Genomic DNA, 72,089 nt, shown 5'->3' on the forward strand with positions numbered 1-72,089 from the left:
GGAGAATTGTGAGGTGATGCATTTGGGGAGGTCAAACAAGGCAAAGGAATACACGATTAGTGGGTGAATATTGAGCAGTGTAGAGGAAGTGAAGGACCTTGGAGTGAATGTTCACAGATCCATGAAGGTAGCAGAACAAGTCAATAAGGTGGTTAATTAAGAAGGCATATGGAATCCTTTCCTTTATTAGCCGAGATATAGAATATAACAGTAGGGAGGTTATGCTGGAACTGTACAAATCATTAGTTAGGCCACATCTTGAGTATTATGTGCAGTTCTGGTCACCTTATTACAGAAAGGATGTAATTGCACTAGTGAGAGTACAGAGGATGTTGCCAGGACTGGAAAAATGCAGCTATGAGGAAAGATTGGATAGGATGGGGTTGTTCTCCTTGGAACAGAGAAGGCTGAGGGGAGATTTGATTGAAATGTACAAAATTGTGAGGGGCCTGGATAGAGTAGATGTGAAGGGCCCATTTACCTGAGCAGAGAGGTCAGTGACTAGGGGGCATAGATTTAAAGTGATTGGCAGAAAGATTAGAGGGGAGATGAGGAAAAGATTTTTCACCCAGAGGGTGGTGGGGGTCTGGAACTCATTGCCTGAAAGATCAATACAGGCAGAAACCCTCAACTCATTTAAAAGGTGACTGGATATGCTCCTCAAGTGCCATAATCTGCAGGGCTACGGACCAAACGTTGGAAGGTGGGATTAGGCTGGGTGGCTCGTATTTCAGTCGGCACAGGCACGATGGGCCAAGTGGCCTCTTTCTGTGCCATAAATTTTCTATGATTTTTGCTCCTTCACTCGGGCTGGCACTGAGACCAAATATATCACCCTCACCCATAGTCATCCCAACTGGTGACTCAGCACATACCAAGGAATAAAGAAGACTCAGCAACTCACTGCTTTAACTACAAAAGGTAATGGCACAAACAGTAGAATTGAAATTAAGGATGCCAATCAATCTCGTAGGCTTTTATCCACACTATATGACATTGTCAGAACTACGTGATTTGACTAACACAGTGACTCGCTGCCTGGTGACTGTTATCCTGTCTGTGTATTATGGAATGGAAGATATGCAAAAATGTGGTCATCAATTTTTTGTTTGGTAAGTTAGGAGTGTTATAGGTAGTATTTTGGAGATTTGTGTCCCTTGTACATTCTGTCTATACTCTCTATTTAAATCCCTTTCTTTTCATTTCATTCTGACTGTCCCCTATCAATGAACGTCTGTGGAAAGAAGAAAATGAAGTCTTGCACATATATTGTGTTGTATGATTGCCTTTAAGAGTGATGTCCCTTTAAGATCTCAGTATGCTAATGAGCTAAGTACCAGGATGTAGTCATGTGGCTACAAGCCAGAGTCACTCTGCAACTGTAACATCCAGACAGAGGTTCTGTAGTTAGCTCTTTACTGTATATAATGGTTTACCTGCAAATAAACCTGTTAGAGATCTTCATCATAAGTGGACTCCATGCATCAGACAACATAAAGAACTCATTACATATAACACCTTTTGCATCCAATGAATGTACCTATATGTTTCACTAACAATAAATTACTTATTAACGGCAGTCATTGTTGTTTTGTAGGCAAATCCAACAAGATCACACAAATAGGCAACTGACCAGTTAGTCTATTTTGGTGGTGTTGTTTGAGGGACCAATGTTGGCTCTTCTTCTAGTAATACCATAGGATATTTTATAACCAACTGAACAGACAATCGGTTTAACATCTTATCTGAAAGGCAACCCCTCCAATAATGCAGTGCTCACTCAGTAATGAATTCAAGAGTCCGTTCAAATTATGTAATAAAGTCCTACAGTGGGGCTTGAACCCATGATCTTTGACTGGAGTTCTGAACTGCACCACAATAACTAAGATCAGTTTCTGTTTTCCCAACTTTTTCCTCTCCTGATGCCACTGACTTCCTTGGGCACACTGCCATAGGTAGACTTCTGGTAAATCACCAGTGTGACACTAGACAGTAAATGTTCGCAGACTATTCCACTGCGTCAGTCATCACAGCTGACCTCAATCTTATTCTCACTCAACTTGCTCACACTCACTTTTCAGCAGGTGTCAGGACCAGAAGGTAAAAGTAAAAACAGAAAGTGCTGGAAATATTCAGCAGGTCTGGCAGCATCGGTGGACAGAGAAGCAGAGTTAATATTTCAGGTCTGTGACCTTTCATCAGAACTGGCAAAGGTTAGAAATGTAATAGGTTTTAAGCAAGTGAAGTGGGGGTGGGGGAGAAGAGAACAAAAGGGAAGGTTTGTGATAGGGCAGAGGGCAGGAGAGATTAAATGACAAAGATGTCATGGGACAAAGGGAAAGGGAGTGCTAATGGTATGGTGAAAGACAAAGCATTAGTCCAGAGAGAGTGTTAATGACAGAATAATGAACAGCTCTGTCCAAAAGCACAAACATGAAAAACCAAGTTTAAGGCATGCACATGGTTAAAAAATTAAATTAAATTAAAAAAAGGCTAGTCATGCTCTGAAATTATTAAACTCAATGTTGAGTCCGGAATGCTGTAGAGTGCCTTATCAGAAAATGAGGTGTTGTTCCTCGAGCTTGCATTGATGTTCACTGGAACACTACAGCAGACCAAGGACAGAAATATGGACATGGGAGAAGGGTGGTGAATTGAAAAGCAACCGGAAGCTTGGGGGTTATGCTTGGTGACCCAGCGAAGGTGTTCCGCAAAGTGGCCACCCAATCTGCATTTGGTCTCCCCACTGCTTCACCTGGAAGGAGTGTTTAGGGCCAAGGATGGTGGAGAGAGAGGAGGTAAGAAGACAGTGTTACACCTCCTGTGATTGCATGGGAAGGTGCCTTGGGAAGGGGATGAGGTGTCGGCGGTGATGGAGGAGTATACCAGGATGTCGCAAAGGAAACAATCCGTGTGTCTGGTGGTGGCATCACGCTGGAGGTGGCTGAAATGGCGGAGGATGATCCTTTGGATGTGGAGGCTGGTGGGGTGGAAAGTGAGGACAAGGGGAATCCTGTCGCAGTTCTAGGAAGGAAGGGAAGGGGTGAGAGCAGATGCGCGGGAAATGGGCCAAACGCAGTTGAAGGCCCTGTCAACCACAATAGGGGGGAATCCTTTGTTGAGGAAAAAGGAAGACATATCAGAAGTGCTATTGTAGAAGCTTGCATCATCAGAGCAGATGCGTCAGAGACGAAGAAACTGGGAGAATGGAATGGAGTCCTTACAGAAGGCCCGGTTAAGGAAGTGTAGTCAGGTAGCTGTGGGAGTCGATGGATTTATAATGAATATTAGTGGACAGCTTATCTCCAAAAGGTAGAAGGCTGATTTTTTTTCCACTCCAGTGCATTGTGGTCAATTGTAGCAATGTCAATACCAATTCAGCTGAACATGTACATCTACCTCAGGGAAAAAGCACCTGAACATGCGATAAAATCCTACACCCTTCCCAGTCTTTCTGATTTATAGAAACACTGGATCAGGAGTTGGCCCCTTGAATCTGTCCCGCAATTCAGTTAGATGATGAATGATCTGTATCTCAGCCTCATTTACCCATCTTTGTCTACATCCATTACACTACCGAATAAAAACCTACTAATCGCAGTCTTGAAAATTTCAATTGAGACCCCCCCCCCCCCAGAATCTATCGCTTTTTGGAGGTGAAGGTTCCAGATTCCCACTACCCTTTGTACCAAAAAGTACTTCCTGATTTCACTCCTGAATGGCCCATGTCTAATTTTAAGACTGTGCTCCTGTTCTGGATTTCCCCCAGCAGAGGAAATGTGACTCAGTATCAGTTTCCAGTGCATTCACCACATTGATCCATCGAGTTGATGAAGGGAAACCCTTGCTGTAGACGAACAAACATGTAGAAAATAGCTGCTTGGGCAATGTAGTGGGCACCTGATGCTCGTGAAACAGCACCTTCAGGAGGCTTGGGCAAAAATAAGGCACGACTGCATTAGGCTCTGACAGAATCCAACAATCTTACAGTTTAGGAGGAGGACATTTTGAAAGAGCTATTTAACCAGCCTCACTCCCCTCCTTTTTCTCCATAGCCCAGCAAATGTTTTGAAAGTTGCCACTGAAAATGCTTCCACCATCTTTTCAGTAGTGCGTTCCAGATCATAACAATTGTTGTGTGCTCGAGTCCTGAAATGGGGCTTAAACCCACAATCTTCTTTCTCAAGAAGCAACAAAGGGGCCTCACTGTGCACAATGCATGAAGCAGGTTGTTGAGATTCTGTGCGTCTAAGTGGGAAACTTATCTTTCAGTCTGTAATTTGGTCAGCCGGTAAATGACGTTGCTCATTATCGCAAGACTCAGTCATCATTTCCTGACGTTGCTCTGTCTGCTGGCGGTCCAATTACGGGCATCTCTGGAAACCCGTGTTACACAACCCAGGGAGGGACAGACTTCAGGAGAGCTTAGCAAGAAAGCGAAACTCCCCGAGCAAATGCTTTCGGAAACATTCTGTCAGAATGTTTTGTGTTTATTTTTTAACGCTGCCCAGTGACTGGGGGAAGAGAAAGTCGTCTCTCAGAGTCACTTAAAAATATAGCAAATAAAAACAGTCCTGATCCAACTTCCATGGACGAAGCGTTGCCTTCCTGAGAGACCCTGAGAGCTGTCAGAGTCATTGTAGCGCAGTCCCACTGTCTCTCTGAGCGAAATCGAACGTTGGACTTCTCTGTTTTGTTAGTGCCATATCAGATGGGCCATTTGCCAAACAAAAACTTCGGGAGAGTTTGCTTTAACTCCAATCATGCCAATTGTCTTTGAGGGACCGTTGGTTCCTTGCTTTGCACAGGCACCCCGTGCCCAATCACCAATTATTCCCTTATTACTGAGTATCAGCAGGCTGATGAGATGCATCATGCCGTCCTCGTTTGATCTTCACACCTCACATTCCAACAGGTATCCCTGGATTGTGATCGGGGGCAGGAACACAGTGATTCTGAGACCACATCTACATACCCTTACTACAGCCCTGCGGAGGTCTGCGAATCCAACACAGGTCCTGCAGGAAATGTTTCCTAATTTATATAGACCTGTTATTCACCGCTTAATGTCACTAGACTTGGGATGGTTATTACAACCTTTCCAAAGAAACTCGGACTTTAGGCCCGAAGACAAAGGACAGTGGAATATTTGCACATCAATTTCGTTCTGAATCTGTGTGACACGAGTACTTTTTAGAAACAAGGCCACATTCAAATGAAATTATATTATCGACAGAAAAATGTTTGCCAAACAATGCAAGCAAGGATGTGAACTGTATTGAAGCACATTGGGGGGTTTCTCTTTAACGACAGTATCCCTTTGATTATAAACAGAGGGCACACTCGTACTGTAGCTGACAATTCACAACTTTTCGTTCAGTCTTTAGAATCTTGCTAGTAAATTGGCAATGCAAAGAAGACAAATGTACTGAGAAGGCTGGTAGAAATGAACAGCTTTTTTGAAATGAATCAAACCATCCCTTCCAAACACTGACTAAATATGTTGGGGGGGGAAATCTCCTCCCAAGGTTAGTTAGTATAAATAACCTTCCCCTGAATCTCCATTGGCTTTGCTACTGTGCCTGAAGCATTAGCAGATATGTCAGCCTGGTAATGTGATACAGCCTGGCTGGTTAAATGCAGAGTGCTGTACATAGTAAATGCTAGGAGATTAAATAAAATGACTTGGCATGCAAATCCAAATACAGCCTGAGGGTTCAGTGGGCCAGGCCAGTGGGAATGATGGGACAAGCTAGAGTGAGTAGATAGGGGTAGGTCACATTGAGAGCATAGGGCAAGCAGGATTGGAGCAGCAAATGTGTGCAGGATAGCAGCAGGTGAGAGTGAGCAGGATGGGGCAGGCCTACCAGGATATGCCAGACCAAGCAGGATAGGAGCAGGCCAGAGTGAATAGGATGAAAAGTCACAGACTTGAAGTGTTAACTCTGTTTCTCTCTCTCGACAGATGCTGCCAGACCTGCTGAGTATTTCCAGCACTTTCTGTTTTTTTATTTCAGAGTGAGCAGGATGAAGCCAGGCCAGAGTGACCAGAATGAGGTCAGACACAAGTGACCAGGATAGGGACAGGCCAGAGTCACCAAAATGAGGCCAGGCCAGAATGACCAGGATGAGGCCAGGGCAGGGTAAGCAGAATGGGAGCAGGTAGAGAGAGCAGGGTGAGGTCAGGCAAGGCCAGAGTAAGCAGAATGGGAGCAGACCAGAGGGGGAAGCAGGAAGAGTGAGCAGGATGAATCCAGGCCAGAGTGAGCAGAATAGAGACAGGCCTGAGTGAGCAGGACACTATATAAATGGAAGTTCCTTCTCTGTAACTCATTTTATTTGCTGTGTGCAGGTTGTCTGTCACATGCCTGCTTAACTGTAGTGACTACTCTTCAAAAGTCATTGGCTTTGTTAAGTCCTAAGGGTTTCAAAGCCCTTTCCTATCCTGAGTGGTGTGAAACAGGGCTGTGTTCTCGCACCCACACTTTTTGGGATTTTCTTCTCCCTGCTGCTTTCACATGCGTTCAAATCCTCTGAAGAAGGAATTTTCCTCCACACAAGATCAGGGGGCAGGTTGTTCAACCTTGCCCGTCTAAGAGCGAAGTCCAAAGTACGGAAAGTCCTCATCAGAGAACTCCTCTTTGCTGACAATGCTGCTTTAACATCTCACACTGAAGAGTGCCTGCAGAGTCTCATCGACAGGTTTGCGGCTGCCTGCAACGAATTTGGCCTAACCATCAGCCTCAAGAAAACGAACATCATGGGGCAGGACGTCAGAAATGCTCCATCCATCAATATTGGCGACCACGCTCTGGAAGTGGTTCAAGAGTTCACCTACCTAGGCTCAACTATCACCAGTAACCTGTCTCTAGATGCAGAAATCAACAAGTGCATGGGTAAGGCTTCCACTGCTATGTCCAGACTGGCCAAGAGAGTGTGGGAAAATGGCGCACTGACACGGAACACAAAAGTCCGAGTGTATCAGGCCTGTGTCCTCAGTACCTTGCTCTACGGCAGCGAGGCCTGGACAACGTATGCCAGCCAAGAGCGACGTCTCAATTCATTCCATCTTCGCTGCCTTCGGAGAATACTTGGCATCAGGTGGCAGGACTATATCTCCAACACAGAAGTCCTTGAAGCGGCCAACACCCCCAGCTTATCCACACTACTGAGTCAGCGGCGCTTGAGATGGCTTGGCCATGTGAGCCGCATGGAAGATGGCAGGATCCCCAAAGACACATTGTACAGTGAGCTCGCCACTGGTATCAGACCCACCGGCCGTCCATGTCTCCGCTAATAAGACGTCTGCAAACACGACATGAAATCGTGTGACATTGATCACAAGTCGTGGGAGTCAGTTGCCAGCATTCGCCAGAGCTGGCGGGCAGCCATAAAGACAGGGCTAAATTGTGGCGAGTCGTTTATGTTTATGTTTAGAGATACAGCACTGAAACAGGCCCTTCGGCCCACCGAGTCTGTGCCGACCATCAACCACCCATTTATACTAATCCTACACTAATCCCATAATCCTTCCACATCCCCACCTGTCCCTATATTTCCCAACCACCTACCTCTCCTAGTGGCAATTTATAATGGCCAATTTACCTACCAACTTGCAAGTCTTTTGGCTTGTGGGAGGAAACCGGAGCACCCGGAGAAAACCCACGCAGACACAGGGAGAACTTGCAAACTCCACACAGGCAGTACCCAGAATTGAACCCGGGTCACTGGAGCTGTGAGGCTGCGGTGCTAACCACTGCACCACTGTGCCGCCCTCGAAGTCGAAGAGACTTAGTAGTTGGCAGGAAAAAAGACAGAGGCGCAAGGGGAGAGCCAACTGTGCAACAGCCCTGACAAACAAATTTCTCTGCAGCACCTGTGGAAGAGCCTGTCACTCCAGAATTGGCCTTTATAGCCACTCCAGGCGCTGCTTCACAAACCACTGACCACCTCCAGGCGCGTATCCATTGTCTCTCGAGATAAGGAGGCCCAAAAGAAGAAAAGAAAAGAAGGGTTTCAAAGAAATTCTGCAATTTTTAATAACAGAATTTTTGTACCCATTCACATTGTACAAATTTCTGAACATCAGACTCAAGCTGAATTGTCTAGTTCAAAAAGAATCAGCAGTAAATCTATTACAAATAAATCATTCAGGTCCCCTCTCCTATTACATTATCCTAATTTATTCATGGTTTCCTGTTATTTTTTAACAGGCTCCAACTTCCTAACAGGGAAATACCTCTCACACCAGAAAGTCTTAAACTTTCCTCTCCATTCCCCCACCCTTGTTAAAAAAGTACCCTTCCGTTTCTCAAATAACAATTAACTGTGAAGTGAAAGGAAAGAAACATTGATTTCTGAATAACTAAAAAGTGGGAAAAAAAATTCCCAGTTGGGATCCCGACAGTGTCGCTCCATTAGTGAATTTGTTGATTGTGCAAATGAGCCAATAGAGCAGGAACTTCCTGGATTTACTCCCTGGCTAGTGGTGAGTTAGCTGATCTCAGCTGGGCTAGTGATAGGGACGATATTAGTCTCAATGCCAAAGAAGATAATGGTCAGCCGAGGTTTCCTCCTCCTGATCACTGCCCTGTGACCCCTGCTAGAAAGTGCATGACTGCATGTCCCCATGCCAGAATAACCATCAGTGCAGTACAAACATGATGCAAGTCCCATCCCAAGATATGAGTATGAATCTTGAATAAGAGTGGGGAGCTCTCAAGCTGTTCGAGCCAATGTTTTTCCGTCAACCAATATCACTAAAGAAACAGATGATCTGGTCATTTATTTCACTTTTATTTGTGATACCTTGCTGTACATAAATTGACTTTGGCATTTCCTACATTTTAAATTTTAAAAAAAATCCCAATTCTCAATGAATATATATTCCATTAAGAAATAAATACTTCACAGGAAAAGTGATCATTCTGGGCTAACTGAAGAGGTTTGGATAGTATCAGAGTAAAAGAAGAGGTTTATAATATTCCAAGAAGAGTAGTAAGCCTGAGAATTGGGACGGTTTTAAAAACCAGCAAAGGATGATCAAAACATTGATAGAATATATGAGACTAAACTAACAAGAAATATAAAAAATAGATTGTAAGAGCTTTTACTGGTATGGAAAAGGAAAGAGAGTGGCAAAGTAAATATGTGTCCATTAGAGGCTGAGACCAGAGGAATTATAATTGGGAATAAGGAACTGGCAAGGTGTTAAACAAATGTTTTGTGTTCGTCTTCACAATAGAGCTACCAAAAATACTAGAAATATGGGAGCCAAGGGTTTCATGAGAGTGAGGAACATAAAATAATTAATATTAAGAAAGGTACTGGGGAAATTAATGAAACTAAGAGCTGACAAATTCCCTGGGCCTGATATTCTACATCCTAGGGTTCTAAAAGAAGTGGCTACAGAGATAGTGGAGGCATTGGTTATGATCTTCCAAAATTCCCTAGATTCTGGAACCGTCCCAGTGCTATCAAGAAAGGCAGGAGAGAGAAAAAAGGGAACTACAGGCCAGTTAGCCTGACATCAGTTGTCATAAAAATGTAGTATATTTGGATTTTCAAAAGGCATTCGATAAAGTGCTACAGGAAAGGTTGTTGCACAAAATAAGGGCTCATGAAGTTGGGATAATATATCAGCATGACAAAAGGATTGAGATATACAGATAGGTTAAGTGAGTGGGCAAGTAGGTAGCGGCACAGTGGCGCAGTGGTTAGCACCACAGCCTCAGAGCTCCAGGGACCTGGGTTAAATTCTGGGTACTGCCTGTGTGGAGTTTGCAAGTTCTCCCTGTATCTGTGTGGCTTTCCTAGGTGCTCTGGTTTCCTCCCACATGCCAAAAGACTTGCAGGTTGATAGGTAAATTGGCCATTATAAATTGCCCCTATTATAGGTAGGTGGTAGGGAAATATACGGTGGGGATGTGGTAGGAATATGGGATTAGTGTAGAATTAGGAAATTGGGTGGTTGATGGTCAGCACAGACTAGGTGGGCCGAAGGGCCTGTTTCAGTGCCGTATAACTAAATTAAACATATGGAGTATAATGTACGGAATATGAGGTTATTGATAGGAAGAATAGAAAAACATGTATATTTTTTAAATGTTGAGAACAATTAAATGTTGATGTTCAGAGGGATTTGGGTGTCCTTGGACATGAAACACAGAAAGTTAACATGCAGGTACAGAAAGCAATTAGGAAGGCAAATAGTATGTCCAGCCTTTATTGGGATTGGAGCACGAGAGTAAGGAAGTCTTGCTGCAATTGTACAGGGCTTTAATGAGACCACACCTACAGTAGTGTGTGCAGTTTTAGCCTCCATACGTAAGGAAGGATATAATTGCCTTAGAGAGGGTGCAATGAAGGTTCACTAGATTAATTCCTGGGATAAGAGGGTTTTCCTGTGAGGAGAGATTAACTAGACTGGACCTTCTCCCAAGGTGATCTAATTGAAATATGTAAGATCAGAGGCTAGGAATTCTGCAGCAAGTAACCCATCTCCTGACTCCCCAAAGCCTCTCCACCATCTACAAGGCACAAATCAGGAGTGTGATGGAATACTGTTCACTTGCCTGGATGAGTGTGGCTCCAACAATGTTCAGGAAACGCGACACCATCCAGGACAAATAGCCCACTTGATCGACACCATATCCACCACCTTAAATATTCACTCCCTCCACCACTGACGCACAGCGGCAGCAGAGTTTGCCATAAGCAAGATGCAGTGCAGCAACTCACCACGCCTCCTTCAACAGCATCTTCCAAACCCGTGACTTCTACCACCTAGAAGGACAAGGGTAGCAGAAGGACAAGGACAGCAGACACACGGGAACACCATCACCTGCAACTTCCCTCCAAGCCACAGACCATCCTCACTTGGAAATATATCATTGTTCCTTCACTGTCACTGGATCAAAATCCTGGAACTCCCTCCCTAATAGCACTGTGGGTATACCAGCACCAGATGGACTGCAGCAGTTCAAGAAGGCAGCTCACCATCACCTTCTCAAGGGCAATTGGGGATGGGCAACAAATGCTGGCCTTGCCAGCGATGTTCACATCCCATGAAACAAATTAAAACATTTCTGAGAGGCTGTTTCCCCTGGCTGGAGAGTCTAGAACATAGTCTCAGGATATTTAGGACTGAGATGAGGAGAAATTTCTTCACTCATTCGTTCATTGGTGTCATCTTCTTCCCAGAGGCTGTCTGCCATAGATCTCCACCTCTGTCCTGTACTGTTGTTACACATTCTGCATAGGTCAACTGCATTATATGCATCATCAATTTTCTCCTCTGCTTCCCTTTCCTACATTTTCTGTCGATCTTTCCTTCCAATAATTGTCTCTGTCTACCTTCTGCTCTAATGATGTGACCTAAATATTGTATCTTTCTCTCTTTGATGTTATGCACTAGTTTCCTCTTTTCTCCAGTCATTCCTAGTACTTCTTTCTGTTTGTGTAGGATATGCAGAACATGTTCCTATATGTCCACATCTTGAATACATTCAGGTTATCAATAGTCTCTTTGTTTGTTGTCCATGTCTCCAAGGCATATAACATAAATGACAAAATGAGCACCTCAGCATTCATTTCCTAAGATTCAGGTTCATTTTCTTTGATGTTAACACGTCCTTCATTCTGACAAAGCTGGTCTTGGCTATCACAATTCTCTTTCACATCTCCCATTGTCTGTGATAATCTGCCCAAGGTATGTGAACCTTTTTACTTGTTTCAGGACTTGTCCATTTATTTCAGTTTTCACTTCCGAGGTTAGGTCTCTGCTTATCACCATTGTCTTGATTTTCTTCACATTCATTCTTAATCCATGTTCCACTCTCCTTGGTTTCACTTTGTTCATAACTTCCTGTAGTGCCACTTCCGACTCTGCAATCAGTGCAGTGTCATCTGCGTATCTGAAGTTGTTGACGTTCAACTCACCAACGTTGCAACCTGGTGGATCTTCTGTGTCTCTGAAGATAGCTTCAATGTCCAGGTTGAACAATTTTGAGGACATAACACGTCCCTGGTGCATTCCTCTTTTGATTGGGAAGCTGCCTGACAAGCCACTGTGAAGTCTCATCACTGCTGATTGATTCCAATATAGATTCTGAATTATCCTTTTATCATTTCTGTCAATTTCTAGTTTGTTTAAGCGCTCCATTATTTTCAGATGGTAGACTCTATCAAATGCCTTCTCATAGTCTATAAAGCAACAGGTTTTTGTACTTCCAGGTATCTTTCAATGACTACTTTCAAGTTAAAGATGCCCGCGCTTGTTTCTTTCTTTGGTCTGAATCTTCACTCAGACAGTTGTGAATCTTTGGAGTTCTCAACTCCAGAGGGCTATGGATGCTCAGGTGCAAAGTATATTCAAAGCTGAGATCAATAGATTTTTTTGGACTCTAAGGGAATCAAGGGCGTTGGGAATCAGGCAGGAAAGTAGAGTTGAGGTCAAAAATTCACCATGATCTTATTGAATGGCCGAGCAGGCTTGAGGGTCCATAGGACCTACACCTGATCCTATTTCTTTTATTCTTATGTTCTTAGCAGTGACTAAATGGCAAAAGCATTTCATTGGATGTAAAGCACTTTGATACACTCTGAGCTCACGAAAGGCACAATATAAATGTAGCTTTCTTTTTAAGAATAATGCAAGTCTGCTGACTGATTGGACCAGTTTTCAGTATATAAAAGGTAGCATGCAGATATTTTCCACAGCAATAATCTGTAGCATTACACAATCAGGTGGAACATTCATCAATGAGAAAGATTTATGCCTATTTTTTGCCTCCATACTTCAGCTCTCCTTATTAACCAGTGTCGGAATCCCTTGCATCATGTAGAAAATGTAACAGCAAAAGGAAATTTTACATGCATAGCAACAGCTGTTGTTCATTTTTGGACTTAACTGACACAGAGACCAGCACCAGTTAATTATGTAACTACACATGTAGGTCACTCGCTCTCCTGGAATCTGTACCCTTCAGTCCAAGGAAGAATGAACTTGCACTTATATAGTGCTTTTCATGGACCTCAGGAAGCCATAAAGCAAATTACAGCCAATGAAGTACTTTTGAAGTGTAGCCACTGTTGCAGTGTAGAAAAAGCAGCTGCCCATTTGTGCACACCAAGGGGTCACAAATAGAAATAAAATAAGTGACCAGATTATCTGTTTGTTTAGTGATGTTGACTGAGGGATAAATATTGGACAGAACACCAGGAGAACTCCCCTACTCTTCTTTAAATAGTGTCATGGGAGCTTTTTCATTCACCTAAGAGGGAAGGCCTCAATTTAACATCTCATCTGAAAGGTGAACATCTGGCAGCGAACTGCCTCAGTACTGCACTGAAGAGCCAGCAAAGGTGACACCAAAAGAAGACACCCCATCTAAATGGATTATTTGCTGCATATCCATCATTTTTTGAAGATGGAAAGATGCCAACCTTAGAGGAGAAGAGTGAGGTGTAGAGGCAAAGTGGTATAGCGAGGGGATTGTAGAGTGTAGGGCATAGATGGCTGAAGACATGGCTACTAACGGTGGGCCAAGAGAGCAAGGAATGCTCGAGAGGCCAGAGTTGGAGAAACACAGTGTTCTTGGAGGTCTGGAGAAGGTCACACAGAAAGGAAGGGGTGAGGCCATGTGTGATTTAAACTCAAGGATGAGAATTTTAAATTTGAGGTGTGGGATTGGGTGTCATGGTAGGTCAGTGAGCACAGTGGTGATGGGTCAGCAGGACTTGCTACAGGATATGGGTTGCAGATTTAACCTTGAGCAAATGGGTACTGCATAGTCAACAGCAGTGGAAAATCTAAACTTAGTGCCATCTGCACAATTGCCTCCTGCTAAAGTCCGCAGCATCACAGATGCCAGACTTCAGCCAATTCGATTCACTCCCCGTGATATCAAGAAACGACTGAAGGCACAGGATACTGCAAAGGCTATGGGCCCTGATAATATTCCGGCAATAGTACTGAAGACCTGTGCTCCTGAACTTGCCGCGCCCCTAGCCAAGCTGTTCCAGTACAGCTGCAACACTGGCATCTACCCTGCAATGTGAAAAATTGCCCAAGTATGTCCTGTACACAAAAAGCAGGACAAGTCCAACCCAGCCAATTACTGCCCCATCAGCCTGCTCTCAATCATCAGTAAAGTGATGGAAAGTGTCATCAACAGTGACATCGAGCAGTACTTGCTTAGCAATAACTTGCTCAGTGACACTCAGTTTGGGTTCTGCCCGGGCCACTCAGCTCCTGACCTTATTACAGCCTTGGTTCAAACATGGACAAAGCAGCTGAACTCAAGAGATGAGGTGAGGTGACAGTGACTACCCTTGACATCAAAGCAGCATTTGACTGAGTATGGCATCAAGGAGCCCTAGCAAAACCGAAGTCAATGGGAATCAGGAGGAAAACCTTCTGCTGGTTGGAGTCATACCTAGCATAAAGGAAGATGGTTGTGGTTATTGGAGGTCAATCATCTGAGCTCCAGGACATCATTGCAGGAGTTCCTCAGGGTAGTGTCCTAGGCCCAACCATCTTCAGCTGCTTCATCAATGACGTTCCTTCAATCATAAGGGCAGAAGTGGGGATGTCCGCTGATGATTGCACAATGTTCAGCACCATTCGTGACTCCTCAGATACTGAAGCAATCCGTGTAGAAATGCAGCAAGACCTGGACAATATCCAGACTTGGGCTGATAAGTGGCAAGTAACATTCGCGCCACACAAGTGTCAGGCAATGATCATCTCCAATAAGAGAGAATCTAACCATCTCCCCTTGACCTTCAATGGCATTACCATCGCTGAATCCCCCACTATCAACATCCTAGGGGCTACCACTGACCAGAAACTGAACTGGAGTAGCCATATAAATACCGTGGCTACAAGAGCAGGTCAGAGGCTAGGAATCCTGCAGCAAGTAACACACCTCCTGACTCCCCAAAGCCTGTCCACCATCTACAAGGCACAAGTCAGGAGTGTGATGAAATACTCTCCTCTTGCCTGGATGGGTGCAGCTCCAACAACACTCAAGAAGCTCGACACCACACAGGACAAAGCAGCCCACTTGATTGGCACCCCATCTACAAACGTTCACTCCCTCCACCACCAATGCACAGTGGCAGCAGTGTGTACCATCTACAAGATGCACTGCAGCAATGCACCAAGGCTCCTTAGACAGCACCTTCCAAACCCGCAACCTCTACCACCTAGAAGGACAAGGGCAGCAAATGCATGGGAACACCCCCTCCTGCAAGTTCCCCTGCAAGTCACACACCATCTTGACTTGGAACTATATCGCCGTTTCTTCACTGTCGCTGGGTCAAAATCCTCGAACTCCCTAACAGCGCTGTGGGTGTACCTACCTCACATGGACTTCAGTGGTTCAAGAAGGCAGCTCACCACCACCTACTCAAGGGCAATTAGGGATGGGCAATAAATGCTGGCCTGGCCAGCGATGCCCACATCCCATGAATGAATATAAAAAAAAATTGATGGAAAAGGAGGCCTGAGCTGCTGGACATCTTGACCTGCTGCTGGTGTTATCCTCTTCCCTGATGGCCATGCAGATTTTCAACATATCAGTTGATAGTACAATTGCCTTTAAGTCAAAAGGTTTATTAATGTTCTGAAAGTGGCATTTTTGACTGCTTCTGGGATTTTATATTCAAAATTCCAAAAGCAGGGGAGTCGAACTAATTAGATAGCTCTTTCAAAGAACCAACACAGATTATGGGAACACCATTGCCTCCAAATTCAACCCCAAGTCACACACCATCCCAATATGAATATATATCGCTGTTCCTTCAATGTCACTGGGTTGCAGCATTTAGAAGTGCCCTTGCCAATATCTGCAGTGGCTCAAGATGAAATCCTAACATCAGCTTCCCAAGGGCAATTAGGGATGGCAATCAATGCCAGGTTTACCAGCAATGAGCAGGTCACGAGAATCCTTTTTTTTAAATAAAAGGTGTGATGGACTCCTTCTGTGATGTAAGATTGTATGAGTCAAGCAACACTTAATGCCATGTAGAAATTTTTGGAACTGGTTGTGGAAATTCTCGTTGCACCATTTTAATTATTGGAAAAAGTGAGCAAACAAAAAAGGTTGAACTGAAAGGGTAAAACAATTCCCTGTGCAGTGGGGCTCGATTGGTTTTATATAATGTGCTGTTTCAGTTCTGTTACCTCAGCATTCTGTAATCTGACATAAGAGCCTGAGAACGCACCACATTTCCTCAATGTGTGAGCAAGTGGAGAGAGAAACCTCTTCTCCCCCACGTACTGGTGATGTCAGAGGAGACACACACATGAGTCTGTGCCTCTTTTTTGGATTCTAGCCAAGTTCTGACAAGCTATTGGTTGCGTTAGTCTAATAAAGGCTGTGGCAAAAAAAAGACAGGCTGCAGAGGCTTTAATCTGACCTTTGGTACCAACAGCCTGTTCTCATAATGTTTTGTATGAGGGGGAGGAGGGAAAGAGAAATAAAGGTTTTGCACACCCATAAGAGACGCATTTTGCTTCAGAACTTTAAAGAAAATTTGCAGTAGATTTGTCGGAATGTTAATTTTACGTTACGATTTGGTTCGTCGATTACCTGAAAAAATGTTGGGGGTTTTGCATAATAATAAATGCAACATTAGAAAAAACAATGTATGACTTGGTTAGAGAAAGAAAAAGAGGGTTTTGCTGGAAACAGGAAGCAGTGGGCTGGAGCTTGTCAGAGTGTGCGTCAGCTTCGCAGCAAGTCTTTTTTTTCCGCTGGGTGGCGAGAGAAAGGAGAGCGAGCCAGGGGGGGGGGACTGAGTCACTTTACTGGGAGCCAGTCACTGGCGAAGCTCGAGCTGCAGCTCCGTCCCCTCCAGTCTGCTCGGAGCCACAGGAGGAGGAGCAGCAGTAGCAGCAGCTGCCGCCGTAGTCGTCTGCTCCCCGTCACTCGGTCCTCGGCACTCGCTAAACACCCAGGCAGCGGCTAAAGCAACCAGCAGCTGGAGCCGCCGCTCCTCAGCAGCTCCAGCGTCCCCCCCGCCCCCCATTCCAGTGAAGGTTCAGGGACCACCAACACCCCACTCCTCCACTTACCTTCATATCTCCAACATGAGAACATAGAACCAGCCTTTTTGTTTTTTTAAAAAAGACATTCGACTCTCAATCTAATTTTAAATTATTTTTTAAGAAGTCCCTGTTTTCAATTTCCCTTCAAGTTAATGTTGGTTATCAAGCCCTGAGAATTCTTAAGAGGTAAGTTTTTTTTCCTCTCCTTATAAGATTTCATAGAATTTCTGGTATGCAATCTGCCTGGCGGAGTTAGATAGTCCACTTGAATGGTATGTATGTAGCACTACTTGACAGATAGGGTATTAGTGTTGCTTTAATGTGAAGTAGCTGTGGAATGACTGTATATTTATATCTTTTAAATGTCTGTATATCTGTATTAGATATATATTTATTTATGTGTCTGGTTAAGGCTGAATGTAATTTTGTCCTTGTTCCAAAAAAAGTGCTTATTCAGTAGGTTCAGACTGTTCCTGCGAGTTGCTAGACAGAAAAAATATGTTGCCTTAGTAACCTGGAATAGTAGGATGTCTGAGTTTATGCTGAGTGGAAGTACTGCATAGTGTAGCAGAGTCAAATACACTCATACCCACACTCACTATCAGCAGATTGATTTTACACAGAGCAGATTTCATTTTACATACACACTCTGAGCGGATCCAATTTTTCTTTTATTGAAACGTTTTATCATTTCAACTGAATACTGTTTGTCTCTAATGTATATTTCCATTTTGAAATTTGTGCTCCTTAATTAAAAATATAATTTTAACTTGTATCTTTTGAAGGAACAAAATGAAAGAAGGGTTTGGATAATGCTACCAATACTGGTACAAATATTGTAAATCTCAGGAATGCAGGTGTTCTTGTAAATGCAAGACTTATCATAATGAGTCGTCTTGTCTCTTAAGATAATTTCCAGCAAAGTGGTGATCTTCTGGTCTTCAACTAAGTACTCTTGATCATTTTTATAAATATCTTCACAGACATGTTTCTGATTGTGTAAGTTTTGTTTTTTTCTGCCTGTGTAATGCAGAGGTATTTCAAAGGTTGACTTCAAAGGAGGTTAATTAAGCCGCCTCAGTCAACAGTGATGGGAGATAATGATCAGTCTTGAAGAGGCTAAGTTCCATGCTGTGTCTGCTCTTATAGCTGAATCAGTTCCACTGTGCAAATTAACAAATCACTGTGAATTTTTCTCTCTTGTGTTCTGTGTAGCAGGTTGGCTGGTCTGCTCCTTCCCTTTGGAATGCTGTGCACATTTTTAACATGGTTTCTCCAACTCCTTCATCCATATCTTTTTCCCATTCTGTTGTCTGAATTCCATCTGACCTTTTTGCAGTTCTTCTGTTGAGATAAACTTCTTGTCTTTTTTGGTGAGGAAATTGTGATGCATAATTTTCAGCAAGAAAAAAAGTCATATTTTAATTTGCCTGAGAAGTTTATAATTTTTTTCCAGTTACCTTTTTTGATTAATTCAATCACCAAAATAATTTTTTTTTTATTCGTTCATGGGCTGCAGGCTCGGCCAGCATTTATTGGCCATCCCTGCCAGACCAGGTAAGGAGAGTAAATTTCTTTCCCTAAAGGATATTAGTGAACCAGATTGGTACAACAACCGAAAATGGTATAATGGTCACCATTAGGCCAGCTTTTTAATTCTAGATTTATTAATTTAATTCAAATTTCATCTGTCATGGTGGGATTCGAACCCATGTCCCCAGAGCACTAACCCGGGCCAATGTTACTAGCCCAGTGACATTACTACTACACCACTGCCTCCCCTCTACACTGTAAATTGTAGTGGTTTGCTTTTATATAGTGCCTCTAACATAAGCAACAAGAAAATAAAGTCCCAAGACACATTGCTGAGGTGAAGGAGATTCTGATACCAATTACGAATTGGGAGAAGTAAGGAGAGTGAGTGGAGGCCGGTTGAAGAGATGGATTTTGAGGATGGATGGTAAAGGTGTTTAGGAAGCAAATTGTAGAATATGGAAGTAAGATTTCATCTACTGCAACACTGTTGGAGAGAGAGGGTGAGACTAGAGTCGGCCAGAGCGGGACCAGCAGAGAGTGAGAGTTAGATGTGGCCTAATGTCTTTTAAAAAAGACACAAATAGTTTGAGAGTTTCTTTAGCCCTTTAATTTTGAAGCTGGAACTGATCCTTTCATTGTGAAAATAACATCAACAATTTTAAATGTGCAAGGGCCTTGCCAAAAAGTTAGTAAACTTTTGCATGGATTAAATGTGAAGTTATTGAAAGTTCATGTTTCCTGAGGTTTCTAGATTTAAAGGCTCCCAAGAATTTCAATTCCCCAAAATGCCCTTTCAGGTCATCTCTAGATCAGAACAAAATATTTTAGCTATGAGTTTTAAGCTGCACTCAGTAGACACGCAATCTATGTATGCTTCTTTCTTTGTTTTAGACCCATTGGAGGCCTAATAGAGATTCCCTTTGGCAGCCATTTTTGAGGACCATGAAAATTTGGGCTTGGGGGCATCACTGGAATTATGCTACAACCTTTCTTTCCTTCCTTTCCCCAAGCCTGAACTCTGTTCCTCTGGCCTTCTGTAAATGGCCCCTCACCCCCCTCCCCACCTCCCAATGTCATCCCATCATCACCCACCTAAGCTTTATACTCTGGAATTTCCTCACTAAATACTTCTTCACCTAAGCTTTTAGTCACCCTTCGTAATCTCTTTTGGCTCAGCATCCTTTTTTTGTTTCTTTTCTTGTGCCTCTGTGAAGCACAAGGACTTTTTCCATTTTCAAGTTACTGGAGTTTACGTCCTTTTCTGTTGTGACATGCCATCAGTGGCATCTCACCAATGTGGGAGACCTATGCACGTTTATCAAGACTGACTTCAGAAGCAACCTGTTCTAAATATAGTAAAATAAGTGAGCTGAGAAAGTATTTGCCTTTAAATATAGGGTAGTGGGGAGCTCAGGGTAGTTTGTAAGATGTGTTTGTGGCACCTTGTGAGAAACAGCTGTAATTACAGTTTGGCCTGACTAAATAATTAATCAGCAGTAGAGCATGATAGTTATTAATCCCAGGAGTACTGTTCAATCTGTTTCAGTAGAAATACTGTGCATTCTTCAAACACCCTCCCACCTTGTTCTTTCCTCTCCACCCAGCCGCTTCCTCACTTCTTGAATCCCCCTCCTATGTTCTATGCTTTTTTTTTGCAAATTGCCTTTATATATTCTAAATTTGCCATTTTTCCCCCTGCCATTTGGCACATACAGCTGAAGAGAGGAGGTTAGAAAGGAACTGAAGTCTCGTGCTAGTTGGTTCAGAGCCAGCTGCATTAACAAGAGTCATTTTGTTGTGCAGTAGGAACAAAAATGTGCAGCTTTTTTGGCAGAGATGGAGGGGAAGAAATCTGCTGACCGTAACAATAGGAGGTGCAACATAAAGTTTCCTTTAATTGGCTTTCATATTCTCCTCTGTTGCTAAGTGTCAGTTTTCTGAAAGGCATTGAGAGCCTGCAAGATGGGCTATTTATTGCAGGATCTTTTTACGTTTTCATTTTCAGGAGGCTGTTGTATGGCATTGTAGCTTCACAATATGTAACTTGTTGCCATTTTATTTATTAGTTGCCTTTTGTGACTTTGTGCAGGGGGTAAATAGGAACATGTAGGGTTTAATGTTGCAGTGGATTTGTTACTGAACTAGTAGTCTAGAGAATATGATTTCAAATGCCATAATGCAATATATATTTTTTAAAAATGAAAAGCTGGTATCAGTAAAATTGGCCTTGAAGAGCTAGCCCAATGTAAAACTCAACTGGTTCACTAATGTTCTTTTAGGGAAAGGAACTTGATGTCCTTGCCTGGTCTGCCCTACATGTGACTCCCATCCCACACTAATGTGACTGAATCTTAACTGCTGTCAGGGCTGGGCAGTAAATGACAGCCTTATTGGTGATGCCAACATCCCAAGAGTGAGTCAAAATGATTTGCCAGTGTAAGTGGCTCCATTGTATGTGATGTACTTTGCGGTGTTTGAAACCCAATAAAGCACTATGTAAAACAAGTATTTCTGGTCATGGGCACGCTTCCTTTTCTTGAGTTGGACCACAGCACTGTAAGGTGCATTTGGAGGCGCTATTGCATCCTTTAGTTTCAAAATTCACCTCAAGAGCTCCACTAATATTGGAGAAAGCCAGAAACATCAACCAAGTAGAAGCAGATATGCAATGTTGTTTATGTGCAGTTGCTTTGCATTTACTTTGCTGTATTTTCACACTCGCTGGTACACTAAACTCAACACCAGCAGCATCATGCAAAATATTTCTGCATCACTTTAAATTCTCCCCTCTTTTTCCCCCCCCCCCCCCCGCCAGTAAAATAATCTGGTCTGACACCACAGACAAGGATTGATCTCTCTTTTCTGGATACCAAAGGAAAGCAGAGTGGACTTGCTCTGGCATCTGACTGCAATTAGGTGGAAAATGTCCAAGGTCCATGAGAATGTGCAATAATTGCCTAGCTCATGCCTCAAACCTTCCAAGAATTGCTCCCTGGATAACAAACAGGAGCATGATCCCTGACTTCATTCCTCCCCCTCCCCCTAAAGTACAGGGGTGTTAAGACCAATTTGTACTGGACCTATCCTACCCCATATTTGACCCAATTGATATGAGCAGACTCAATACAGATGAGGGATAGAATCCAAGGCATTCTTGCTCTGTACAGCTCAACAATGCACAGAGCCATTCAGAGAATTCTAATAATTTTTAATTGTGATGCAGCACTTGTATTGTGCATCATTTGCAGTTTTATTAAAACCACAGTAAATTTCCCAACCACTTCAGGTTTATGATTCCGTAAATGGGTTAACAGTATAATAGAGCATATTGCCCTTGGCATGATGTGTTTGCAGGCTGCTGTGCTTTTTACATTGTTTTTTTTAATGAAAAATGCATGCTGGATGCTTTAACAGCAGGTGATTTATGAAGCTATTTGACGGTGATAAACTATAAAATTAATCATTGGACATATGGATTTTTTTTTCTCCAAGTGTTTCTTTTTCTACCATGTTCTTTTTATCAGAATGGCATTTATTTTTAAATGTTATAATGCAAGTGCATAATGTATATACTAGCTTTTCTTTTGACTGACTAGAGAATTTTCATTCGGAGAACTGACAGTGAATGCAGGGATGGCTGAGAATGAGCTTCCCTGTGCAAATAAAAACAGGTTTATCTACTTCCACAGCCACACCTCCACAAAGTGTTTTTACCTTTGATGACCGAAACTCCTCTTTTCAAAAAAAGTGGAGTTATAGGAAGTTCTGGGTATCCCACTTGCCTTTGTCTTTTCTTTTACTCTTGATCAGCTCCGAGTCCTAACTAGTCAGTTGGGAATACTGAAACCCGTTTTCTTCTTGCGGATGTTATTGCAATTTTCCGTTTTAATTGGCTGTAGCTATTGTTGCAGTAACCCACCTTTGTGCAATTAGCAGACTAGGTACAGCTCAACTGTAGACAGCAGCTCGCAAGTCTCCAATAATGCCATGATGGCGAAGGTCGGGTTGTTTGTATTTAGGTGCACATTTGACGACTGGGGAGCATACTTGCTATGTTACAAGGAAGTTTTTACCTCTACTTGCACGCGGCTCATATGAAATGAGGACTGCTCTGGTCAACAGCAACTTGCGTTTTATATAGTGCTTTTAACATAGTAACGCATCAGTCACATGCCCTGATGTCGCCTTCTTTGGTTTGGTGTCACTTTTTGTCTGGCTACGCTCCGATGAAGCATCTTGGGATGTTTTACTACATTAACAGCACTATATAAATGCAAGCTGTTGTTATGACTACTACAACCACCAACCCTCCATCCCTCCCTGAAAAATGCATACATTGGCTGAAGGCAGAATTAGGGTCTTGTGCAGTCAGCCATTGATGCTGGCGGATGGAAGCTTGTTTGAAAGGTGGGTGATGGGGAGAAGGGAAAAACGTACATCTGGACGTATAGATGTCAGTATCATGAGAGCGGGAAGCATTCCATCTGCAGTGGTGCAGGGAACCTAGAGGTGGAAAAGAAGCTTAGATTTGCAGAAACTAACCTCCCTTGTTCAGGTTGACCTAGTTTGCTGATTCCAAGCAATGGTAAAAGTGGACACCGAATCTGCCGAGGCAACTGTGGCAAGTAAGGATGGGAGGAGGAAAGATTAATGCAAAAGTAAGTCAGATGGCTTGCTCAATACTGTGGCATTCTTTTGGGTGGGGTTGACAGGATTGGTGTGGAGGAACATACCTTTATTAATTCAGCATAATTTAACGTATAAAATATAAACTCCCAATTTATGTTCTGGGGCTCATTTTAGGCACTACACTGAAACAGAATTTTAATTTAGATGTCCCTCTGACTGCAAGCCAGGAAATTAATGCAAATCAGTGTTGAGGCCAAACAGGAGGGAGTTTACTGGAGGCAAAAGGTGTGTCTTCAGTATTCGATGGAAGTGCAGAGTATTTCACCCGAGGAGGAGCAAGAGGAAATGTATTATGACAACAATGAAAGATGGTCTTCAGCCTTGTTAATTGTATTAATGCCATTTTTTTTCAGATGGTGTGCTAGTGACAACAGAGAATTATTCTAAACCAAAGCTGTTAAAAATGTGATTAGATCAGAATGGTTGGGAGGGGTTCTCTTTTCGCTCTTCCCCGTACACAATGCAAAGGCTTTCTAGAGCCTAGGCAGCCTCTTCGCTTGGTCTCTTCTATTGTACTTGGTGTTTGTCAGATACCACCTGGTTTGGAATGGGTTCCGATGCTGTAATGTCTCTTGAAATTCAGATGACTTCAAGCAGTGTATCAGTCATCCAGAACCCCAAGGTGTATACTGCTCTGGAACACACTGTTCAAGGCGGGAGGCTTTTTTTCTTCATTTTCCTTTTGCTTTGGGTTGGGTGTCCTTTTTGTTTCTCTCAACTTCTTTCAAGTTCTAAGAAATAAATAAGTACGATCTGATAGCCATTGCAGAGACATGGCTACAGGGCGACATAGATTGGGATCTGAGTATTGGAGGATTCGTGGCATTTAGGAAGGACAGGAATCTATGAAAAGGTGGAGGGGTGGGTCTGTTAATTAACGATGGTAATAGAGAGAGATGACCTAGGTTCAAGAGACCAGGATGTAGAAGCAGTTTGGGTGGAGATGAGAAATTATAAAGGCAAGAAGTCACTTGTGGGAGTGGTGTACAGACCACCTAACATTAACCACACTGTAGGATAGGGTATAAAGGAAGAAATAATGGCAGCTTGTCAGAAAGGTACAGTGATAATTATGGAGGATTTTAACCTACACATAAACTGGAAAAATCAGATGGGCAGAGGTAGCCTTGATGAGGAGTACATAGAATGTTTTCGCGATAATTTCTTGGAACAATATGTTCTGGAGCCAAACAGAGAGCAGGCTATACTAGACCTGGTATTGTGCAATGAGATAGGATTAATTAATGACCTCATAATTAAGGCGCCTCTAGGTAGTAGCGATCATAATATGATTGAATTTTACATTCAGTTTGAGGGAGAGAACAGTGGGTCCAAGACTATTTTAAACTTAAATAAGGGCAATTATGAGGGCATGAAAGCAGAGCTAGCTAAAGTGAACTGGCAAATTAGGTTAAGGGATAGGTCAATAGCGATGGAGTGGCAGACATTTAAGGGGATACTTCAGAATACAAAGAATAGATACATTTCAACGAGAAAGAAAAATTCCAAGGGTGGGACCCGCCATGTGTGGTTAACTAAAACAGTTAAAGGTAGTATCAAGCTTAAAGAAAAAGCCTACAATTGCGCAAAGATGGGAGACAGGACCGAAGATTGGACAGAATATAAAAAACAGCAAAGAATGGCTAAAAGATTGATAAGGAAGGTAAAATTAGAGTACGAGAGAAAGCTGGTTAGAAATATAAAAACAGATAGTAAGAGTTTCTATAGATCTTTTAAAAAAGAAGAGCGTGAAAGCGGCACAGTGGCGCAGTGGTTAGCACCGCAGCCTCACAGCTCCAGCGATCCGGGTTCAATTCTGGGTACTGCCTGTGTGGAGTTTGCAAGTTCTCCCTGTGTCTGCGTGGGTTTCCTCCGGGTGCTCCGGTTTCCTCCCACAGCCAAAAGACTTGCAGGTTGGTAGGTAAATTGGCCATTATAAATTGCCCCTAGTATAGGTAGGTGGTAGGGAAATATAGGGGTAGGTGGTAGGGAAATATAGGGACAGGTGGGGATGTGGTAGAAATATGGGATTAGTGTAGGATTAGTATAAATGGGTGGTTGATGGTCGGCACAGACTCGGTGGGCCGAAGGGCCTGTTTCAGTGCTGTATTTCTAAAACTAAAAAACTAAAACTAAAGCGAGCATTGGTCCTATAGAAAGTGAGTCTGGGGAATTAATAATGGATAATAAGGAGATGGCAGATGAATTGAACAGATATTTTACATTGGTCTTCAGTACTGAGGATACAAGTAACATCCCAGTATTAGCTGTAAGTCAGGAAATGGAAGGGAGGGAGGAACTCAAGAAAATTACAATCACCAGATAGTGGTACTGAACAAATTGTTGGAGCTGTGGGCTGACGAGTTCCCGGGTCCTGATGGACTTCATCCTAGGGTCTTAAAAGAAGTGGCTAGTGAGATAGTTGATCCGTTAGTTTTAATTTTCCAAAACTCCCTAGATTCGGGGAAGGTTCCGCTAGACTGGAAAATAGTGAATGTAACTCTTTTATTCAAAAAGGGCGAAAGACAGAAAGCAGGAACCTACAGGCCTACAGTTTAACATCTGTCTTGGGGAAGATGTTAGAAGCTATTATTAATTACATTATAGCAGGGCATTTAGAAAAATTCAAGGTTATCGGGCAGAGTCAACATGATTTTGTGAAAGGGAAATCATGTTTAACCAATTTATTGGAGTTCTTTGAGGGAGTTACATGTGCTGTGGATGAAAGGGAACTGGTGGATGTATTGTACATAAATTTCCAGAAGGCATTTGATGAGGTGCCACATCAAAGGTTATTGCACAAAATAAAAGTTCATGGTGTAGGGGATAACATATTGGCATGGGTAGAAGATTGGCTAGCTAATGGGAAACAGAGTAGGCATAAATGGGTCATTTTCTGGTTGGCAAGATGTAACGAGTGGTGTGCCACAGGGATCTGTGCTGGGGCCTCAACCTTTTACAATTTATATAAATGACTTAGATGAAGGGACCGAAGGTATGGCTGCTAAATTTGCTGATACAAAGATAGGGAGGAAAGTAACTTGTGAAGAGGACATAAGGGGTCTACAAAGAGATATAGCTAGGTTAAGTGAGTGGGCAAAGATCTGGCAAATGGGAAAGTGGGAAATTGTCCTCTTTGGCAGGAAGAGTAAAAAAGAAGCATATTATCTAAATGGTGAACAATTGCAGAGCTCTGAGATGCAGAGGGATCTGGGAGTCCTAGTGCATGAATCACAAAAGGTTAGTATGCAGGTATGGCATGTAATTAGGAAAGCTATTAGGAATGTTATTGTTTATCACGAGTGGAATTGAATACAAAAGTAGGGAGGTTATGCTTCAGTTATACAGGGCATTGGTGAGACCACATCTGGAGTACTGTGTACAGTACTGGTCTCCTTATTTAAGGAAGATGTAAATGTGTTGGAGGCAGTACAGAGAAGGTTTACTAGACTAATACCTGGAATGGGTAGGCTGTCTTAACGAGGAAAGATTGGACAAGCTAGGCTTGTATCTGCTGGTGTTTAGAAGAATAAGAGGCATATAACATATAAGGTCTTGACAGGGTGGATGTGGAAAGGATTTTTCCCCTTGTGGGAGAATCTAGAATGAGGAGTCACTGTTTATAAATAAGGGGCTGCCCATTTAAGACAGAGATGAGGAGACATTTTTTTCTCAGAGAGGGTCGTGAGTCTTTGGAATTCTCTTCCTCAAAAGGCGGTGGAAACAGTCTTTGAATATTTTTAAGGCAGTGGTAGATAGATTCTTGATGAGCAAGAGGGTGGAAGGTTATCGAGGGTAGGTAGAAATGTGGAATAATCAGTTCAACCATGAACTTATTGAATGGCGGAGCAATCTCGCAGGGCCGAGTGGCCTACTCCTGCTCCTAATTTGTATGTTCGTACTAGGCTATGGTTCCATCTACATCCAGATGATGTCGTGAGGCTGTTTGTGTGTGAGGCCCTTTACAGTTGAATCGTTGGGTCCTTGGGGTAGTTTCAGGGGTACTGGCTACCTTCTGGTTCCTGGTTCACTTTCCTGCAAAGGTTATTGGAATGGGAGGGACCCCTAGCTAACTTTTCTCTTCCTTGCACTCTGTGTCCCCTCCCCCAGGTTTGCTGAATCCAAGTCCTCCACTGGCAACCTGGCTGAGAACAGGTAATCGTGCACAGACCAGAGACCTTTTGGTTTGTGTGACTCAGTTGTATGTTTCCTTTAACCACCAGAGATGGTGAGACACAAAGCTAATTTGACTTCCCTAACTAAAGTGTGCTTAGCATCTCATTAACAAGTTATGAATTGCCAGTGCAGTCTTCCCTCTTGCTAAACTGTGAATTTGTCTCAGTTAACTGAAGTACTGAAAGACTTGAGACTTAAACTCGGCTCATGCTTCAGTGTAGTCATGAGGGTGCACTACATTGGCAGACGTGCCATCTTTTGGTGGAACTTTAAACCGAGGCCCCAGCTGCCTGTTCCTGGCAAATGAATAAGTTTTCCTTGAATTTTTGCCTCAACCCACAATCTCAGATTCGCCAGCTGTTCATCGCATTTGCTGCTTGTGGGATCTTGCTATGCAAAGTGTAATTGCCGTGTTTGTTTACATAACTTTCTGCAGCATAGCCAATGTTAATTGGCTGTGCAGCACTGTGGGATGTCTTGACGTTGTAAATCAGTTCTATGTCCTTTCTCTGTGTTAAAGTGAGCAGGGAATTGATCCTAGCTGACCATGCCGCTTTAAGCTGCACTGCCTTCTACTATTCTTTCTCCTTTGCCATGCTACCACCCCCTACACACAAAGGAAATATTAAACTCATCTGGATGAAATACTTGTAACACACTGTTCCAGGCTGAGTAGGAGTCATAGAGCCAGCAAAAAAAAATTCCTGTGGGTTCTATCTGTTCCACTATTTATTTTTACTAAAACAGACAGTTTAAATGGAATGAATGAAGGAGCGCTGGAGCCAAGGAACAGAATGTTCTTTGGCAGTGGAGACAGGGTACAAAGCTATTTTTTTCCATCGTGTATGTATGTGAAAATTAGGTTGCAGATGTTGTAGTTTTTCCCACTGTGCCACCAGAGGGCAGTATCTATGGAACATTTATTCTGCCCTTTACTACAACTTTCCAGAACTTGAGTTGATTGTTTTTCAAAATTGGGACTCCTTCAATTTACAAATAATTGTAATTTTCTGGTATGAGGAGTGTATATGGAACATTTTGTACGAGCCTGGCAGTATGTTATCTATTTTCCACAAGCCATAGGATCTGAACCAAGAGGCTCCATGTGTTTTGGATTAAAGCCAGGAAGGAAAGAACTGACTGCCAACATTACCAGAGGGAATTGCCCTGTCCCAGTTGTAACTTAGTGTCAGATCAAACTTAAAATGCTAGCATTTTTTCTAGAAGGAGATGTGATACTTTGGAAAGATTTCCATTGATAGTTCTACATTCCATTGTACATTAATTTTCTTTTTGGATGCTGTCCTGTCTCCTTGCTCTTGGTATGAGCTTTTTACAGTAAAGAGGTGGTTTGAAGATTCTAGTCTCCAACACAGTGGCAAACAGCGAGGCTACAACGAGAGATCTGTTAATCCAATCCAAAAAGTGGCAAAAATCTAACCTGGGTAATTACCACCTTGGCAGCAGCTTTCTCACAGTTTTGAGCATTCTTTCATTGCAATCAATAGTGCCATCAAGCAGCACCTATTCACCAAAAGTCTGCTCGCTGAGACTCTGTTTGGATTCCACCAAAACTACTCTGTTCATAACCTTATTGCAGCCTTGATTCCAACATGGGTGCAAGAGTTGAAAGCCAGAGGACAGGTGAGAGCAGCTACCCTGGAAATAGTCAGCATTCAACAAATTATGGCACCAAGGTGCCCAAGCAAAACTGAAGTCAATAGGAGTCGAAGCAAAATACCGCGAGTGGTGGAATTACACCTGCTGACACAGGATATGGTTGTGGTCAAAAGTCAATCATTGCAGCTCGAGGACATCACCGCTAGAAATCTTCAGGGCAGCAGCATTAGCCCAACCATTTTCGGCTGCTTAATGATTTTTCCCTATGTCATAAAGTTCACAATGGGGCTTCTCACTGTTGATATCAGTGTTCAGCTCTGTTAATGAAGCAGCCCATGCTAGCCTACAGCTTGACCTGAGTAGCATCCAGACTTCGGCTGACCAGCCTTTGCACCACATCAGCCAAGTAGTGACTATCTCCAGTAAGAAAAGCTGCAACCACCTCCACCTGACCTTCAATGGAACTGCCATCAACAAATCCCCCACCAACATCCTAAGTGGCACCATTGATCAGAAGCTTTACTGGACCAGCCAGATTAACACCATGGATGTAAAAAAAAAAGGGAAGAATCTGATTATTCTGCGATAAGTGACTCACCAAATGGCACCTTAAAGCTTTGCCATCATCAACAAAACTGAAGTCAGAGGTAGGATCAAATGCTCACCACTCGCCTGGATCGATGCGCATGCAGCAACATTCTAAGCTTAACACAATCCGGGGCAGAATAGTGTGAAATATTGGTGCCTCTGCCATTGAACTCTATCCTCTGTCACAAGCACCCCATGGTTGCAGTAGTTATGATGTGAGTCAGCCTTGGCTCAGTGATATCACTGCTGCCTCTGAGTCAGAAGGTTGTGGATTGAAGTCCCACTTTGGAGACTTGAACACAAAATCTATGCTGATGCTCCAGTGCAGTACTGAGGGAGTGCAGTGCTGTCGGAGATACCATCTTGCAGATTGAGTTAAACCGAGAGCCAATCTGCCATCTCGGGTGGGTGTAAATGATTCCACAGCACTTTTTGAAGAAGAGGAGGGGACCTCGTCCCTGTGTTGGCCAACATTTATCCATCAGCCAACATTGTCCTGAAAAAAATTTATCTGGTCATTATCTCTACATTTTGCGAGACCTTGCTGTGCTTAATGTGACAGTATGTTTCCTATGTTTCCATCGCGACCACTCTTCAAAGAGTACTAAATTGACTGCAAAGCATTTTGGAATATCCTGAGCTCGTGAAAGGTGCTATCTTAAGCAAGCCTTTTTCCAATATCACATCAGTTCATCTTTCTATTTTATGGTACAATGTAATAAATTTGCACTAAAGCAAACACAAAATATTAGTTTAAAGTCAGCTGAACATCTCACTGCCTATTAAAAATAGATCAGTAGTGTTGGCTTGGTGCAGGATTGTTACTAGACCGCTTTAATCTTTGATGTGGTTTGATAACCTTTAACTTGCTCCAAATCCATTTGTGTCAGTCTAAGAAATTAAAATGCTCTTAATATCCAACTAATCTTGTAAACGTGTCATACTGAAATAGTTCTAAAGAAAGGAGTATTTGCCATCTGTAAATATCCCTTTCAAAAGCATGGTTCTGTGCCTTTTTCCTTGCATATTTGTTGTGTACGTTCAAACCTCTTATCGAGACATCATGAGACTGAAGTGACATGCAAGTAAACGCAGAAAGCACTTTTAATAGACGTTTACTGGTCAGCTTGAAACTGATTTTTCTTTCCCTGTGATCTCTTCTATTATATTTAATCAACCTTAAAGTAAACTCTGCTGGTTTATGTGTTCACTGGGATTCAGCAAAACCTAATGTGTAAAACTTTTTTTTATCTCCATTTGCACTGTGTGGGTGGGTGAAGCTGGCGGGTGAATAATTCTTTGCTAACCAAAGCTTGGGTTATGTCTGTCTATTTGTGTGTATTTTGAGCTTTTTAAAATTTTTTATGTGGCAGTTGTGGGAGTGATGTGAGAATATTTTAAGAGCATTGCAAGAAACCAGTCCACTCAAAGCTGTATTATCGGTTATTTAGCACCCAAAACTTGCACGTTTCAGGGTATTGATGTTGCACTTGTTTCTTTTGGGCGCGGGGGAGAGAGTGTGTGGTAAAACTAGGACTGGTCGAAATAGTCATGCACACGCACATCTGGTTTGTAGTCATTGGATTGTGTGGGAGAGAGCATAGGATTTTCAGCAGTCTTTGAGCTTTGAGTTGGGAGAAGTTGCTGGCCTCTTTACGGCATCAGTTTGGCCTTCAATGGCTTTTTAAAATTTGGACAGCCCATTAATCGCAAAGATTTAATTCATTCATCCCCACCTTTACTGTTTTAGATTGTGATGTGGCCAGTGCATTGAGGCATTTATGGTGAGTCAAATCACACTGTTCAATCTAGTCCTGCCTCTATGACTCTGGAATCTAGCCAGCTGTTTGGTGTTTTTCCATAGTACTTGGGAGTTAACTGTACTCAAAGTTCCCCTGTTCAGAGAATGCTAATCACATGCTCAGATCTGTGATGATGGCTCAGCGAAGGTGTTGTATTTTCCCAGTTGTCCCAGCCCTTATGTTGCCAGGCAACAACAAAGTCTGCTAGTAGCTGCATCATAACTCTTACTGGAACTGTTGTGGGTATTGTCTGGAATTGGTAAGCAGGATGTCTGTAGCCAGTCAAGCACTGATGACTCCAGTCTGTGTTTAACCATTATTGCCACCAAACATAAATGAGTTATGCAAGTGGGATAAAAGACTGGCATTTATATAGCACCTTTCATGACCTCAGGACATCGCAAAGCACTTTGCAGCCGATGAAGTACATTTGAAGTATAGTCACTGTTGTGATGTAGATAACATGACAACCAATTTGTGCACAGCAAGATCTCACAAACAGCAACATAGTAATGACCAAATACTATTTAGCAATATTGGTTGAGGGCTAAATTTTGTCCAAGACACTGGGGGGGTGGGGAACACCCTTGTTCCTCCTGGAATAATGGCATTTGATCTTTTACATCCATCTGAGAGGGCAGATGGGACCTCAGTTTAACATCTCATCTGAAAAATACTTTCTCTAACAGTGCAGCAGTCTCTCAATACTGCAATGAAGTGTCACTCTGGATTATGTGATCAAGTCTCTGGAGTGGGATTTGAACCCACAACCTTCTGACTCTAAAGTGAGAGTGCTATCACTAAGCCAAGGCTACTCCTGCACTATTTCACAGTAAATGTAATACTAGAGATATGAAATATTTCACATCATGTTCACTTGAACTTACAACGTATCTAATTGCATCTTGCCCTTCCAAACATGTGTTGTGTCTTCAGTGAGCTTTTGAACAATTTCACTGCGGGATGAAATACCAGTAATAGGAGATTTGTCACTGATTGTAAGGGTCTGAGGTAATGAGTTAAGATTCAAGCACAAGAGTCCACAATAACACAATAGGATAACATATTGGCCTTACTGTAGTTTTATTTTGCATTTGGTATCGATACTCCAAATATGCCATGGGACAGTCCCAGTCTCGAGAGTAATGTGCACAATCTTGAGTAGAACAACACGGGCCACAGCTGCAAAGGTGTTCCTGTCTGCCCATGTAACTCTAGAGCTGTATTCCATGAGGATTTATGTTCCTTGGTTTTACCCAGGATAATTCTAGGATGCATAAGCCACCGTGCTTTAATGCATTCCCAGATATCCTCTTAGGGCTTTGAATTGCTGCCTGATCCGTAAGGAGGGGAATATTCACTTGCCTGCGGTCTGATCTGTACTTTGCTATCTGTGCAAATACATGTTTCATTACTCATTGGCATAGATGACATTGTGTGTGCTTTGCATATGATACATTGGATCATCGTCTCTTGACATTCTCACTCAATGAGCCACTTGAAGTAGTCTATTAGAAATCCAAGATTGACTTTCAAGGGAATATCATGTATTTCATACTGACTGTCACAACTTTTATTGTACTCTCCTCGAAATTGTACTCCCCTGCAGCCCTTTCCCTGTTTCTCTCTTTCTCACTGCCTCTGTATTATCACACAGTAGGCTTATGCTTTAATTTTATTTCAAAAGAAGTTTGCTCATTTACACATGGCATGAATCATTGTGAGATCTTGCAGTAGTAAATCAGATGTGCCTTCCACAGAGAGTCACTTCTACCACGTGCAGGCTGAAAAGGTTGCAGAATCATTCTAGTAAAGGGAGTGTAAGTCATCTGGTTACATTATTGAGCATACTGTACTGAGTCATTTCTGGAAAGTTCTTGGACCTACACTGACACCAATGAGTAACTGTATTTACAAGTATTTGTTGTGTTGTCTCGAATTACTCAGTACACATCCAGGGTCCTGCAAACATTCTAACTCAAAATACATAACTGCATTTAGTCCCACTCAGCTTGTGTCTTCAGAGAAGGTTTTGAGCAATTTCATCCTAGGGTGAAATACCAGTAATTACAGGTCTGTCGCTGTTCATAACTGAATTCAGTCAATCTGATCATTTTGTGGGATCAGGAAAAAAACAGGAGCAAAAACTGTTGTTGAAACCAAGCTGGTTAGTTAACATCCTGCAAAGTCTGTTTAGTTCTATTTCAAAACTCTTGTAACTTCACCGTTGTGAAGCCCGGAACTCCCTATGTAATAGTACTGCGAGTACCATTGCCGCATGGACTGCTGCAGTTCAAGAAGGCGACTCACCACCACTTTCTCGGGCAGTTAGGGATAGGCAATGAATGCTGGCCTCGCTAGCGATGCCCATATTCTGAGAGTGAATTTTAAAAAAAACACTGCTGTGAGGTGTCATATAAACTGTTTTTTGTGTTGACTGAGGGATAAATGTTGACATGCTCATCTTCACATAGAACCTTGGGAGAGGACAGATGTCTCATCCACAATAAGGCACCTCCAACAGTGTAGCACTTCCTCATTACTACACTGCAATGTTGACCTAGATTATGTGCTCAAATCCCTGGAGCGGGACTTGAAACCATAACATTCTAACTCAAAATACATAACTGCATTTAGTCCCACTCAGCTTGTGTCTTCAGAGAAGGTTTTGAGCAATTTCATCCTAGGGTGAAATACCAGTAATTACAGGTCTGTCGCTGTTCATAACTGAATTCAGTCAATCTGATCATTTTGTGGGATCAGGAAAAAAACAGGAGCAAAAACTGTTGTTGAAACCAAGCTGGTTAGTTAACATCTTTGGAGGGGATGAGGAAAGCTACACTCCTACCCAGTCTGACCTAGCCTTTACACTAGTCCACATTATATGGTGAATAGCAACTAACGACTAGGGATAGAGAATAAATGCAGTCTTGCCAGATCATCCACATCCCCTGAACAAATTTTTAAAAAATCACCCAGCACAAGTCTGCTTCTCATTCTGAAGCAGATCAACAGAACCACCTCTTGTTTTGTCTAAAATTCCCAGTATATCAGTGTCATTAATCCTTTCTGCATTTAATATTTCCTTCACCAGTCTTGTTCCGCTACTGAAGGTACTGACTCTTAATGGCTTTTGGTTCCACTGGTACCTAGGCAGAATTCACCATTTATGAATATACACAAGTGACAATTGGCTGTTCAAATGCTGGAAGCAATGACAGCCTGGATCAGGCCTGATCTCGCCAAGCACCCATAAATTGGACCTAAGAACCTTTTTCTTTGCCCCAGCCCAGGGTTGATGAGACAATTTGCAAGAAGGTCCACCATCACCTTCTGAGGCAAACAGGGATGGGCAATAAATAGCCACTTGTCAGCAGAGTTCACAACCTGAGGAAGAGTGAAAAAAGAACACAAGGTAAGTAGAGCCATGAGGTGGATGGGGCATTCCATGATGGGACAAATTGTATGTGGGACAGAAGGAGAAAGTTTCACAGTGGATTTATCTTGAAGGTTAATGTGTGCAATAAACCAGCTGTAACATCGTTCTTGTAATGAATTTTGAAATGCCTAATTTTTCTGGCAAGAACTTGTATTCATTTGCCCAAAGAAAATTCTCAACTGCAGATTTGCTGTGGGGTGTCAAAATTAGTCAACAAATTTCCCAATCTTAACAAAAAAATCAACTGTTGTAAACAAGTTTTACTGATGGTTCAGTGGGGAGCATAGGTACTGAGCCACACTATGCTAGAAGGCTCAGGTTCAATCCCTGGTCTAATAGCAAACTTCAGATCAGTGTAACATAAACTATAAATAGTGCATGGTTCTGGATGATTGGTGAAAAGATTGGATTTAGCTGCTCCATACTCGATAATTAAAACTGATTTTTATCTTCAAGCAAGGGCTCAACTCAAGTGCTCCAACCACAGCCAAAACTAACTAATAGTTTGGACCTGTGATTTATTTTTTTTTTTGCTTCCATTATCAGCCAGTACATTTATGGGCAGAGAAAGAACAAACGTGCATTTTTTTTTACAGCACCCTTCACTACCTCAGGACATTTCAAAGTGCTTTAGAGCCAAGGAAGTACTTTTGAAGTGTCACTGTTGTAAAATATGGGAATGCACCAGCCAATTTGTGCATAGCAAGTCCAACAAAGAGCAGTGAAATAAATGGTCAGATTACCTGTATTAGCGATGCTGTTTGAGGGATAAATATTATCTAGGACAATTTGCTGAATACTGTAATGGAATAATTTATATCTACCTGAGTGGGTGGGTGGAGCCTTGATTTAACATCATCCAAAAGACAGCACCTTTAGTGACGCAGCATTCAATACAACTAGGTGTTTTTTTTAGGGCAATTAAGACTTAGTGCATGACTGGAGTCACATATAGGCCAGAGAGGTAAGGATGGCAGTTTTCCCCCTCTGAAGGACATCGGTGAACCATTTGGGGTTTTGCAAACAATTCAACAGCTTTATAGTCACTTTTACTGGTAACAGCATTTTATTTCCAGGTTATCTTCTAAAATTGAAATTCTGAAACTACCATGGTAGAATTTGAACTGATTTTCTTTAGATTATTTCAGACCTTTTGAGTTACTAATCCAGTAGCATAACCACTACACTACCATCTCTGCTATTGAATGAAGAAGCCTGGTTAACAGAGAACACACAATGAGCACTTGTCTCTGGTGTTTAGTTTTATTCACTTTTTTCCTCTCTCCCCACCACTCCTTTCTGTTTCTATGATTTTGGACATTTATGGATGTAATTTTAACTGCTTTCTGAGAATGTTTTTTAAATCTCTTTGAATGTAAAGGCACTCCTCAAAGATTTGCTCATTATGATAGAACTAAATATTTATTTCAGAATGTGAAGGTTGCAATGTTGTTGGAAGACTTCATAATGCACTGGAGTACCAGATACCTGTTAACTCCAACTTGCCAAGGTTCATTGTTAAATTTAAATTCAAAGAAAAAAAGCTGTAAGTGTACAATACGAGGTAGAAAAACTCTTCAATGTCATTTTTCTTTTTGCTGATTTTAAGCAGAACTGTGACCAAACCACATTTTGCCATGAGTGGAGTTCTGAAACGAAAGTTTGAAGAAGTGGAGGATGATCCCTGTTACTCCTCATCCTCTCCATCGTCATCCTCTTCCTCCTCTTCGCCATCCTCCTCCTCCGTTGCTTCATCTTGCTCTTTGTCGTCCAGCTGGGACTCTGATGACAGTTCTTGTGGTGAAACATGGGCAACTAGAAGTAATGCAGCTTTTCCCCCAACACCATTTACCCGTAAGTACTTAACTTTACATCCTATTCATAGTTAAGGAACTTGATTAACATTGCAAGATATTGATGTCCCACGCCATAAATAAGTCCTTTTGGGTAACATATTATCTTCGACTTTTACCTAACTTTCCCAGAACCTTAAAACTCCCAAAATTGTTGCCCTCCCCCATTATTATCTTCCTCTTACAGTTGAGCTTTGTAATACTACTTTATAATTTTGTTCAACTTTCCTCCTACCCTTTTCAACTTTGGTGATATGTGGCATTATAGATTAAATAGGAAGTGTGCATAATTCAAAATAGTATAAATAGCACAGAAACAGGCTATTCAGCCCAAAAGATTCATGTTAGTGTTTATTTTGCACATGAGCCTCCCACATTCATCTAACCCTATCAACATATCTTTCTATTCCTTGCTCTCATGTTTATCTAGCTTTCCCTTAAATGCAACTGTGAGTCGCCTCAACTGCTCCTTGTGCTAGCAAGTTCCACATTCCAACCACTCTAGGTATAACATGTTTCTCTTAATATTCATATTGGACTTATTAGTGACTTATAGTAGCAACAGGTTGTGTGCTCCCTCTGATACTGTACTCCAGTGCGAGCTAGGTAGAATTGGAAGGATGGAATCAATGGTTCATATAGCACCAAGTGCTACATTGTTACTGCTGTATAAAAAAAAACTTGTGCTAAAAGCATTCACAATAACAGGCCTTCATCCTAATGATCTGCTTAAGTAGGACAGAAATTAGTCTTCAGTGGACAGCACACAACTGAGTTCCTTTAAAACTAGCAAACTGTCAGGAAATCTAATTACAGTTTGACATTTTCTCAGTATTGAGACTGCATATGTTTAGAATAGCTGCTTCCTTTCTTTGCTCAATTTTTTAAAAAGAAAATGTTGAAACCATAAAGTTATTCTATTTTGCTTTTTCTTGATGCTGGTTTCAATTGAAAATATATATTTTGGTAATTTTGTTTTTTTGTTTATCCTGGTAAATTCGCCATAATTTCTCCCTCTTTTTGAGCATCGGACAATATGCACTTTGTGAAAGCGCACGCACTCGCATATACCCACATGGAAGATCACACTGAGCCTGAAAGTGCAGTGTTAAGAGACAACCACAGGGCCATAGCACACTCGCCCAAGTTGAAACACATTGGCAAGTTTAACAGCTGATGCCGCTGGAAAGGTTTGCCCTTCCTTGGAGGAAGTAGGTGTTTGCCTTGGCTCACTGATGGCACGCTCACCTCTGGCAGAAGGTCATGGGTTCAAGCCCCACTCCGGAGACTTGATCACACAATTTAGGCTGACGCTTCAGTGCAGTACTGAGGGAATGCTGCGCTGTTGGAGGTGCCATCTTTCACATGAGACATTAAACTGGACCCCATCTGTTCACTTGGGTTGACGTAAAAGATCCATGGCACCATTTGAAGAAAAGCAGTGGTTTCTCCCTGGATTTCTGCCTAACAATTCTCTCTCAAACAACATGCAAAATAGATGATCTAGTCATTTTTTTTTCTTGCTGTTTGCCACGTGCAGATTGGCTGCTGCATTTCCTTGTGTTGAACTAGTGATCATATTTCAAAAGTGCTGTGGGATGTCCTGAGGTCGCTAAAGACACTGAATAAATGTTCTTTCCACAACTAAAATAAACCTAATGACAGCATTCTTGAAAGGAAATCTGTTAGTAGCTAAATGCTTATTAACTTTATTTTCCCTTTCCTTCTTGGTTTCTCAGCTGTGCCCATCCTAAAGAGAACTAAACGCATGAAAAAGAACAACGTCCAGTTCGACCGTGTTGTCGTGTTCTATTTTGCACGGTGTCAGGGGTTCACTAGCGTTCCAAGCCAGGGTGGCTGCACACTGGGGATGGCCAACAAGCACAGCTCGTGCAGGCAGTACACGCTGGCGGAGTTTGCCAAAGAGCAGGAGCTCGTTCGCTGGGAGAAAATCAAGGAACTTTTGAAAGAACAGAAGTTAGATTCTTTAAGGCTGCAGGTATGAAATCTGGGAACAGTTTGATTAGCGGTTGCGTTACTAGATTAGTAATCCAGAGATGATTCCCAATTCCTGGGTTGAGAGGATCGTCCTATGACGAGAGATTGAATAGAATGGGCATACACTCTAGTGTTTAGAAGAATGAGAGGTGATCCCATTGAAAAGCACATGATTCTAAAGGGGCTTGACAGGGCATATGCTGAGAGGCTATTTCCCTGTCTGGAGAGTCTAGAACGAGGGGTCTTAGACTCAGGATAAGGGGTTTGGTCATTTAGGGCTGAGACAAATTGAAATTTCTTCACTCAAGGGTTGTGAATCTTTGGAGTTCTGTATCTCGGAGGGCCGTGGATGTTCAGTCGTTGAGTACATTCAAGGCTGAGATCAGTAGACTTTTGGATTTTTGGGGAATCGGCATATAGGGATCAGCAGGAAAGTGGAACTGAGGTCGAAGTGTCACTGAATGGTGAAGCAGGCTCGTGGGCCTGAGTGGCATACTCCTGCTCCTATTTCTTGAGTTATGTTCTTATGATGCAAGTTCAAATTCCAGCCCCCCCCCCCCCCTCCCCCCCATGGTAGTTTGAGAGTTTGGAAATCTGGAAATAGATATCTAGTGTCAGGATAGATAGTTGTAAAAACCCAACTCTTCCTTTAGAGAAGGAAACTTGTCATCCTTGCCAGGCCTCTGTGTGACTTAAGACCCACCATGATGTTGCTGACTCTTAACTGACCACCTGAAGTGGCCGACTAAGGCAGCTAGGGATGGGTAATAACTGCCAGCAGCACCCACATCCTGAGATTGTTTAAAAAATAAATAATCCAGGCAGTGGGTGCATTTATGGTGCGTTTTTGTTTCCCATCGCTCCACGACTACCTTCAATTTTCTTCCATCCATTTCTGAAGGCAGTAAAGTCACGAAGGGCTCCAGTTTAATGGCACTGGCTTCCCTCCAATACTTTGCCCATTCTTCACATGTGAACTTAGAGTTTGAATACTGCCAGCCTGTTGGACCATGAGGGGGTATCACTGCCAAAGCAGCTGTTTTTCTTCCCCAACATCTATACTTTTCAGTGAGTCACTGGATCGGCATCAGGAGCTGCAATTTGCTCACCTTTTCTTTGCTCAGAAACATTGTAGGCAATCACTGCCAGGGCAAATGATTAGTTATAGCAAGTGATGTAATGTTCTGTTTGCTTAGGTATTGGCATTTTCACCTGGCTATGGGACATAGTCTGCTAAACTGTGTTATTGGGCAGCAAATCCTGCTACACCCATAAAGTTAAGAAATTCATAAATTTGTGCAACACAGAAGGTGAACATTTGGCCCATCATGCCTGTGCTGACTCTTTTTGAAAGAGCTATGCAATTAATCCCACTCCCCTGCTGTTTCCCCAAGGCCCTGCAAATATTTATTTTCTAATCCCTTTTTGAAAATTTCTATTGAATTTCTGTCTGCCATCCTTTCGGGCAGTGCAGCAGATCATAACAGCAATTCCCTCTTAATACTGCAAATGTTTCTAAGTACAACATCCAATTTTCAAATTTTTTTTTTTGTAGTGTTAGTTCATTAGCCCTGATTGTTCTTCTGCCGCTTCTCTCTTCACTGAGATCAGCCAACTCAACACAAAGCAGGAACTGAGGTGACCCTTTCTGCTCGGTGTGGCTGAGTGTTGTATTATCTAGCTGGATACAGAATTTGAGGGGGATGGGTGGGGAGGCGGGGTAGCATGGGAGGTGCGATTTGCTTTGGTATTCATCTTGCAAAACACAATGTGCCAAGTAGCCTCCTCTTGTGCTACAAACTTAAATACTCAGGCGTACTATCGAAGGAATGTTATTAGTTGTTGGTCTTAATTTTTCAAATTACTAGCTTTTTTTTTCTCCCCCAACCCCCAAATAGTTGACGAAGAATGGTACTGCTGACTCCGAAGAGGCTGACCGGCTCACCGTGGATGACATCTCGGATGATGATATCGATATCAGCGAGGTGGAGCTCGACAACGGCTTCTTTCCACAGCCGTATCCAGCTAAGAAAAGGCACATACTGCTAAAAGCAGCTGGAGTGAAGAAAATTGACCGAGAGGAAAAACGGGAGCTAAATGCAATCAGGGTGTCGCGTGAGGACTGCGGCTGTGACTGCAAGGGATTCTGCGAACCAGAGACTTGCAGCTGTAGCCTGGCTGGAATTAAATGCCAAGTAAGTGAGCAGCTGATTGAAACGCCTCATTTTGTACAATCACTTTTTGGTTTCCTACATTACAATTTTCAATTTTTAATTGATTAAGGCTCCCTTCCCACATTTGCATCATTTTAAAAATAAAATCTGCAAACCATTGGTTTTGGCTGTGACGTTAACTCCAGTCTTTTGGCCTGTCTTTCTCTTGTCTGTGTCTCTGAAAAGCAGATCGAGTATGAACATTGACCTCAACTTAATGAGGGGGCATCGCTATTATGCAACCAGAGTAATTTCTGTTAAGTCTATCAATATTTCACCTTTCAAGAAAGAGACCAGAGTTTATTTCTCCACTCTTTGTTCCCAGTAGGCAGAGTGTTGACTCAGCAGACTTTGAACATACAAATTAGGAGCAGGAGGAGGCCACTCGGCCCCTCAAGCCTCCTCTGCCATTCAATAAGATCATGGCTGATCTGATTCTAATCTGGACTGCACATTCCCGCTTACCCCTGATAACCTTTCACCCCTTTGCATATCAATAATCTATCTATCTCTACCTTTAAAAATATTTAAAGACTTCAGCTTCCCCAATATCAGCTGGGATAGTCTTAGTGCAACAGGCTTAAAGGGGATAGAATTCTTAAAATGCACACAGGAGAGCTTTTTGAGCCAGTACGTAGAAAGTCCTACAAGAGAAGGGGCAGTACTGGACCTAATCCTAGGGAATGAAGCTGGACAAGTGGTAGAAGTGTCAGTGGGGGAGCATTTCGGGGATAGTGACCATAACTCTGCAAGATTTAAGGTAGTCATGGAAAAGGATAAAGAGGGACCGGAAATAAAGGTACTGAATTGGGGGAAGGCCGATTTCAATATGATAAAACAGGATCTTGCCAAAGTGGACTGGGAGCAGCTACTTGTAGGAAAGTCTACATCTCATCAGTGGGAGTCATTCAAAGAGGAAATAGTGAGAGTTGAGAGCCAACATGTATCCATTAAGGTGAAGGGTAGGACCAACAAGTCCAAGGAACCCTGGATGTCAAGGGATATAGAGAATTGAATAAAGAAAAAAAGGAGGCTTATGGCAGATTCAGAGCACTGAAAACAGCCGAGGCACTGGAGGAGTGTAGAAAGTGTAGGGGGGTACTTAAAATAATTAGGAGAGCGAAGAGGGGACATGAAAAAACACTGGCGGGCAAGATAGAGGAAAATCCTAAGGCATTTTATAAGTATATTAAAGGCAAGAGGATAACCAGGGAAAGAGTAGGGCCCATTAAGGGCCAAAGTAGCAATCTGTGTGTGGAGCCAGAGGACATAGGTGAGGCTTTAAATGATTACTTTTTATTGGTGTTCACTATGGCGAAGGACGATGTAGGTGTAGAGATCAGGGAGGGGGATTGTGATATACTTGAACGTATTGGCATTGAAAGGGAGGAAGTAGTAGCTGTGTTAATGGGCTTAAAAGTGGATAAATCCCCAGGCCCAGATGAGATGTAGCCCAGACTGTTATGTGAGGCAAGGGAAGAGATAGCAGGGGCTCTGACGCAAATTTTCAAATCCTCTCTGGCCGCAGCAGAGGTACCAGAGGATTGGAGGACAGCGAATGTGGTACCATTATTCAAGAAGGGTGGCAGGGATAAACCAGGTAATTACAGGCCGGTGAGTCTAACATCAATGGTTGGGAAACTATTGGAAAAAATTCTGAGGGACAGGATTAATCTCCACTTGGAGAGGCAGGGATTAATCAAGGATAGTCAGCATGGTTTTGTCAGGGGGAGATCGTGTCTAACTAACTTGATTGAATTTTTCGAGGAGGTGACTAGATGTGTAGATGAGGGCAAAGCAGTTGATGTAGTTTACATGGACTTCAGTAAGGCTTTTGATAAGGTCCCACATGGGAGATTGGTTAAAAAGTTAAGAGCCCATGGGATCTAGGGCAATTTGGCATATTGGATCCAAAATTGGCTTAGTGGCAGGAGACCGAGGGTAATGGTCGAGGGTTGTTTTTGCGAGTGGAAGCCTATGACCAGTGGTGTACCACAGGGATCGGTGCTGGCACCCTTGCTGTTTGTAGTGTACATTAATGATTTAGACATGAATATAGGAGGTATGATCAGTAAGTTCGCAGATGACACAAAAATTGGTGTCGTAAATAGTGAGGAGGAAAGCCTTAGATTGCAGGATGATATAGATGGGCAGAGCAGTGGCAAATGGAATTTAATCCTGAAAAGTGTGAGGTGATGCATTTTGGGAGGACTAACAAGGGAAGGGAATATACAATGGATGGTAGGAAGTACAGAGGGTCAGAGGGACCTTGGTGTACTTGTCCATAGATCACTGAAGGCAGCAGCACAGGTAGATAAGGTGGTTAGGAAGGCATATGCGATACTTACCTTTATTAGCCGAGGCATGGCATTTAAGAGCAGGGAGGTTATGATGGAGCTGTATAAAACGCTAGTTAGGCCACAGCTGGAGTATTGTGTACAGTTTTGGTCACCACACTATAGGAAGGATGTGATTGCACTGGAGAGGGTGCAGAGGAGATTCACCAGGATGTTGCCTGGGCTGGAGCATTTCAGCTATGAGGAGAGACTGAAAAGGCTAGGGTTGTATTCCTTAGAGCAGAGAAGGTTGGGGGGGGCACATGATTGAGGTATACAAAATTATAAGGGGCATTGATAGGTTAGATAGGAAGAAACTTTTTCCCTTAGCGGAGGGGTCAATAACCAGGGTGCATAGATTCAAGATGAGGGGATTTGATGAAAAATGTTTTCACCCAGTGAGTGGTTGGAATCTGGAACACACTGCCTGAAGAGGAACCCTCACAACATTTTAGAAGTATTTAGATGAGCAGTTGAAACACCATAGCATACATGGCTACGGGCCAAGTGCTGGAAAATGGGATTAGAATAGTTAGGTGCTTGATGGCCAGCACAGACATGGTGGGCCAAAGGGTCTGCTTCTGTGCTGTATGACTCTATGACTCTTCTTCCACTGCCTTTTGAGGAAGAGAGTTCCAAAGACTCTCAAACCTCAGAGAAAAAATTTCTCCTTATCTGTATTAAATTGGCAACCCCTTTTTAAACAGTGATCCCCTAGTTCTAGATTCTCCTACAAGGGGAAACCTCCTTTCCACATCCACTCTGTCAAGACCCCTCAGGATCTTGTATGTTTCAATCAAGTCGCCACTTGCTCTTCCAAACTCCAGTGGATACAAGCCTAGCCTATCCAACCTTTCCTCGTAAGACAGCCCACCCGTTCCAGATATTAGTCTAGTAAACCTTCTTTGAACTGTTTCCAACGCATTTATATCCTTCCTTAAATGAGACCAATACAGTACACAGTACTCCAGATGTGGTCTCGCCAATGCCCGGTATAACTGAAGCATAACACCTCTACTTTGGTGTTCAATTTCCCTTGTAATAAATGATAACGTTCTATTAGCTTTCCTAATTAGTTGCTGTACCTGCATACTAACCTTTTTCAATTCATGCACTAAGTCACCCAGACCCCTCTGCATCTCAGAGCTCTGCAATCTCTCACCATTTAGATAATATGCTTTTTTAAAATTATTATTCCTGCTAAAATGGACAATATCACATTTTCCCACATTATACTCCATTTGCCACATCTTTGCCCATTCGCTTAACCTATCTGTATCCCTTTGTAGCCTCCTTATGTGGTAGCACACCCAAGTCTTGTAGCTCTAGCCGTACAACAGCAAGGCCTGAACGTGCATTCCTGTTGGGATTTTAATTCTGTGATAGTTACTGGGAATCGCTGCTTGTAAAAATGAGCACTGGTTTCCTTGTATTCCTCGGAATTAATATTGAAAGAAAAACCCTGAATGGCAGGGTAGGGAACAGCTTCGCTTCCAACAATTAAAATGCAGGTTAAGTAATTAAATAGCCAGGGGGCTGAGGCCTACAATGCATTTTCTTGATTCCAGATTTGACTGCATGCATGGCCTGTCTTGTCAACAGCTAACTTATTTTATTGAGCTATACGCTAATTGAGCTGTACGTGTGTTCCATATGTAAAATGTTTAATTGTGTGGAGACAGGAGAGTAGAAGAATTGGCATCTCTGCTGTTTAGTGAGCACTGCCTGTAACTTTAAAATAGCAGCTCTTTATTTTGATACACTTAGGAAAAGAAAACAAAAAACCTTTCATTATTAATGTCTCCTACAATATTTTGGAACACTTGATTTATTGTCACTATTTGGTAAGTGTCTCTGTAGGATGAAATATTGGTTTAGCCATAACTAAACTAACAATTGAAACTGCATCTGTATAACGCCTCATCAAGTATCTCGAGGGTCTCCAAGCCTTTACACAATGAATTGAAGATTGACTAACTGGTTATGTCAGCAAATTTTTCATATGGCAAAGTCCCACAAACTGCAATAATGTGCAATGGGCGTTCAGGTACAGATCAGCCATGGTCTAATTGAATGTTTTTGAAGATCCTTAAGGGGTTCAATAGCCTGCTACTGTTCCTATGCAATGAATGACTTGTTGATCTCTTTTTGGAGGTGTTTGAAGATTTTTCTCCAGAGTTCCCTGTACCTCTTCAAATAGTGCCATAGGCCAACTGAATAGACAGAGTCTTGGTTTAAAGTCTCCTGCAAAGGAGGAGGGTCCTCTAGCAATAGAGCATAGAGCACTCTCTGTCTGAACCCTGCAGTGAAATATCAGCCTAGATCATATTTAAATCCTAGTGTGGGGCTTGAACTCAATCTTTTGAATTGAAGGTGAGTGCTCCCAACTGAACCAAGCTGACACCTACTTGGTGTCAAAGAATCACAGAATTGTTCCAGCGCGGAAGGAGGCCATTTGGCCCATCGTCTCTGCAGTGGCTGTCCTAATGAGCATTTCACCTAGTGCCATTCTTCTGCCTTCTCTCCATAACCCTGCGCATGCTTTTCATATAAATGTCTAATTCCTCTTTGAAGGCTCAGTTGAGCTTGCCTCCAGTTCACACACAAGGCAGTGCGTTCTGGACCTTAACCACTCGTTGCATAAAAAGGTTTTTCCTCATGTACTTTTGCTTTTACCAATTACTTTAAAGCTGTGCCCTCTCGTTCTCAATCCTTTCATGAGTGCGAACAGTTTCTTCCTATCTACTTCGGTCCAGACCCCTCATGATTTTGAATACCTCTATCAAATCTACCCTCAGCCTTCTCTTTTCCAAGGAAAACAGTCCCAATTTCTCCAATCTATCTTCGTAACTGAAGTTCCTCATCCCTAAAGCCATTCTCGTGAATCTTTTCTGCACCCTCTCTAATGTCTTCGTATCCTTCCTAAACTGTGGCAGCCATAACTGGATGCAATACTCCAGCTGAGGCCGAACTTGTATCTTACACAAGTTCAACATGACCTCCTTTTTCTTGTATTGTGTGCCCCTATTAATAAAGCCCAGGATGACGTATGCTTTATGAACTGCTCTCGCAACCTGCCCTGCCACCTTCAATGACTTAAGCACATATACACCCAGATCCCTCTGCTCCTGCACCCCCTTTAGATTACTTTTTTTAAAAAAAATCCTCTGGTCATTGAGTGTTCATAATTTTTATTGCATGGATCTGTAATATTAAACCAAGCCAGTTAGAATGCTGATCTTGCCAATCCTCCTTCACAGCCATCCATTTTCAATGATAAACTTTTCCAATTAAACATTTTCTTCATTTAAAAAAAAATCTATTAGTATTCATTGCAACATGTGTAAGTTCTGTGCTGTTGGGGATTTTTACTTTATGTAGATCTGTATTCTACAAGTATCAGTCTTGACTTAATGGTAGCACTCTGCCTTCTGAGCCAAAAGGTAATTCAAACCCCACTCCAGAGTCTTCAACATATAATTCAGCATTGTACTGGTGAAGTGCAATTCTGTTGGAAATGATGTCATCTGGTTCAAACAATAAATTGCCCCTCCTGTTTGTTCAGGTCTATGTAAAAGAGTCCATGGTGCTTCTTTTGAAGGATAACAGGGAATTCTCCTGGTTTCTGGCCAATATTGGTCCGTTTGGCAATAGCCAATTAGATTAGCCAGTCATTCGTTTTGTGGGATCTTACTGTGTGCAAATTGGTTGTTACAATTTTCTACAGAACACTTTAGGCATTTCTGCAAATAATTTTTATGTATGTTGTGTATGTGTATACTTGTGTTTTTCTTATTCTCTGGATGTGGGTATCGCTGGCAAAGCCTGCATTTATTCATCCCAAGTTGCCCTTCAAAACGTAGTTGTGAGCTGCCACCTTCATCCACTGCAGTTCTATTCTTTGGAGTGCTGTAATATAACTGAGTGGGATGCTAGGCTGCTTAAGAGGGCAGTTAAGAATCAACCATGTTAATATGGGTTTGGGGTCACATATCGGCCAGACTGGGTAAGGACAGCAGGTTTCCTTACTTAAAGGTCATGAGTGAACGATTTGGGTTTTTAAAACAATCCGACAGCATCATGGTCACTTTTCTCCTGATGTTAGCTCTTTGTTTCCATTTTTAAAAAAAACTGAATTCAAATTCCCAAATTTCCATTTGAACTCGTGCTCTCAGGATTCCTAGCCCAGTAATATAATCACTACATTACTGTTGCCTCAGTAACATGTAATAATGAGTAGACTTGGAACTCAAAAGATTGTAGACTTTGTTTTCTTCTAAATTTTGATTGCCTGGGGAAAGCAATTTAAACTGGACAACAATAAGTGTAAGTACCAGTCTGTCACCAGTTGTGGTTTGAGATAACAAGTTCAGCTCGCAGATTAAAATGCAATTTCTACCCTTACAACACATTGCTTCTAGAACACAAATCGAAACAGCTGTTTGTAGTTAGCAGTCCTCTCGCACTTCAAAAATTGAGTTTAGATTCCAGTTTTTATTCCAGATATTCCAAATCTTGATAATCCGTATTATGCCAGCTACATTATGACTACTGAATTGTCAACATTCTTTAATCATCATTTTGTTTTTACCAATGGGTTGAATTTTATTATCTTTCTTTATGACAAGTCACATCACACACTATTTCTTCCCAGTTTCAATTTTCTCCTTACATGCCAGCAAACAAACCTTGGGATACAGTCACTCAGTTCTTCCCTTATAACATGTGTAAGTGGAGGGAGAGAGAGAAAGAAATGAAGAGGCTGGGAGAGATTTTATTTTAACAGAAAAGCCTAGGGAGAGTTCAGGTGCCTGAGAGAATTTTTTGATGTGACGACTCAATAAAAAATTCTAATAATCACTGGGATGACCAACCAGGGCCCCAGTAGGTGTATGCAGAAAATCCATGTCCAATTAAAGAACTGCTGACTTTACATCAGCAATGCTGTGGCACAAATAGGGCGGAGAAACAAGAGGGACACTTGGAGAATGGGAACAGAGAATTCTACTTCAGAGGAGTGCCAATGAAAATTAATTCAGCATCTTAACTGAAAAACTGGGGAAATGAGAAGAACAAAACCTATTTCTATGTAATTAGGCTGGTGTAGTTAGAGTTTGGTGATTTAGGCTACATAAGGATATAAAAGGACATGGAGCCACAGCAGGTGGAAGGAGTTAAGATACAGATCAGCCCTAATCTTATTGAATTGCAGGCCAAGCTTGAGGGACTGAATGGTCCTGTTCCTATATTGAAAAATGTTCCTAAGTGCTTACACTGTGTGCTTTTGTATTGTACAGATGGATCGCATGTCTTTTCCCTGTGGATGTACAAAGGACGGTTGTGGTAACACAGTGGGCAGGATAGAGTTCAACTCTGCCAGAGTGCAGACACACTTCATCCACACTATCATGAAGCTGAACTTGGAGAAACGGCAACCGAACGGTGAAAATAAAATCGGAGAGTCAGACATGCCACACTTGGAAAATTCCCAGCACTACGGCTACTCAGCAGACAAAATTGCGTTCCAGGATAGAAGTGCCTCCTTAACGCCAGCCTTTCACTTCAGCGAGGAGTCAGACGACAGCGAGGACAACAGCTGTAGCAGCGATATGACCGACTCCAGTTCGTCAAATTACAGCGAAGAGGCGGATGAGGGAGTCGATAACCGTTTCTTGGATAATGCACCACAGTCTCATCAGACTCCGGATATTGACGATGACGGACTGGCCCGGATACTCCATTTTAACGATTCTGATAACGAGTGTGGTAATGATGCAGAGAACCAGGATGGCTTCCCTTACTTTAACCCTTCTGATTTTTTCTGTGAGACTGGTGACCAGCACTGTGGCATGGAAAGCTTCAAGTTCAACACTGACTACAACACTAATCACTTGCCCAGCTTGGATGAGAATGCTAATCAGGAGGGGAATTTCCCCCTGGGCGATGTAGCTCCAACACAGGACAGCAGCCATGTCTACTCCCCAGCTCACTGCCCGGACCAGGCCACAAAAAGCTATACTGACCTCAGCCTGTCAACTGACTCCTTCGAATTTTTCCAGTCATTCTCTGAGTTCAACTATGGATCATTTCACAACACACAGAAGGACTATGAAAATTTGGACAATTGTCCAACGCTGCAGTTTCCATTTCCTGGGTTTCCCAGCTTCTCCCAGGCTTCTGATCCAGGTAGCTGTTTCCTGGAATCTCTGATTGCTCTGGCTGAACCAATCACAGCAGATTCATTCCCAGAGCCCCCTACACCTTTCCCAGACAGTCAGCATCTTGAAGAAGCCATCAAAACATCCATTATGGAAACTGTGAAGGTTTGACTTCAGATTATTGAAGTGACTGGTTCTGAATTTCTTTATTTCTTTTCAAAGATAATTGATATATATCTTTATGGAAATGACTGATGTATCGGGGGGGGAATGGGTGCAGAACTAATTGAAATGACAAGTCGAGGAATCATTCTGCGGTAATTAGCCCTCAATTGTATTCACCATTGATCTAGTGAAGCTACAAATGGCAAATGATCCTTCAACTTGGAGAAGTGGGAGCTATACTCCTGATTATCAATTGGTAATGATTTATATGAGAGCGCTATATATTTAAACCGGAAAGATAATTGGACCCCAAGTGTATTGTAGTAGTGACACATCAATAACTAATATCGGTGGTACTTCAGTGAAGAGTGAGACAGAAATGATGGCTTACTGATGACACTTAAATTGGGAATGGAAGAAGTCTCAACCTGTTTGGCTTCTTATCAATGGATGTCTGGCAGCTAAAATCATTTGGATGATAATTTAACGTCTTTGTGACCTATCCTATTCAAAGAATCGCCTTTGTTTTCTTCAGCCCTGATCATCTATTTTGTACTATGTGGTGCATTTTGTTTTTGATTCCCCTCCACCCGAGCCTGAATCCTGAAGACAGCTACCCATGCTAGGCTACAATTTCATGTTGCTGGACCTTTGTAACCTTATTCCAATGCCTGTATCACATGAGCCTACGCAATCAGTGCCGGCTAGCTGTTTAAGCAGCCAAGACTAATGCCATGCTGTTAAGCCAGTGGGCCCACAACTGCTCAGCGATGGCATCGATCGCAATCAAGTGTGGGTGCCCTGACTGATTTTATTCCAACTGCACAGACTGAAGTCCATTGGAGCGCCCCACTTGTTACTTTCGGCCTGGCTGAGATCCACTAACTCAACCCAAACCAACCACTGAACCTGTAACACTCCTAGCATGTATGCTTCATTATCAACATAGATGGTGCATTTATGCACTAAGCCATTTTGGGCGACCCCATAATACATTAAAGACGCATGTTAGAGATGAAGGTTGTTCACACAATGCACTGATTCACATCTGCTTTAGATCCAATTATTTTTGATAGCTGTGTGAAAATAATTTGAAATTTGCCCTTTTTATCTGAGTGGTAAGTGAGATTGTCCATTGAGGTTATTCCAACAACACCACTTGACTTTATATAGCCCCTTCTACTAGGCAAACTATCCCAAGGTGCTTCACAGAAGAGTTATAAGACAAAATTCGTCAGCAACGTAAGGACATATACAACAAGTGACATATATCTTGGTGTAAAAAGTAAGTTTAAAGGACGCGAGAGAGGTGGGAAGGTTTAGGGAGAGAATTCTAGAGCTTAGGGCCTAGACAGCTGAAAGCACAGCTGACAGTGGTGGAGTGAAGTAAATCAGGGATGTACAAGGGCAGAATTAGAGGAGCACAGAGTTCTCGGAGGGTTGTAGGGTTGGAAGAGATTACACGGTTAGGGAAGCATGAGGCAATTGTGAACCTGAGGATGAGAATTTTAAATTGTGTTTATTCTGTAGTCCAGGTTTTGAGCTAAGATTCCAACTTTTATGACCAGTTTTCTACACAATTGGATCTGGATGCTGAAACTTAAGATTGTAATTTGGCTGCAAGCTTCAATTTTGAGACTGCTACCAGAAATATATGTGGTAGCATCTAATGCTGTGGTATATATCTACTTGTGCATGTAGTGCCAAGATCGTACTCTGCCAACTTTTAAATTTATTGCATTAGTCAACTTCCCCAATGAGCTCTCCTCCTTTCAGTAGTCCATTGGGTGCTAACCTAGTGTCTCATGTCCTGGATGATTAGAACTTAGGTATTTATTAAATGTACACATCACTGTAAAAGACAATTATATGTTCCTATACACATTTTCTTATGATTGAATCTCTCTATTCTTTGACAAAAAGACTGCAGTCCAATTAATTATTTAGTTCAGACAAATTGTACATTTTGGGATTAAAAATAAATGCTGGAAATGTACAACAGATCTGTTGGTATCTGAGTTTTAAATGTAACCCTTCCTGACGTCCAATGAAGTTTCTTCAATCTTAATGGCGGCCTGACTTTTCTCTGTCTCATGCTGATTAACCTCCTCTGCATTCCCAGCACTTCCCTGCCCCCCTCCTCCCCCCTTTCCTGGGTTTCCAACATTTGCATTTTTTATATTATCTATCCCTACAAGATAAAGATTCTTTGGCAAAGGGTTAATGCACAAATTGACTAACTTACTATGCAAAGTCTTAGCTACAGTCAAGCCTAGCAAATTGTAATTTGTAAGTGCAAAGTGCATTGATAAAACCAACTTGAGACAAGGTCTTAAATAACAGGAAGTAGTTTTTGTAATACTGTACCTTAAGTATTACATGTGCAGTTTTTATTTATTTTGTACTGTATTTATTTATTTTTGTACATGCAGTACTGCAAGAAGCACTGTGGTTTAATAATGAAACAATAGAAGTGCAATACAGCCTTTCAGTAGCACTGGTCCTTCTGACATTACACTGTTATGATAAATGTGTTTGCTCGAGCAGTATTGTCACTAGTCATCTTAGTACCAATATGCTACAGAAAATCAAGATTGCATATAACCAGGTGCATATTGCTGTTGTGACTGTGCACTTTTTAATCCCACACCTTTTTAATTTGTTACCTTTTAAATTGCTCCTGCTTTCACCAGCACCAGACCTGTAACCTAGTGTTTTCCACAGCCTAAAAATATAATTTCTATATACGAGCCAAGTTCAGAAGGTCAAAAGCTCCGACTGTGTTGCCTGGGTGTTTTTCAACACAAACTTTGCCTATCAAATGATCATTAAAAATTCTAGTGACAGCACTGCTTCAGTCAAGTAAAACACTTTATTGCGAGTTCTTGGCTTTTCTCCAAGAATTCAGCAAAATGTTTTAAGATTTGAAAAGTACCTTTTGGTAAGAAACTATGTTTTAAAAAAAATAATTCTATGCGTGGATTACATTCAAACGTTTAGTGTTTTAGGCTGTATTTTTGGCTTGAAGGTTGTAGCTCTGTAAAGGTGCTAGGGATTTGAAATCTTTAATTATTTAAAATTCCACAAAGTAGCTAATTTTTTTAAGCTTTACAGTTTATAATTTATTAAAATTCTGTGAGCAAGTGGCATGTGTGGTTCAGCCCAGTGTCTAATATGCAGAGGAACTATAAACATTTTTGTAGCAGAGGGGACACTGTAATAAGACCTGAAAGATAGAGACATCTTAATTAAAACTACTATACTGAACTCTTTTCCAAAGAGCTCTTTGTGTTTGTGAAATCAGTTTTTTTCTAATGCATAAACCCTCTTAGTCTGTTAAACACTTTAGAGGACTAATCAATTTGAAAAATAACTGCTGTTGTCTACAGTCTCTCTTCCCCTTCCCTTCAAGTTTTTGAAAGTGAAAAGATTGTAGGGTAGAGATTGCAATCGGTTAATACCAGTTTAAGTGCTTTATGAACTTGTACAAAATTTCGTTCTTCTATTTTAACTGGCTAAACACATGTTAAAACAGCACAACAAGGAGCTCTACGATGGGGTTAGTTGTTTGTACTGGAATAACACTGATTTGTAATTTCTACCTATATCTATTTAGACCAATATTGAGTGCTGTCAAATAATTCCCATTCTATAAGGTGACTGCTTTTAGTTTTCTTCCCACCCTTTATGCCCTATATAATGGGGAGCAAATGGGACCAGTGACCATGTTTTACTCCCTCAATTGCTTAAATACTGACATTGGTCATCTTAAAAATGGAGAGTGTCCAATTTCCCATTGATAACATATCTGAAAGGCATAATAATGCATAGTTAAGGAAGAGGGGAAGATTCAAGCGATAATGTGATAGTCTCCCCAATGTTTAACACCTCCATAAACCAAATGACTGGTATCTCTGCTTCTCATCTTTGTGAATGGAAATAGATGGGCATTGTGGAGGTGAGAATTTTTCATCCCTGAACTATATCTGATATCGAAATGTAATACTTAAAATTGCAAACTTAAAGCTTTTGTATGGTACACTTCTATAAACTAATAACAAAGTAGCTGTGTGAATGGGGATCCTCCATTCTGAAGTCTGTTGACTTGTGCAAACAAACTTATTTGTTTCCTAAATAATGTCACTTTACTTGGCTTGGGATTATTAGCGACACCATCTGTCCAGCTTCACTTGACATTTCAGTTCAGTTGGAGAAGGGCTATTTTTTGATGTTGGGGGTGGGTAGGTGGTCTGTAGTCAACTTAATATATTTGCTCTTCAACCCCCCTGAAGTTTCTCTGCATAAACTACCTGGACCAAGCAATATGCAGCTGTACTGCCTTTAAAAATCATTAATTTATTTTTTTCAGTTCCCTTTTCAGTTTGTGGCAAAAATTTAATTCTGTTTCTTCTCAAAGGCACTAGAAATATGTAAATAAGTTAATTCTCACTCCATTGTATGATTTCTTTTTTTGCCTGTTTGTACATAGAAAAAATGAAAATTGGTATTTATTGCAAAACTGCTAAGATAATATGTATTGAATTGATTTGTCTATACATCTCCCATTTGCCTTCAATATGTAAATATATATTAGACTTCAATAATTTTGCAGAATGGTACTATGTTTTTTTAAAAAAAAACACATTTAGCTTAATCTGTAAAATATGTCTGTGAATTACATGCTATTCATTTCATCCAAGCCGTATGAAGCCATTTTCGTCATACTTTTAAATAATAAAATTATATATGCAAGAAATGCAAATGTTTGTGATTCTTCCCTTAGTTTTCTTCACTGTCTTTTCTGAAAGTGCTGTGTGCCAGAGTGCATTTCTATGCATGCCAACCATGCCCTGGTACCTCATCAAAGAGGGGAATTAGAGACTACATCAGTCCACGGGTGAATCTCTGGGGAATTTCATTGGCTTATTGTACTGTGGAAAGAGTGGGGGATTGAAAAAGCAATTGAGAGAGTATGAAAAGAGACTGGCAGCTAATGTAGAAAGGAATCCCAAAATCTTCTATAGGCATTCAAATAGTAAAAGGGTGGAAAAGGTGGAGTAGGGCCGATTAAGGACCAAAAGAGGGATTTACAAATGGAGGTAATTGGAATAGCTGAGGTATGAAATGAATACTTTGCATCTGTATTTACTAAGGAAGAAGATGCTACCCAGGCCACAGTGACAGAAGAGGTAATTAATACACAAGAAGGATTTAAAATTGATCAGGATGAGGTATTAGATAGGCTGTCCATACTTAAAGTTGATAAAACACCAGGGCTGGATGAGATGCATCCAAGGAGACTAAGGGAAGTGAGAGCAGAAATTACAGAGGCACTGGCCATAATTTTCCAGTCTTCCTTAGATTCGGGTGGTGCCGGGGACTGGAGAATTGCAGTTGTTACACCCTTGTTCAAAAAAGGATGTAAAGATAAGACCAACAACTACAGGCTAGTCAGTTTAACTTTGGTGGTGGGGAAACTCATAGAAACAATAATTTGAGGCCAAATTAATAGGCACATGGACAAATGTGGGTTAATTAAGGAAAGACAGCACAAATTTGTTAAGGGAAAATCATGTTTAACTAACTTGCTGGAGGTTTTTGAAGAGGTGACGGAGGGTTGGTGAGGGCAATGCTGTTGATGTGGTGTACATGGACTTTCAAAAGGCATTTGATTCAGTGCCGCACGACAGACTTGTGAGCAAAGTTATAGCTCATGGAATAAAAGAGACAGTAGCAACATGGATTTGAAATTGGCTGGCTGACAGGCAAAAGAGAGTAGTGGTTAATGGATGTTTTTTAGGCTGGAGGAAGGTTTGTAGTGGAGTTCCCCGGGGTCACTGTTGGGACTCTTGCTCTTCCTGATATAAATGACTTAGACCTTAATGTACAGGGCACAATTTCAAAATTTGTGTTTGACGCAAAGCTGGGAACAATTGAAAACTTTGAAGAGGATAGTGTAGAACTTCAAAAGGGCATAGACAAGTTGGTGGAATGGGCGAGCAAGTGGCAGGTGAAGTTCAATGCAGAGAAATGTGAAGTGATTCATTTTGGTAGGAAGAATATGGAGAGACAATATAGAATAAAGGGTACCATTCTAAAGGGGTTGCAGGAGCAGAGGGACCACAGTGTATATGTGCATAAGCCATTGAAAGTGGCAGGACTGGTTGAGAGTAATAAAGCTTACTAGACTTTATTAATAGGGGCATAGAGTACAAGAGCAAGGAGGATATGTTGAATTTGTATAAAACACTAGTTTGGCCTCAGCTGGAGTATTGCATCCAGTTCTGGCTGCTGCAGTTTAGGAAAGATGTGAAGGCATTGAAGAGTGTGCAGAAAAGATTCATGAGAATGGTTCCAGAATGAGGAACTTTAGTTATGAAGATAGATTGGAGTAGTTGGGACTGTTTTTCTTGGAGAAGGCTGAGAGGAGATTTGATAGCCGTATTCAAAATCATGAGGGGTCTGGACAGAGTGGATAGGGGAAAGCTGTTCCCACTCGTGAAAGGATCGAAAATGAGAGGGCACAGATTTAAAGTGACTGGCAAAATCAACATGAGGAAAAACTTTTTAACACAGTGAATGATTAAGGTCTGGAATACACTGCCTGAGAGTGTGGTGAGGCAGGTTCAATCAGGGCTTTCAAAAGACTGTTATCTGAACAGGAAGAATATGCAGGGTTACGGGGAGAAGGTGGAGAATGGCATTAAATTGCATTAGATGAATTGCTCATTCGGAGAGCTGGTTCAGATGCGATTGGCCAAATGGCTTCCATCTACACTGTACCAATTCTGTGGGAGTTGTACCCTAATCTGATCATGTCATTGCCAGATCTTCACATGCATGCATTCACTTTCCTGCAGGAGTTACTAAGTAGTGGTTAGGATCAGGAACCATAGCTGTTTTCTTTTACACTTGCTAGGCAGCATTGGCCAGCATACCAGAAGCATTCTGTATTCTTCTTCAAATAGTATTCTTGGATCTGAGGGGAGAAAAGCAAGCCTTTGGCTTATGGTACAGCACTCTTGCTTATGAACCAGAAGGTGTAGGTTCAAACCAACCCTGGTGATTGAGGTTTGGCACTTTACACGTCAGCCTGGAATTTAGAGTTGAAGGGATGTTCTGATAGATGAGGGTACCTACCCTCCCCACCCCTGCCATCTCCCGCCCCATCAGAATCAGTTATGGGAGCTGTGAAACACGCTCCTGTTGTATAGGACTAACCACCTGGTATAAGGGTGGTTACAGCCATGATAGGAGGGTTCACATTGTAGACAGTTAATCCTCCAACGGAACAGTATGAAGTTATAAAATAACCTGAAGACAGATGGGGAAATAGAGAAACAAGGATGAAATATGAGCTTTCTGAACGTTGTGGGGGAAAAGGTGAGGGGTCTCGCTGGGAAGAATGAGTGTAGCTGTAGAAGGTAAACAGTAAGAAATCTTTCCATTGTATAGAAAGAATTTGCATTTGGCATATCTTTCACATCCTCAGGCTGCCCCAGTGCTCTACAGCCAATTAAGTACTTTTGAAGTATAGTCACTGTTGTAAGGAAATGTGACAGCCAATTTGCGAACCACAAGGTCCCACAAACAGCAATGGGATAATGACCAAACACCACTGTTTTGGTTGAGGGGTAAATATTGGACAGGATACTGGGGAGAACTCTCCTGCTCCTCTTTGAAATAGTGCTACAGTACCTTTTGCATTCAAATGAGAAAGCAGATGGGGCCTTGATTTAACCTATCATCTGAAAGAAGGCAAGTCCGATTGTGCAGCACTCCATCTGCTTGAAAAAAAGAGGCCAGTGATCTGAAGTTGATTAATACAGTGCATGCTCTGTTGCATTGGAAAACAAACTACATATTTTCAAGAAAGGCAGTTAAAATTCCAGTAACTACAAAGACATTGACCTTGACTGGTAAATGATTGAATTGAAATTTTGGGGAAAAATATTGAGGGTTACAACATCAATATAAACTAAGTAACACAATCTCTGAAGGGCTGAATCCTGTATGACTAACTGGATACAGGTAGTGTAGCAATTTTGGTACTGGACTACCACCTGGTTTAATAAGGTAACCTGTCACTTCCATCTGTTCTGGGTCTACAAGTAACTCCAATATCACAACATATAGTTGTCCTTTAGTGGCCTAGCAAGCATCAAATATGCCCGTCAACAGCAATTGAAGTATTGGATCAGGAAAAGATTTGAGTAATCCCAACATCAACTCTGCAAAGTCATCCTCAGTACCATCTGGAGACTGGTGCCCATGTTGGAGCTTCTCATTTGGATTCTGTCAATCTCCTGTGATTTATGCTGTTAAATTGATTTTCCTAACCCAGCAGTAGACTCTTTGACCCAACTTTAACTTTGCCAGCCTTTGAAATTGGATTTAACAGGGTAAATGGCAGCTTCAAATCCAAATACATGTGTACGTGACTCCAATCCCATGTCGACATTCTTGACTCTTAACTCCCCTCTGAAATGGCCTAGCACTCAGTTGTATGAGACCATTTGGGGTTCAAAAAGATAGATCATTACTACCTACACAGGACAACCAGGGATGGGTAATAAATTCCAGCTTTTCCAATGATCCATCTCGAATAAATTTTAAAAACTGAGGTGTTGGTTCTAACACTGGACTGACTTACTGTAAGGCCAATGAAGTGAAAAGTGTTTCTTTTTTAAGAGAAACTGGCCCGATAGCATGTTACTACTTTGTGTAAAAAGGTAGGACAATTTGCACAAAGAGCTGCTATGAAAACATCCAGAAAGGGTTCTATAATGTTCCATATATTGATTAAGTTGCTTTAGGAATGTTCTGTCCAGCTAGTATATAATCAACATGTCTTGTTTGGAATGTTGGCAGCAATGGCAACACAGTATTGCCCATTCTCAGTTGCCCTGACGGTAAGGCTGCCTATGTAATGTTGGACTGGAGTCACATATAGACCAGACTGGGTTGGAGTGGCAAGTTCCCTTCCCTGAAGGATATGAGTGAACTAGTAACAGATGTCCGGCAGCTTTCATGGTTGTTTTCTGATGCTAACCTATAAATTACCAAATTACTGAATTCAATTTTGCAACTAAGATAGGATTTAAACTCAATCTCAGTGTTGCTAGACTAGCATCATAACAAACACCTATCATACCATGTTTAAATACATAACCAGAAAGAACACAAAAAAGAATTGTGGGAGATTTTCAGAAATTTGGGGAGGGAAAAATGCAATGATTTCAACTTTTCACCTCTACCTCATACTAGGTCTCTGTTAAACTCAGACATTACAGGTGCATATTTAAATTCAAATTAGTTACAGCAAGCATTAACCAAGAAAAAATAGCATTTAACTGGACTTGTAACATGAAATAAAATGAATTACCTGGCAACAGATAGGACTATTCTGAGATTTTTAATTACCATGATTTAGTGAGACGGAGCAATAGCAAGAGTCAGTAATCAAGTAAATTGTTAAGAGAGAGTCAGAAGGAATAGCTGGAATTGATTTAGATTGGTAAATACCAGGAGAGAGCAAGAGGAAATAAGTAGGAGACAGTAAGAATATAAATTACTGAGAGAGTGGGAGGGGATAAAGCAGGAAACAATAAGAGCATAAATTACTACAGGAGCGAGAGAGAATTTTATCTGCCATTCTTATATATTTTATCAAAATCTTTCATAATTTCTAAGCTGCCTCTTCATATTTTGTATCATCTGTAAATTTGACTGCTTGGCAATGAGTTTCAAATCAAAGTCACTTTTGTGCGTTAGAAACAGTAATGATGCAAATACTGAGCCCTGGTACTTCATCCCCTTCGCCACAACTCCTCCAATGAGCAATAATAACAAAGTACTGGAAATAATCAGCAGGTCTGGCAGCATCTGTGGAGAAAGGTCACTGACCTGAAACGTTAACTCTCTCCACAGATGCTGCCTGACCTGCTGACTATTGCCAACACTTTCTGTTTTCATTTCAGATTTCCAGCATCCGCAGTATTTTGCTTTTATTATCCTCAAATGAGCACATGTCTTCTACTCCTCGTGCACTTTCTAATTCATTTCCATGAATTTACCCTGAATTCCTACAGCTTTGAGTTTGGCATAGCCTCTCGATTTCCACTTTGTCAAATGCCTTGCATTGTCAAATGTCTAGGCACATCACATCAATTATCTACAGTTCACCTCGCTTTTCACTTCTTCAAAGAAAGGTGTGGAGAGCGGGGGAAACCTGTCATACCTACCAAGTCTGACTCCAACCCCCACTAGGTTGCTGAGTCTGCCCTCTCAGATACCCGAACAAACCATACAGTTGTAAAGAAGAATGAGGAGTCAATATATGCTAGATAGTATATTTTTAATGGGAGTTAAGGAGAAAGAGACCTGGGGGTCCTTGAACACAAATCTTTGAAGGTGGCAACACAGTTAACAAAGCAGTAAGTAAATAAAGTATATGGGATCCTGAGCTTTATAAATAATAGCATAGAGTACAAAAACCAGAAAGTTATGCTAAACCTACATGAAGCACTAGTTCAGTCCTAGCTGAGGTATTGTGTCAGATTCTGGTCGTTACACTTTAGGAAGGACGTGAAGGCTTTGGACAGGGTACAGAAGAGATTTACTCAAATGGTTCCATGGATGAGGGATTATGTTTATGTGGATAGATAGGATAAGGTGAGCTCTTGGGCAGGATTTTCTGTTTTGGATTGGGACCCTGATGTCTGGGTCAAATGCGGGTCCTGACCCCACACCATGTCAAGAGTAATAACTGAACATCAAAATTGCTTGGATTTGCCAATTAGTAGCCAGAGGGCAAGCTCGCCATCCAATTAAGGAAGGAGGGTGGCGTCCTGAGACTGGAGGGGCAATAGGAGGTCCTCCTGCAATATCTCATTTGCAGCCCCACCATCTGAGGTGGGAACTGCCAAAGCATGCAAAGAAGGAGATGGAAGTGCTGAAGTTCAGGTGAAAAAATGTAGTTTAGAAAAGACCATGGCTGCCTGGCCTTGATCGTGGAGGAGTAACCCTTCCACTGGATGTCCAGTGGCCACAGCTGTGGCCTGACGGCCATGATGCGTAGGTGTGGTGGGGTGGGAGTGGTTCCCTAGCAAGATGAACGCGGCTCCCCTCCTCCCGTGTTTCAGCAGCTGTGTGGAGACCACCTGCCATCGGGAAAATTCCAGTCGGTGTGGGATAGGGGCCTTAATTGACCCCTTAAGTACCTCAGTTAGTTACCCGCCATTTGCTGGCAGGTAGTCGTTCCACCCCCGACCCGACTATCCCAAAAATGGCTCGGAGATGGATGGTAAAGGCAAACTGACACACAAGCCAGTGGAGCGAAATTTCATGCCCACCCGCCTCAGTTCATGCCCCCTTGACCTCTTAAAATCCCACTCTTATCAAAGTCACAAATTACATCCTATGTGACTACAATAAAGGTAAACTTTCTCTCCTTGTCTGCAGCCTTTGACACGGTTGGCCACATCCTCGTCCTGCAACGCCTCTCCACCATCATCCGGCTGCGTAGTACTGCACTAAAACAAGAAATGCTGGAACCACTCAGCAGGTCTGGCAGCATCTGTGAAAAGAGAAGCAGAGTTAACGTTTCGGGTCAGTGATCCTTCTTCGGAACTCACTGCACTAACCTGGTTGCATTCCTATCCATTCTTATCTGCCCTGTCGTAGCCAGAGAGGCACTTGCAATGGCTTCTCTTCCTGATCCCACACTGTTACCTCTGGTGTTTTCCAAGGAACTATCCTTGGCCAACTCATATTTCTCATCAGCGAGATCATCTGAAAATACAATGTTAGTTTCCACATGTATGCTGACGCCATCCAGCTTTACCTCACTACCATCTCTCCTGACCCCTCCTCTTTCTATAAATTGTCTGACTGCTTGGTTAAGATACAGTAATGAATGAGCAGAAATTTCCTTCAATATTAGGAAGAATGAAGCAGTGTCTTCTGTCTTTCCCTAGTCACTGACTCCCTCTCTCTCCCTGGCAACTGTCTGATGCTGAACCAAACTATTTGCAGCCTCGGTGTCATATTTGACCCTGAGATGAGCTCCTGACTGCATATCCGTGCCATCACTAAACTTCCTATTTCCACCTCCGTAACATTGCCAGACTCCACCCCTGCTTCAGCTCACCTGCTGCTGAAGCCCTCACCCATGCCTTTATTACCTCTAGACTTGACTACCCCACTGCACTCCTGGTCAGCCTCCCATGTTCTGCCCTCTGCAAAATTAAGGACATCCAAATCTCTCCTGCCTGTATCCTAATACACACCAAGTCCTGTTCATAGGAACATAGGCGTGAGAGAGAGTAATGATTTTATTGAGGACTAGGACATCAAAGGTGGAGGTGTGGGTACAGTTGAGGAAATCAGTAGCTGCAGAAATGTTGTGGTGAACGGAGGGCCAACAACAGTTAGCATTTAGAAATGCAGTTGCAAGTGAATTAGGGAATAGGTTTTCCAGGGATGGATACAGAAGGAGGTAGGGTTGGGGCATGGAAGGAGGATGTGGGTGGAGACTAACACAGGGGAGTAATCAGAGATGTTTTTTTTCTGTAATTGATACGTTGGGACGAGCAAGGCCACGTGAGATGGCAAGGTCCAGGGGTGGCCGTGAATGTGCGTTGGGATGTTTACATGGAGTGAGAGACTTAGAGAGGATAAGAAGGCAGTAAACTCAGAGGAAAGAGAACATGATGAGTTGAGATGGAGATTGAAATCACCAAGGATGAGAAGTCATTCTGTGCAGAGGCTGAGGGAGGAAAGCAGTGAAGATATCTTAGTGAAATTTTTTTTATTGTATTCGGGAGTGTGGTAGAGACCGACGATTTTGAAAGAAAGGTGAGACGGGGTGGAACAAGATTAGATTCTCAAAGGAGGAAAAAGTGCCAGAGGAGTAGGTGTAATCTGGTAATAAGTGCCACACCACCACCGCAATGGTCATCACGTGGAAAGTGGTGGAAGATGTAACCAGACGGTGAGGTTTCATTAAGTGGCAAGGTGCCATCATCCCTCAGCCAGGTTTCCGTTAAGGCCATGATGTTGATGCAATTATCCACAATAAGGTCATAGATAGCAAGGGCCTTGTTCACAAGTGAACAGATATTCTGGAGGGAGAAGTTTAGAGAGTGTTGAGAGCTGATTTGCTGACAGGGTCAGGGAGGGATGAATTGGACAGGAAGAATATTGGCTAGATTAGCTCCCAGAAGAGGCACTGAGCAGGAAGGGCAATGTAAGAGTGGGATGAAGCAATTGGTGATGCTGCTCATAATGAACTAGTGCCAAGTGCCTCGATGAGCCCATTGGAGGATGTCAAGAGAGACACAGAGGGAAGCTGTAGGCTTATCTAATAGGGAGTCAAGACTGTGATGGCGGCAAGAGAGAAGGAAGGTCGAGGAGTACTGAAGGGTTGGGGTTTTGGGAATTGGGAGGGCAGAGTACCTGTGAGTAGAGAAGTGAAAGGAGGCATGACAATAAAAGCAAAGGGTCCAGGAGTGGTAAAGAGAAAAGAAGTTGAAAAAGGAAGAGCAAAAGTGGAAATAGATTGATGAGCTTGAGTCTGGAGCAGCAGCCAAAGTGCACACATGAATGGACTCAGGGAGAGCTCAAGTTACATAGTAAAAGCAAAATACTGTGGATGCTGGAAATCTGAAAGAAAAACAGAAAGTACTGGAAATACTCAGTAGGTCTGGCACCATCTGTGTGATGAAATGTTACAGACCTTAAACGTTAATTCGGTTACTCGCTCCACAGTTGCTGCCAATCCTGCTGTATTTCTAGCACTTTCTGTTTATATCCCAAGTTACATACGTCTGGTTACATAAAAACATGGTAGTAAACAGGAAATAGGAAATAGATGGAGATAATAGGAAGGAGTACCGAGTTAAAGTCGGAGGTGCCATGGTGGAATAATGATGGCTTAGGTAGGATGGAGTCAGCATGGAGTATCAACGAGCTGTTGTCTGAATTTTGAGACAGATGAAGTCCAGAAGCTGTTTGAGTGTAATCGGAGAATGCAGTGATGGAGGCTTTTTCATAGGAATGAAGATCCAGGAGGTGTACAGAGTTAGTTGCAGGATAGAAAGATGAAGGCGACATTCTGGGGGAGCCCTAGTAGAGGTTTGGCTAGGGGATAGATACACACATGCATGCAGATGCAAAATTAGTTGAAGCAGAAACAATGTTAATATTCAATATTAGATTGGATAGGTGAGTGAAGACTGTGGGTTGGATTTTATGGGCACCCCTAAGATGGGGTGGGGGGTGGGGGTCCATAGACGGGAAGTGTGCGAGTGGAGGGCTCATCACCTCCCTGTCTCCAAGCGATTTTGTCGAGCGTGGGATAGGCTGACGATAGCCTTCCTGCCCAGAGGCCCTGTCCTGGCCCTATTAATGGCCACTTTAGGGCCTCTTCTTCCTGCCACTGGGATTTAACCAGGAACATTCAAGAGGCAGTGAGCCACAATGGTTGTTAAGTTTAAATATATTTGGGAATGAACAGATAAATTGCAGATGAAACTAAATGTAAAGAAATGTAAAGTGCTTCACATGGTGACAAAAACTCCACGAAGGGACTCTCACTTAAATGAAAACAAAACAATGTGCATGGAAAATGAAGGAGATCTGGGGGTCCTGAGTGGCAATAAATTGAAGCTATTGCAACAATGCTCAGTGGCAGTGAGTAAAGCAAATCATGATGGGATGTATTAAATGACCAATATTGAGCCAAAATAGTGAGGTAATCCTTTATGAATATAACATGTAGATACTTTATAAATCATTGGTGTGGCCAATACTATACTATACTGTGTATAGTTCTGGTCGTTACAGTACAAAAAGGATATTGCAGCTATTGAAAAGATACAGAATGAAACCAAAATGATTGAAGAGATGGAGTGATTATGTAAATTGGCATGTTCTAATTGGGTCAGGTGAGATAGCCTCCCTCATTTGCACTTAAGCTTTCATTCTGTACATACAATGTACTCTTTGTATTAGTATGACTCAAGAAAGCAGTACTGCAAGTCTAGTAGCACCATCAACTGTTAGACAGGAACACTGCAACTGTTTTCCATTCCTCCAATTTTCCCTCCAATGAAAGGTCACTGATCTGAAACGTTAACTCTGCTTCTCTCTCCACAGATGTTGCCATCCTGCTGAGTATTTCCAGCATTTTTTGTTTTTATTTCATATTTCCAGCTTCTGCAGTATTTTGCTTTTATTTCCCTCCAATTTTCTGCTTCTCTTTTAGAGGTCACTGGAGAGCAATCAAAATAACGGCAGCTAGCACTGGCCAACATCATCTGCAACATCCGTCTATATTATAGCACCAACTCTACTGAGACCAGAAGCAAATGTAGACTGACATAATCTATCCACGTATTTTATCAGATCATCTCCCAGCTCTGATAAAAGATCAACAACCTGAAACATTAATTCTGCTTTTCTCTCTCCACAGATGCTGTCTGACCTGCTGACTGTTTCCAACATTTTCTGTTTTTATCCCAGATAATCTTTGCTCACTGAGTCACTTTCAAAGGCCATAAAAGCATGGACATCTGTGAGCCCAAAAACAATAAACACAGGTAGGCATCCTTCAGCCATTGGACTACAATTGAACTTTCATGCATTGTAAACACAATACACAGCCATGCAGAAGCCACCCATCCATCTCTACTAGAGGCAGACTGGGGAATTTGGAGATTTCCAAAGGGCCCACGAATGGTTCCATACCACTGTATTATTGGCAACTAGATTAGATTAGAGATACAGCACCGAAACAGGCCCTTCGGCCCACCGAGTCTGTGCCGAACATCAACCACCCATTTATACTAATCCTACACTAATCCCCTATTCCTACCAAACATCCCCACCTGTCCCTATATTTCACTACCACCTACCTATACTAGTGACAATTTATAATGGCCAATTTACCTATCAACCTGCAAGTCTTTTGGCTTGTGGGAGGAAACCGGAGCACCCGGAGAAAACCCACGCAGACACAGGGAGAACTTGCAAACTCCACACAGGCAGTACCCGGAATCGAACCCGGGTCCCTGGAGCTGTGAGGCTGCAGTGCTAACCACTGCGCCACTGTGCCGCCCATTCCATGCTCTTTCAGGTAGCCAATTCACCTCTTGACTCTTTGCTCCTGTGGTTCCTAACATGAGCTTAACTATTTCAAGTGTGCTACAGCCTTGCAACTAATTCTCAGGCCTCTGATATTCTTTATTTATCAAAGTTTGATTGCCTTTCACCTGCAAGTCCCAATTTGGTACTTTTCCACTTGTTTATCAGTGTCATGCTCACAATATCTCCCTCTCCTATGTAATGGAGAAAACTGCACCTGCATATAATTGAAGGTTGCTCAAAGTTTCACAATTCAGTGCCAGACAGAGCCAGAGATGACTGTAACAGGGGTCAATAGATAGTTCTTTTGCTCCTTTCCACTCTTCTTGCCTCCTGTTCTGAAGATGATATGCTGGAGTCATTTATCTCAAAAAACGTTGGAGTAAAAAAGGGAGAAATGCTTCTATTGCATAGATCCATTGTTGGACCACATCTGGAGTATTGCATTCAGTTTTAGGCAGGATGGATTTAGAAATTCCAATCACTTTTTCTCCCTTGTATTCTTCCAGGCCATGCCCCATTCTACCTCATAGGAACATTTGGAACAGTAGGACGTCATTTAGCCCCTTGAGCCTGTTCTGTCATTTAATTAGATGATGGCTGACTGCACTTCAACTACATTTTTCCATCTATGCTTCATATCCTTGATAGTCTTACCAAACAAAAATCTATCAATTTCAGTCTTGAAAGATCCAATCGCCCAAATATCCGCAGTGTTTTGATGGAGAGAGTTCCAGATTTCTACTACCCTTCTGTGAAAAAGTTTATTCTGATTTTTGGTACTAGATTTGGTACTGGGTGGCACAATGGTGCAGTGGTTAGCATCGCAGCCTCACAGCTTCAGGGACCCGGGTTCAATTCTGGGTACTGCCTGTGCGGAGTTTGCAAGTTTTCCCTGTGACCGCGTGGGTTTTCGCCGGGTGCTCTGGTTTCCTCCCAATGCCAAAGACTTGCAGGTGATAGGTAAATTGGCCATTGTAAATTGCCCCTAGTGTAGGTAGGTGGTAGGGAATATGGGATTACTGTACGATTAGTATAAATGGGTGGTTCTTGGTCGGCACAGACTCGGTGGGCCGAAGGGCCTGTTTCAGTGCTGTATCTATAAATAAATTGACTAGCCCTCATTTTAAGATTACGTCCCCATGTCCACAATTCCCCGACCAGAAGAAATTATTTCTCCATATCTACTGTAACAAATCCTTTTAATATTTTAAAAACCTCAATCAGATCAATTTCTAATTGTCATGAAAACATGCTATGCTGGATGATGATTTTTAATTCAGCGGTTGGAAACTTACATTCACCTTTTAAAAAGTTGGCAGCTAAGATGGCCACCATAATTTGCATTGGCATACCTCACATTCCAAGGTATCGAAGTGGAGATGCATGTCTAAATAACTCGCATCCAGAACAATGGCTTGAACAGTTGAATGAACTACCTACTTTATTATTTTTATTTAGATTGGGTTTTGATTTTAAGTACAATAAACCTACCTCTTTCTTGTCTAAACTCAAGAAAACCTGTCCGATTGGTTCTTTTATGATCATAGCACATAAAATGAATTGGTAAGCACATCCACTGTTTAAAAAGGAATAAACCCTGTTGTGGTCAAAAAAGGACAGAGACAAGAGGGAAGCCTTTTGACCCCTCCTCACCTGATTGTAACACTCATACTCAGGTAACCTGCAGTTTCCTATCACAGTAGCCATACCATGGTAACAACCAAACAGTTTAAAAAGCCCTTTTCAGGACTTTTCTTTCTGTTATTAATATGAAACATAAAACCTTTGTGGTGTTTTTGTAAAAACGACGCAGATATTTAGGGGTGTGCACCTATAAATAAAGATGGATTTAAACATTACAACTACTTTTTTCCTCATATTTGAGGTGCTCTCTGCTAAAATCTCTGCTTCAGTGCAGAAATTTACATTGCTACAGTGAGGGGAAAAAGTTATTGATGAGGTTCCTCTTAGTCAATGAAATGAGGCATTTTACCAAATACTGATTTAGGGGTGCTCACCTCTAAACTATGTGCATTTTATCTGCACCTACAGTTAACAGAAGTCTAACTAGAAATGCTAACTTTTTCTTTCTAATTATATTCCATTCCAGTTCTATTATAATTATGGGGTTCCCTCTTCGAAAGTGCTATATTTTCCCTTTTTACTACATGCTAAGCTTTCCTTAGGTCAATTCTGTTTTCAGTGTAATACATCTTATATCTGCTTCAATAAATGGACAATATTGCTGATAACAGATATTGTCTAAGTCCCTAACAATTCTCTTATGAAAGATTCTGTGCCATTTTAAACCCAAATTCACCCCAACATCTCACATAGGCCAGTAGCAGTTCTGGAGGACAACTTTCATAAAAAGAGTAATAAGACCACAGGATGGACATCTGTGTAAGGTACTGGAGGGGGAAATTCTGTAGTCATTAAAGAAAGAGTTGGATACTGATGGGAGACTGTCAATTCACTGAATTGATCAGGTCAAATGAGGCAAGAGGACCAAAAATGTAAAAGAGGAAAAACTTGATGGTAATTTTTGATTCCATCATTTAGAAGTACCCAGCCCTAAATATTTCTGTTGTTAGAATCATAGAATATTTACAGTACATGTTTATAACCTGTCATGTCCATGCCAGATCTCTGCAAGGCCAACTTAGTTAGTCCCACTCCCCCATCCTTTCCCTGTAACCCTGCAATTTTTTTCTCTTCAGGTTCCTATCCAACTCCTTTTGAAAGTTCCAGTTGTATTTGCCTCGACCACACTCTTGGGTAATGCATTCCAGATCCTAACCCTCTGTCTACTCTGTCTAAACTCTCATGATTTTGAATTCTATCAAATCTCTCAACTTACTCTTCTCTAAAGAGACTGACCCAGCTTCTTCAATCTATCCACGTGACTGAAGTCCCTAATCCCTGAACCTTTCTTGTAAACCTTTTCTGCACCCTCTCTAAAGTCTTCACATCCTTCCTAAAAGGTAGTGCCCAGAATTGGACACAATGCTCCAGTTGAGGCTGAACTGGTGTATTATAAAGGTTGATCATGTCTTCTGTGCTTTCATACTCTATGGGTGGTAGTTTGTGCTGGCGGTGGGTCTCGCTGTCGGGGGAAACCAACGGCGAGAGCCCCGTATCAGCTCGTATGGAAGGCCTGCTAAATTTAGTGTCAATCAGGCACTTAACAGGACAACGGCAGTTTCCATATGATTTAGGTCCCCATCGCTAGAAGCTTTTTTTTATTCATTCATGGGATGTGGGCATCACTGGAAAGGCGAACATTTCTTGCCCATCCCTAATTGCCCTTGAGAAGTTGGTGGTGAGCTGCCTTCTTGAACCGCTGCAGTCCTTGTGGTGTAGGTACACCAACAATGCTGTCAGGAAGGGAGTTCCAGGATATTGACCTAGTGACAGTGAAGGAATGGCGATATAGTTCCAAGTCAATATGGTGTGTGGCTTGGTGGGGAACTTGCAGGTGATTGTGTTCCCATGCAACTGCTGCCCTTGTTCTTCTCGGTGGGAGAATTCGCGGGTTTGGAGGGTGCTGTCAAAGGAGCCTTGGTGAGTTGCTGCAGTGCATCTTGTAGATGGTACACACTGCTGCTACTGCATTTCGGTGGTGAAGGGATTGAATGTTGAAGGTGGTGGATGGGGTGCCAATCAAGTGGCCTGCTTTGTCCTGGATGGTGTCGAGCTTCTTGAGTGTTGTTGGAGCTACACCCATCCAGGCAAGTGTTCTATCACACTCCTGACTAGTGCCTTGTAGATGGTGGACAAGCACTGGGGAGGCAGGAGGTGAGTTACTCACCGCAGAGTTCCCAGCCTCTGACCTGCTCTTGTAGCCACAGCATTTATGTGGCTGCTCCAGTTCAGTTTCTAGTCAATGGTAATCCCCAGGATGTTGATAATGGGGGATTAAGCGATAGTAATGCCATTGAACGTCAAGGAGAGATGGTTTGATTGTCTCTTGTTTGAGATAGTCATTGCCTGGCACTTGTGTGGCACGAATGTTACTTGCCACTTATCAGCCCAAGCCTGGATGTTGTCCAGGTCTTGCTGCAATATGGACATGGGCTGCTTCAGTGTCTGAGGAATTGTGAATGGTGCTGAACATTGTGCAATCATCAGCAAACATCCCCACTTCTGACATTATGATGGAGGGAAGGTCATTGATGAAGCAGCTGAAGATGGTTGGACCTAGGACACTACCGTAAGGAACTCCTGCAGTGATGTCCTGGGACTGAGATGATTGACCTCCAACAACCACAACCATCTTCCTTTGTGCTAGGTATGACTCCAACCAGTGAAGAGTGAATTGTCCCTTTGTTCTGGCATCCCAAATACACGGAGATTAGAATTAGAACTTTACAGTGCAGTACAGGCCCTTCGGCCCTCGATGTTGCGCCGACCTGTGAAACCATCTGACCTACACTATTCCATTTTCATCCATATGTCTATCCAATGACCACTTAAATGCCCTTAAAGTTGGCGAGTCTACTACTGTTGCAGGCAGAGCGTTCCACGCCCCTACTACTCTCTGAGTAAAGAAACTACCTCTAACATCTGTCCTATATCTATCACCCCTCAACTTAAAGCTATGTCCCCTCGTGTTTGCCATCACCATCCGAGGAAAAAGACTCTCACTATCCACCCTATCTAACCCTCTGATTATCTTATATGTCTCTATTAAGTCACCTCTCCTCCTCCTTCTCTCCAATGAAAACAACCTCAAGTCCCTCAGCCTTTCCTCGTAAGACCTTCCCTCCATACCAGGCAACATCCTAGTAAATCTCCTCTGCACCCTTTCCATAGCTTCCACATCCTTCCTATAATGCGGTGACCAGAACTGCACGCAATACTCCAGGTGCGGTCTCACCAGAGTTTTGTACAGCTGCAGCATGACCTCGTGGCTCTGAAACTCGATCCCCCTACGAATAAAAGCTAACACACCATATGCCTTCTTAACAGCCCTATTAACCTGGGTAGCAACTTTCAGGGATTTATGCACCTGGACACCAAGATCTCTCTGTTCATCTACACTACCAAGAATCTTCCCATTAGCCCAGTACTCTGCATTCCTGTTACTCCTTCCAAAGTGAATCACCTCACACTTTTCCGCATTAAACTCCATTTGCCATCTCTCAGCCCAGCTCTGCAGCCTATCTATGTCCCTCTGTACCCTACAACATCCTTCGGCACTATCCACAACTCCACCGACCTTCGTGTCATCCGCAAATTTACTAACCCACCCTTCTACACCCTCTTCCAGGTCATTTATAAAAATGACAAACAGTAGTGGCCCCAAAACAGATCCTTGCGGTACACCACTAGTAACTAAACTCCAGGATGAACATTTGCCATCAACCACCACCCTCTGTCTTCTTTCAGCTAGCCAATTTCTGATCCAAAGCTCTAAATCACCTTCAACCCCATCCTTCCGTATTTTCTGCAATAGCCTACCGTGGGGAACCTTATCAAACGCCTTACTGAAATCCATATACACCACATCCACTGCTTTACCCTCATCCACCTGTTTGGTCACCTTCTCGAAAAACTCAATAAGGTTTGTGAGGCACGACCTACCCTTCACAAAACCGTGCTGACTATCGCTAATGAACTTATTCTTTTCAAGATGATTATAAATCCTGTCTCTTATAACCTTTTCCAACATTTTACCCACAACCGAAGTAAGGCTCACAGGTCTATAATTACCAGGGCTGTCTCTACTCCCCTTCTTGAACAAGGGGACAACATTTGCTATCCTCCAGTCTTCCGGCACTACCTGATTCCCATTGACTCCAGTTTTGATGGGCGCCTTGATGCCATATTCGGTCAAATACTGCCTTGATGTCATGGGCAGTCACTCTCATCTCACTCTGGAGTTCAGCTATTTTGTCTGTGTTTGGACCAAGGCTGTAATGAAGTCAGGAGCTGAGTGGCCAAACTGAGCACCAGTGGGCAGGTTATTGCTGAGCAAGTGCGTTTGATAGCACTGTCGATGACAACTTCCATCACATTACTGATGATCGAGAGTAGACTGATAGGGCGGTAAGTGACCATGTTGGATCTGTCCTGCTTTTTGTGCACTGGACATATCTGGGCAATTTTCCACATTGTCAGTGTTGTAGTAGTACTGGAACAACTTGGCTAGGGGCACAGCTAGTTCTGGAGCACGTCTTCAGTACGATTGCTGGAATGTTGTCAAGGTCCATAGCCTTTGCAGTATCCAGTGCCTTCAATCATTTCTTGATATCACCTGGTGTGAATTGGATTGGTTGAAGACTGGCATCAGTGATACTGGGAACCTC

General features: G+C 42.3%; 1 protein-coding gene across 5 annotated transcripts; it reads left to right on the forward strand.

Annotated features, from left to right (window-relative positions):
* Nucleotides 1–16,577: 16,577 nt before the first annotated feature.
* Nucleotides 16,578–54,385, forward strand: csrnp1b (cysteine-serine-rich nuclear protein 1b). 5 transcript variants are annotated; one of them, XM_068031441.1, is made up of 6 exons: nt 16,578–17,242; nt 20,872–21,028; nt 36,519–36,760; nt 38,499–38,758; nt 40,656–40,952; nt 48,604–54,385. In XM_068031441.1, exons 3-6 carry the CDS (start codon nt 36,544–36,546, stop codon nt 49,633–49,635), a joined length of 1,806 nt encoding a protein of 601 aa, XP_067887542.1. In that variant the 5' UTR covers nt 16,578–17,242; nt 20,872–21,028; nt 36,519–36,543; the 3' UTR covers nt 49,636–54,385. The 5 variants fall into 5 exon arrangements, with proteins under 5 accessions (XP_067887542.1, XP_067887541.1, XP_067887543.1 ...); XM_068031440.1 differs by lacking the exon at nt 20,872–21,028 and adding an exon at nt 34,756–34,882 and having other exon boundaries at nt 36,516–36,760; XM_068031439.1 differs by lacking the exon at nt 20,872–21,028 and adding an exon at nt 34,756–34,882 and having other exon boundaries at nt 16,579–17,242.
* Nucleotides 54,386–72,089: the final 17,704 nt, after the last annotated feature.

This window comes from Heterodontus francisci, chromosome 5 (assembly GCF_036365525.1).
Source record: "Heterodontus francisci isolate sHetFra1 chromosome 5, sHetFra1.hap1, whole genome shotgun sequence".
Classification (NCBI taxonomy): domain Eukaryota; kingdom Metazoa; phylum Chordata; class Chondrichthyes; order Heterodontiformes; family Heterodontidae; genus Heterodontus; species Heterodontus francisci.

What these genes read in the sequence shown, in the direction of transcription:
- csrnp1b (XM_068031441.1), top strand. Translation starts at nt 36,544, where the DNA reads ATGAGTGGAGTTCTGAAACGAAAGTTTGAAGAAGTGGAGGATGATCCC. An exon ending in TCCCCCAACACCATTTACCC is followed by an intron (nt 36,761 to 38,498) that starts GTAAGTACTTAA and finishes TTGGTTTCTCAG; the next exon opens with CTGTGCCCATCCTAAAGAGA. An exon ending in TGGCTGGAATTAAATGCCAA is followed by an intron (nt 40,953 to 48,603) that starts GTAAGTGAGCAG and finishes TGTATTGTACAG; the next exon opens with ATGGATCGCATGTCTTTTCC.